The 72,089-nt window shown below is 37.3% G+C and overlaps 5 protein-coding genes and 2 pseudogenes across 5 annotated transcripts; 4 read left to right on the top strand and 3 right to left on the bottom strand.

The window, feature by feature from the left end:
- Positions 1 to 2,377: 2,377 nt before the first annotated feature.
- On the top strand, positions 2,378 to 3,321 carry LOC122449294 (annotated as a pseudogene).
- A 3,651-nt stretch (positions 3,322 to 6,972) lies between these two features.
- Positions 6,973 to 7,929, bottom strand: LOC122449625 (olfactory receptor 51I1-like). Its single transcript, XM_043481452.1, has one exon. The coding sequence runs from the start codon at positions 7,927 to 7,929 to the stop codon at positions 6,973 to 6,975; it is 957 nt and encodes a 318-aa protein (XP_043337387.1).
- An 11,015-nt stretch (positions 7,930 to 18,944) lies between these two features.
- On the top strand, positions 18,945 to 19,892 carry LOC122449293 (olfactory receptor 51G1-like). Its single transcript, XM_043480823.1, has one exon. It carries the CDS (start codon positions 18,945 to 18,947, stop codon positions 19,890 to 19,892), a length of 948 nt encoding a protein of 315 aa, XP_043336758.1.
- Positions 19,893 to 40,234: 20,342 nt separating this feature from the next.
- On the top strand, positions 40,235 to 41,182 carry LOC122449434 (olfactory receptor 51G2-like). The gene has a single exon (XM_043480966.1). It carries the CDS (start codon positions 40,235 to 40,237, stop codon positions 41,180 to 41,182), a length of 948 nt encoding a protein of 315 aa, XP_043336901.1.
- Positions 41,183 to 49,483: 8,301 nt separating this feature from the next.
- On the top strand, positions 49,484 to 52,394 carry LOC122450352 (olfactory receptor 51G2-like). Its single transcript, XM_043482635.1, has 2 exons — positions 49,484 to 50,391; positions 52,379 to 52,394. Exons 1-2 carry the CDS (start codon positions 49,484 to 49,486, stop codon positions 52,392 to 52,394), a joined length of 924 nt encoding a protein of 307 aa, XP_043338570.1.
- A 3,128-nt stretch (positions 52,395 to 55,522) lies between these two features.
- On the bottom strand, positions 55,523 to 56,482 carry LOC122449202 (olfactory receptor 51L1-like). Its single transcript, XM_043480718.1, has one exon. It carries the CDS (start codon positions 56,480 to 56,482, stop codon positions 55,523 to 55,525), a length of 960 nt encoding a protein of 319 aa, XP_043336653.1.
- Positions 56,483 to 67,463: 10,981 nt separating this feature from the next.
- On the bottom strand, positions 67,464 to 68,423 carry LOC122449292 (annotated as a pseudogene).
- Between the last annotated feature and the right edge of the window lie 3,666 nt (positions 68,424 to 72,089).

Below are 72,089 nucleotides of genomic sequence, written 5' to 3'. Positions count from 1 at the left end.
AGACAGGCGAAGGGTCCCGCGGACAGACCGAGAAGAGCGGACACGTTCACTGGGAATGCCCGTCCCTCGTCCGGCCCGGCTTAGGCCCGGCCAGGGAGAGCACGACCACACCACATCAATCTATACCTTTGTTCTTACAAGTGAGTCAGCGTGGAATTAGTCAGCCTAGAACAAATGACTTGTTCTAATTAAAATTTTTCATCACCCAAATATGAGTTCATATTTGGTTCTCTCCTTAAATTCTGCTATGACTCTATAACTCCTCATTTAGTACACTGCCATTGTATGCCTACTATCTGTGTATTTATTTTTTATAACTTAACAAGGGTATTATTGAAGGAACAGAGTAGTAGGACAGAAAATTTAGGTTCTAATACTGACTGACTTAAAGTCATGTGACCTTGGGAATTTGTTTACCCCTCTAAGTCTGTTATAGAGAAGGAAATGACAACCCACTCCATAATTCTTGCCTTGAGAATCCCATTGACAGAGGAGCCTGGTGAGCTACTGTTCATGAGGTCACAAAGAGTCGGACATGACTTGAGTGGCTAAGCACACACAGTTTATTAAGAAGATTTTAGTTTTTACTTTCCTCTGTTTTCGTTTTATTTTGGCTTTGACACAATAAACCTGGCTTCTTCTCTGTTGAAGTCAAGTCATCAAATAAAATAATGTTGGAGGAAAAAATACTGAATAAATATCTGTAAATAACATAGTGAGAGATCACTTTATAATGTCTTTATTTGTTCCTAGTTTTGAATAGATGCTTCTTCCACCAAGTGTGTCATACTCTGCAAGGAACTTTAGAGAAGGGATCATAAGTTGCATATCATCTCTATCACCTAGAGATTCTATCAAATTTTATGGCAAAATTAAGTGCTCAACAAATATCTGTGTTACTCAGTTTTCTATTGTTCTGTCTCTCATTGTACTTATTTGAAAGAGTTTTGGTCACAAACAGTTACCAGTTTATTTCTCTTTTATTGGTTTTATCTATGTCAATCCTTGTTTATTGTTTCTTTTGTTTACACAATTTGTTTCTCTCTCTCTTTTCAAGCAAGAACTTTCATATCCCAGAAGCAGTCATGAATATTTGTTGTATGATTGGAAAATATTCAAGTATAGAAAAGAAGACAATGAAGTAGATGAAAGCTATGATCTGCATTAAGCATAGATATTGAATAATATAGTCCTTTTGAGATTTAGCTAGGATGCATGGTATTTGTGAAGTATTATTATGAAGAACAAACAAGTAGCTTATAAAACATAGGCAACGCTAATAAGTTATAGTAAATATAGGTAGTGGCTATATGGTAGGTCATGTTAGGACATGTTAAATACAGAATATATGAAATTTATGATAGAAACATACACGTTATTTCTAGATAGAAAAGGGGAAAAAATCAGAAGATATGATAAAGCCACGCCTAGAATGACAGTTATAAGCACCTAAATCAACCACCCATTAATAACATTGATTGTGGTTTTGCTCTGTTCTCCCATGTTCTCAGCCCAAGAAATATGGGCAGAATTTACGCATGTCAAACAGCCTTAAGTAAAAAATTAAAGCTGTGGCCATGCGTACATGATGCTATCGTGTGCCTGATAGAGTGAGCATGAGTGTTGGCTCCAAGGAGTTTTCACTTGTGGGGTTCCCTTGCTCAGAGCTCACCTCGTCTTTCTAACGCCATCAGCAGAGAGACAGGATATATGGATACTGCATGATCCAGCATTCAGGTACTGCAGGCTTTCCTTCCCATTTGTACACTGTTTTAAATGTGCTAATGAACCCCTTCTGTACCCTCATTTCCAATACATTGTTTTGTTTTATTTTATTTTATAAAAGAATTTTTTGATGCATACTATTTTTTAAGTCTTTATTGAATTTGTTACAGTATTGCTTCTGTTTTGTTTTTGTTTTGTTTTGCGTCTTGCCACAAGGCATGGGGGATCCCAGCACCTTGACCAGGGACTGAACCTTCACCTCCTGAGTGAGAAGGCAAAGTCTTAATCACTGAACCACCAAGAAAGTCCCCCATTGCATGTTTTAAAGTGACTAAATTAATTATGTGATTTGTGAATCTTCATTTGTTCTGTGAGATCTTTCTGTTTAAAATCCTTTGGTATAGTTCATCTGGCAGTGTTTAGACGCTACCAATGCATCAACAAATATACTCAAAAAACAGTTATGACTGACCTAAAAATACTACATAGGCTTTTTGAACTAAACTAAATTTAACCCTATTCAATGTTCTCTTCATGCAATAGAAATTACCTTCCTCTGCCTCTAAATTCTCTCTTCAACTATGGAATGAAACTGAGTTAACCTTACTGTTTGAATTTCCACACATACTCTCTTTTTTCAGGTTTCACCATCATGTCTATGCTCAACAGCACCCCCCATCAACCACCCCTCTTCCTTCTGTCAGGAATCCCAGGGCTGGAGGCATCTCATATCTGGATCTCCATCCCATTGAGCATCATGTATGTGACCGCCATCCTGGGGAACAGCATCATCATTCACATAGTACACAAGGCTCCCAGCCTTCATGAGCCTCAGTATGTATTCTTGTCCTTGCTAGCCGCCACTGACATAGGCATGTCAGCATCTACACTGCCCACTGTTCTTAAAGTCTTTATTTTCAACCACCGAGAGATTGAGTTCCATGGTTGCCAGGCTCAGATGTTCTTCATCCACACCTTCTCTTCCATGGAGTCAGCCATGCCACTGGCTATGGCTTTTGACCGTTTTATGGCCATACGGAACCCACTACGCTACACCATAGTCCTGACTCCCTCCCGCATTACTCAGATGGGCCTGGCTGCTGTGGCTCGAGGGGCAGCACTGATGATGCCCTTGCCCATCCTGCTCCAACAGCTTCCCTTCTGTAGGAATATTGTTCTATCCTACTCATTCTGCTTCCACCCTGATGTGATGAAGCTGGCATGCGGGTCTATTCGTGTGAACGTTATCTATGGGCTGGTCTTGGTACTCTGCTCCTTTCGAGTTGACTCCACGTTTATTGTTCTGTCTTATGCTCTAGTCTTGACGACACTTCTGGGAATAGCTTCAGGGAAGCATGCCTTAAGGTGCTCAACACTTGTGTCTCCCACATTCTCACTGTCTTCATTTTCTACGTCCCACTTATTGCCTTAGCCTTGATCCACAGAATAGGCAGGTACCACTCCCCTCTCCCCCACATCACCTTGTCCAATATTTTCCTTTTCCTCACACCTGTCCTTAACCCATTGGTTTATAGTGTGGAAACAAAACAGATTAGAAGTGCACTATATAGACTGTTTAAATTTAAGACAAGATAGAACAGACTAGAAGTATTTTGAGTAAATGATCAAAAGGTCAGGGATATTGTAAAAAGAAACAGGAATAGACATTTATCTCTTGTGTGTTGAAGTCCTCCCTTTGGTATATTTCTGTGTGATTTTGCTTCGTAGGTGACTCAAAATAGTAAAGAATCTGCCTGCAAAGCAGGAGACCCAGGTTCAACCCCTGGATCAGGAAAATCCCTTGGAGAAGGGCATGGCAACCCACTCCAGTATCCTTGCCTGGAGAATTCCATGGACAGAGGAGCCTGGAAGGCTCCAGTCCATGGGATCACGCACAGTCAGACACAACTGAGTGACTAACACTTTTTGTAATTTTACTACAATCTTTTTGGAAGTAGGAGATTCCCTTTTAGTTTTAAATATTAGATCAAGGAATATATTTCTAAAGGTTCCTTCACCTTCACCTTATGTTTCTCTAAATTTATGTATCCCTAAAGTTCACATCACTTATCCTGGAGCCTCATTTCAATCCAAACAGTTTGACAAATATTTTCTGTGTGAGAATCCCTCATATATAGTTATATGGCTCAAATTTGGTTAAAAGCAAGATATTCATATTATTATACAGAGAGTTATTATCTTTGGTGGGTTTGAGATATTATAAAGGGAAATAGTCCAAATGGGAGACAAGAGGCTTTATTTTTATATTTTTTTATTGAAATCTATTTTATGATTTTTCTTGAAACCACATTAATATAAACTTCATCTGATACAAAAATACAACAAGAGATTAAAGCAAAAATATAACAAAGCTTCTGTACCTAAAATTTACCATCTATGTAATCATACTTAATTTTTTCAGGTTGTATTAAATTGGATTTCACATTAATTTGAGGATAGGTATGTATCAGTTAAAGGAAAATCAGGACTCTGTAATTTACTGCTATATATCCAGGGAACATGGTGAATGACCATTAATGTGCCTAAATGGGAAAGGAGTTGATACTGGTATCTATCTTCTAAGAACATTGCCAGAAGAAATGTGCTATGCTACACATAACTTATTTAATATGCTTGCCACAATGTCTGGGATATAATAAATGTTCAATAACTATAAACCATTATATTACAAGCTAAAAATATGATAAGGACAAGGGTCAAGCCAGGATTTAAAGATAAATATAAAAGAATAAAGTCTTTATTGCTCAGATGGTGATATCAAAGATGACCAGCAAATAATACAGTTGCTCTGAAGTTCAAAGACACATTTAGAGGTTCATTTTAATATATGTTTCATATGTTGAAATATAAAAACATATGTATTTGTAAATGTTTACAAGAATTCAGACCAAGTTGCCTGTTTTATACGTGTGTATATCATATATTTATCTGCTCAATATTGTCACCTCAAATTAAAGATAGGCACTAAGTTATTTATTTATGCTAATGATGCTTGAAAATTAACTATCACAGAGTAGATCCATATATTATTATTCCATTCACTTTTAATTAGCTATGTGGACATTAATTCATGAATATATTGATTCAATAGTCATGTATAACTGTTTTTACTTATCACCTTCTGTCCTTTGTTTCTTACACTCTCTCATGTTCCCCCTTATTTCGTATTTTTACATAGCTATTCTTGGCATCCACTATATGCCATACATTAGGAGACAAATGAATGAGACAAAATGCTCTCATTTAGATTATTAGTACATAGTGAGTGAGGCAACTCGGGAATAAAATTGTCATACTTTAAGGCAACAACATGCCATTAAGACAGAACATACCATTAATTGCTTAATCATTTAACTTACACATAAAGCAATTTATAAGTAAACTGAGATACCAGAATGGGGCACATATTAAATTAAAGGATCTTAGGGACCCAAGCTTTAGCACTCAATGTCATTATGTCCCTTTTTCTTTCTGAAGCAATCCCTCATATCTGCTTTTATCTTGTTTTACACTCATTTGTTCCCCCTAATGTAGATAATCACATAGCTGGGGAAGATGTCCTGTAAATGGTTTTGTGTCCTTCCACTGTCCAGTAAAAATGGTAATCTTAAACTCTTTATTCCATACTATGTAAAGGGGAAGAATTTTTTTCTTCAGTTTTTAATCTCTGTGATTGAAAGGTCAGGAGAGGGATTTATTAGAATGTTGTTATTATTGGTGTCACTCAAGCTGTACAGAGAGGTAAGGAGTTCCTCAAGGGAAATTTATCTGCAGTCTTCAAAAAATGGAACAATGTTGAAAAATGATCCCCATTTCCCTATCATCATACTTAAGACTGTCAGAGTTAAAATGCTTTTGAGTGGAAAGACTCAATAAAGAAAAATATTAAATTAAATTTTAAAACTTGTAGAAACATACTGAGAATCAGAATTTCATTTTATGTTTTGAGGGTACTCATGATATTTCTCAAATGACCTCTCAGTAAGATCAAAGATTATACATTTATATATATTTTACTCCCTCTATTCTGTTAATATATAACAGATTTCAGCTAGATGAATGCTTTTGAAATTGAGATAGATGGTAAGCTTCCATGGTCTTTCTTTTCGTGATCTTTTCAGTCTTGCAGGCAGAAATTTCTAATAAACCCAGTCTTCACTGGCTCACTTTCCTCCAAATTTACATAATTTAAACCGAGTCTCCAATTCACTAATTATATTGAGGTGCATGATCTGCTGCTGTTCCATGATTTTCATTAATAGAATGGAAGCTATGTGAATATTATAGTTTTGCCTTCTGTATGACTCTGATGCCTTACTAAATATGCTAGACAAATATGAAAAATATTTTGATAACTTTAGAGATCATTTTGAAATTTACTTAGAACTTCCATAAATTAGTTTGAAATTCTTGTAAAGCTACTGTATGTTTTTTCATTGCCACTGACAATTAAGTCTTTTATTTGTTTCCTAAGCTAATTCAGCAAGACAAGTCTTCATTTGTTTATGACTAATCTCAAGAGTTGACCCAGGAGAATAATTAATTTTTCCTTTTGGAAAGTTAGAGAAAGAAGTTGCATCCTTGTTTCAGAAGCCAAAATGTAACCCTGTATATTCTCAGTATGGAGTGGGACACCAAACAATATCCAAATAAAGTATGAATTCAGAATGAAGTAGCATATTCTTATATATTATTTGTTTTCATACAGCTCCTTTATTTTTTGTTAAAAACCATCAGATTGAGATATCAACTAGTACTCCAACCCTAAGAAATGGTCAAAAATATTAAGCATATAGTCATAAATCTATCGCCAATTTAAAATTGTATAATGCTTCAACTTAAACAACATGGGCAATTAAGAATCAGGTGAAACCTTGTTTTCTCAGTAAAATCAGCCCCTCTTTGATCTTTTAAAATCAAGCATCATACACTTCAATTTAGCAGTTGGGAATACATGATTTCATCCAACTCATACAGCAAAAACACTGAACTTGAGTTTCTATCGCCCTTTCTCCTTACCACTACCAAACAGGCATCACTCATGATCAGTTGTGATCATTTATTAAACCCTCTGCTTCTCTTTCCCTCCATAGTTAGATTAGCTTGAGGGAAAGGCCTGAGTCTTTTTATTTTTGAATTCATGGTGCCTAGCATACTATTTGGCACATAGCAGATCCTGAACAGCACTTTTTAAATCGGCTGTCTCTTCAGCTATAGACAAAAATCTCATTCTCCAGCAATAACACGTTGCACCCAAAATTGCTTGCGCAGAGCAGCCTGGATCTGCCTGGATTTGAGACTGTAGACAAGAGGGTTGAGCAGTGGTGTCATGAGGAGGTAGGCATTACTCATGCTGGTAAACAGAATTGGGGAAGTGTTCTGAGTGTAGCGATGCAGCACCGCCAAGCTGATGAGGGGCAGATAAAACACAAATACTGTGCATAGGTGACAGGCACAGGTATGCAGTGATTTCCAGTTTCTGTCTTGATTCTCCAGCTTTATGACAGTGGCCAAGATCTTCATGTACGAAGCTAAGATGAAGACAATATCTACTGCAAATGTGAAGAGTACAAAGACCAATCCATAGACACCACTAAAAGTGGCGTCTCCACAGGCCAGGTTCAGCATATCAGGGAGGTAGCAGTAAGAGTGTGAGAGGCTATTGGCCCCACAGAAAGGAACGGTCCTGAGGAGGAAAGGCAGAGGGCCCACCAGGATGGCACCGCGTATGACAGCAGCTCCACCAAGGCAGGCGACAGTAGAGTGGGTCAGGAGCCTGGTGTAGTTCAGTGGAGCGCAGACAGCTACCAGGCGGTCAAAAGCCATGGCTACCAGGACACCTGATTCTACTGAGGAGAGGGCGTGGATGAAGAACATTTGGGTTAAGCAGGCGCCCAGGCCAATGTAGTGGACATTGAACCAGAAGATAGCCAAGACACTAGGCATTGTAGACAATGAAAGGCCTAGGTCAGTAAGGGCCAGCATGGCCAAGAAATAGAACTGAGGTTCATGAAGATTCTGTTCTGCTTTAACTAAGATAAGCAGAAGAGCATTTCCTACAAGGGCTAGGAGGTACAGGAGACAGAAGGGAATGGAGATCCATATTTGGGCAGCCTCCAGACCAGGAATACCAACGAAGGAGAAGGTGGGCGAATTAGAGGCAGTGTGATTAAATGACCACATGGAAAGGTGTAGATAAGACTGAAGTCCAAGACGCTTCTCACCCTATAAAAGAGAGATTGCGTGTCAGGAAATCTGATTAAAAGCAAACTGATTACTTATGCATAGAGTTACAAAATTAAGATATGAAGAACTGAAAATTGAGTTTATATATATAACTTCATGATATTCCTCTTGATATTATGAATGGTAACTAAGCACATGAAAAAATGTTCAACATCTTATTTATTTGGAAAATGTAAATGAGAAGTGCAATAAGATACCATTAGAATGGCTAAAATTAAAAACACCTGAAAATACTGTGTTGGTGAGCATATGAAACAACTGGAATTTTGAAGGGATACAAATGTTACAGAGCCTCTTTGGATATAAACTTGGCAGTTTCACATAAAGTCACATGCAGGCTTATCAAACATTTAACAGAACCCAGCAATTTGCCCAAGAAAAACAAAAACACATATCCATACAAAGACTTGTACATAATCAAATAAGCTTTATTCATGATAGCAAAAAAAAAAAAAAAATAAGAAAGAAAGAAACCAAACATACACCCAGTGTTGAATGGATGAACAAATTGCAAAGATCCATAAGCTTTAATTTGAAAAGGAAATAATTCCTGATAGAGGCAATAGCTTGAATGGGTCATTTGTGCTCTCTGAAAGAAGGCAAATACAAAACACCACATACTGTATCATCTCATTTGTATGAAATTTTAGAAAAGCCAAAATCAGTGATAGTTGATCAGAGATTTCAGAGATGAAAAGGAGTATAAAGAGACTGAGTACAAACAGGCAGGAAATGACTTTTTGGAAGATCAAAATGTTCCATATCATGGTTGATGTACTAATCACATGATTTTTTGCATGTTATTTAAAACTCATCAAATTGTAGTTCATTAAAATGCATCTCATTAGGGATATCTTCCCTAATTCTTTCCTTTCAGTCATTCAAAAAGGAAATGTCACTGTAGTTTGTGAAATAACTTGATCTCTACTACTAGAAATTGATTAATATCTGAGATGGGTATCAGGCTATTTTATTTTATACATTCACCTATTTGATTCCCTCTAAATGGTCCAACCTAGGTAGCATATTTAAAAGCAGAGACATTACTTTGCCAACAAAGGTCTGTCTAGTCAAGGCTATGGTTTTTCCTGTAGTCATGTATGGATGTGAGAGTAGGACGGTGAAGAAAGTTGAGCACCGAAGAATTGATGCTTTTGAACTGTGGTGTTGGAGAAGACTCTTGAGAGTCCCTTGGACTGCAAGGAGATCCAACCAGTCCATCTTAAAGGAGATCAGTCCTGGGTATTCATTGGAAGGACTGATGTTGAAGCTGAAACTCCAATACTTTGGCCACCTCATGGAAAGAGTTGACTCATTGGAAAAGACCCTAATGCTGGGAAGGATTGGGGGCAGGAGGAGAAGGGGATGAAAGAGGATGAGATGGCTTGATGACATCACTGACTTGATGGACATGGGTTTCGGTAGACTCCAGGAGTTGGTGATGGACAGGGAGGCCTGGCGTGCTGTGATTCATGGGGTTGCAAAGAGTTGGACATGACTGAGTGACTGAACTCAACTGAAGTGGTCCACATAATACATAGAAAAACAAATTAACTCTATCCATTGTTGTGAGCAGTGACTTTCATTTTTTCTCCATTTCAAAGGGCTCTAATTCTCTACATTTATTTTCTTCCTTAGAAACTTAGAGTATTTCTATGTTACTCTTTGGCTTACATTTATGCTTTTTTTCTTATGGTTCATGGAAAACTTCTGAGCAATCTGAATATTCTAAAATCTCCAATTAACTTTTAAATTTTCACTCTCAATCCAGATACCTTTTCTGAACATGTGTTCAACTGATACAAAGACATATCTAACCAGTTGCTTCACAGGAAATTCAAATATATGCCCTAAACATAAGAGTTAATTTAACCCTTTCCAACCCATACAACTTTTTCATGTATTTTATTAAAAAATATTATTGATGAACTATGTTCTCAGTCATGTCTGACATTTTGTGACCTCATGGACTGTAGCCTATCAGGCTCTTCTATCCATGGAATTTTCCAGGCAAGAATACTGGAGTGAGTTTCCATTTCCTTCTCCAGGGGTCTTCCTAATGGAGGGATCAAACCCACCTCTCTTGTGACTCCTGTATTACAGGTGGATTCTTTACCACTGTGCCACCTGGGAAGTCCTAGGATTGATGAGACTATCATAAATGTAATGCCAGTTTATTTTACTGTTGGTAATGTAGCTGTGAAAAGCAAAGTCAGGAGCCAGACTGTCGAGTTCAATAAATGGCTCCATTCTAACCAGTAATTTGTCTTTGGCTTTGATCTGTCTGTGCTTACTTCCCTCTTTGTGTAATGAGGATATCAGTATCTACTGTCCATAAGGTTCTAATGGAAAATGACTGAAAAAAATGCCTCACACTATAAAAGAATCGTCTTGCAATGTAGGACACCCAGTTTCCATCCCTGGGTCAGGAAGAGTCCCTGGAGAGGGAAACGGCAACCTACTTCAGTATTCTTTCCTGAGGAATTCCACAGACAGAGGAGCCTGGCAAGCTCCAGTCCATGGGGTCACAAAGAGTTGGACATGACTAAGCGAGTAACACTTTCACTTTTTTCACTTCATACATATAGACCTATATACATATATATGTATACATAGAGATATATCTATACATAGGCTTCCCAGGTGGCACAAATGGTAAGGAACCTGCTTCAAAATGCAAGAGACTAAAGAGAGTTGGTTCGATCCCTGGGTCGGGAAGATCCCCTGGATAAGGGCAGGGCAACCCACTCCAGTTTTCTTGCCTGAAGAATCCGCTGGACAAGGGAGCCTGATGGGCTCCAATCCATGAGGTCACAGAGAGTCGTACATTACTGAGCATGCACAAGACAGATATAAATGCTGTTTAAAAAGTGAAAGTGAAGTTGCTTAGTCATGTCTGACTTTTTGTGACTCCACGGACTGTAGCCTGCCGGGCTCCTCCATCCATGGAATTTTCCAGGCAAGAGTACTGGAGTGGGTTTCCATTTCCTTCTCCAGGGGATCTTCCCAACCCAGGGATCGAACCCAGGTCTCAACTGAAGGCTACTGTTATTAACTCTTAACATTGTTCTTCACCTTAAACAAACTAGTAATTTCTTATCTGAAAGCTCTGTCTCTAGTATTTCTCCTTTAATACATTCATCCTACACTTTTCATAGTAAGTTTCTAAAATGTCAACAAGACTACATTGTACCCTTTTACGTATTTTCCCATAAGCAACAAAATTAACTTATTTCCTTTGCTTCTTTATTATGAGGCACAATATGTTTACAAAACCGATGTGTATTGTTCTCTAAGTTCATTACTAATTAATGACATCCCTATGCTCTGTACTTTGTCGCAATAATTCTGAAGGTGCTGGGAGCCCTAGCCTTATGCATTATTATTCTGTGTCTTTATACCTTTGCTCAAGACAAGCCCTCTGGCTGGATCACTTGCTCCTCTCTCTCTCTTAAATACCCAGTGAATTTCTATTTAGTCCTGAAAAATTGATCTGAGATACTGCGTCTTCTAGAAAGTATTTCTTATATTTCTGCCCTACTCACTAATCTGCACGTATTTGAGATCACATGCCTCTTTCTCTAGTGAGATTTTTTTCTGAAAATATTTTATGTACTATGATAAATTTTTTTTATAAATGAGTGACTTAATAAAATGACTGAGGCACGTTGTCTGATTTCAATAATTCCCAGCTTTCTTTTTAATAAATTTATAATACAGATGCTATATTAAATGTTGCTATGAGGATTAATTGTATAAGACAGAGCAAAAGCACACTGCATATTGCCTAAAAGTTAGTCAGCATTTGTTTTTGAGCTTTAATAGTATTCAGTTCAAAACAAATACATGCGTAAGTAAATTGTAAACATTATAAAATAAAGTCCCATGCTGATTTGACAAGAAAATACTAATTAGTAAGAAACTGTAGTTTATCAAGCCCATGTTCCAGCTTAATACATAGCAGCTTAAACATGTGTTGGATAAAGTAAAAAAGCAGCAGAGGCAGCAGGAATGGCAGAATAAGACAGTGATACAGGTGGAAAGCAAAACAGAAGAAAAGAATGGAGAGAGGGTGGAAGGAAGGAAGGGAGGGGGAAGGAAGAAAGGTGGGAAACTTTTAGAAAAAATAATTAAGGAACATCTGATGCTCATTGCAGTGCTGAAACCAGAACATGTTTCCTAGATCCTAGTACTTGAATTTCTATAAGTAAGGTACTTAATATATATAAAACATTGTATATCAAAATAATATAAGAATGTTGAGTGTTTTATGTGTGTGTGTTCATTTTTCTCTTCAAAGCCCAACCAGAAACCAAGTTCTTACACACAGTTTTAAAAAATGCCACTTTGATTTTAAGCATTCTACCTTATACAAGTAAAAATGACTAATGCCCTGGTAGAAGCAGGTTAAAATAACATAATGCATCTTGTTATAAAAATATCCTACATTTACACATAAACATATGCATAAACACACTCATTCACATACATATGTCATGCATATATCTTTGTTAATAGCATAAAATCTTCTTGCTTTATCATAACGTCAAACAGTTAATAGAATATAATCATTTTGATTTCAGCTTTTAGTCATGCTTTGTCTATTTTTTTAAATTTGTTTATTTATTTTGGTCAAAGAAAAAACTTGGTTCTAAACCCATCCTTATAACAGCTTCTGAAAGGAAAATTCTATTTTGCCTGCTTTCCCTTTGAATTTATATTCTGTTATGTCATGTTGTCATGTGATGTTATATTATACCTCCTTGTACCAATCATACAGTTTTTAATGAGAAGCCTCTCTTGTGTCAGGTACTGTTCTAAACATTAGAGAGTCAAACGTGTGAGAAATAAAGCAGTATTATGGAAGAAACTTAACCATTATGATTTAAAAATTAGCTTTATCATTTTTTCCTCATATGATCCAGAGGGTAATTCAATCTTTCTGAGAACTAATATTACTTGTCAAAATATGTGTAATTATACCTATTTTAATGGGTACTTAGAAAGATTAAACATAGAACAGAAAAGAGCTTGTAATAATACCAACACAATTGGAAAACAAAGTTTACATGAAAGTTATTGTAGTATGTCAAGGTCTGATTTAGAGTTACATACCAAGTTTACATCTATATCTAGATCACTATATAACTATTTTAACTTGGGAATCTAGAGGAAGGTTTTTCTGATAAGTTGGAATATATGAAGTCTAAAGAAGCATCAGTTGGGATAAAACCAGATACATTGTTTATGTGAAAGAATGACATCATTGAAATTACAGAGACTTTAAAGAGAACTTGGATAAAAAATATTGTGGCTGTCAAATTTTATTACTGTTTCAAAATACTAGTGGAACAGTTCTTCACCTGGGTCAATTCTTTATTTTTTTAATCTGGAAAATTAAGTTTGATATTGAATATTTTTCTAAAGCACAAATTCTCATTCAGACATCTTGGAACTTGTTTAAAAAAAGATGACAAATATTTCTAGTGAGCACAAGCTCAATTTAGAGTGAAAAAAAAAAAAAAACCACACCAAAACTTCTTTTGTTTCATGGGTTCAGGTGGAGAGGACAAAGAAAAACCTCCAAAATTTGCAAAAGTATTTTTGTTCTTCATGATTCAGCACCTAAAAAAAAACATGCTGATTTAGTTAAATCTAATGCATGTCTGCAAATTATATTTATGAGACTCTGGTCTCAGGACTCAGGGAAAGATATCAAAACAAGAAACACAGTTCTTAAAATTTAGAAATCTAAAAATGTAGCTCATGGAAACATATATGCACACATAGCATTAAAAAATATCCTTTAAATTGGTCATGACTACAGTAATTATTAATTATGAGAAAACAAAAATAAAATTAATCATTTAACTTTAAAATGTACTGATTATCAAACAAAGGATTCTCCAAACAATTTAATCCCACACATCCTAACTCATCAATACTAGCCATTCCTGTTGGTCCCTTTATCCTGAAAAGCTGGTTATTGTTGTACTAATTTATTTGAATGGACATCCTTAAGTTTACAATTGTAGCTGATATTATTTATGTCTGAAGGACTTTACTTACTGTGCAATGAATGACTTTTTCACTCTCGGGTGTGCCTGGTGGCAGGACTCCCTGTAAGGCACAGAAGCCCAAAGGATGTCTGTATGAAGAGCCTTACGTCTAGTACTGGGCTGTCGAATGGCACTTTACAAATCACGAGAGGGTCTCCTAGGGCCTAAACCTCTGCTAAAATTTAAGCCCTGGGAATTCCCAACTTTCTGAGCCAGGGGCTTAAATTTATTTTCACCCCAAGGGATCTTTGAGAAACAAGTGAGCCTGTAATAAATATTATACATCATAGAGCACCTTCTGTACTGGAGAAACCAAAAGCTCTCATTTAATTGGAACCCATTGGGAAGCCATTTCTTTCTATATTGTATGAAAAACAAATTGGAATGACAGCATACAAATAGAACTATATGATATTCACTGTTTCTGAAGCAGAAAGCTATTTAGTAAATAAAATAATAAATGCCTAAAGAATATGCGACGAGAAAAAGGCAGTCTCTTCAGCAAGTGGTGTTGGGGAAGTTGCACAGCTGCATATAAAGCAATGAAGTTAGAACACATTGCCATATCATACACAGAAATAAACTCAAAATGGATTAAAGACTTAAATATAAGACATGACACCATAAAGCTCCTAGAAAAGAACAGAGACAAAGCATTCTGTGCCGTAAATTGTCCTGATGTTTTCTTAGGTCGGTTTCCCAAGGCAGTAGATATACAAGTGAAAATAAACAAGCAGAACCTAATCAAACTTACAAGCTTTCGCACAGCAAGGAAACCATAGACAAAGTGAAAAGACAACCTATGGACTGGGAGAAAATACTTGCAAATGATGTGACAAACGAAGGCTTAAATCCCAAAATATACAAATGGCTCATACAATTCAACAACAAAAAAACAAGCAACCCAATCAAAAAACCCAATCAGACATCTCTCTGAAGAAGACATACAGGTGGTCAGTAGGCACATGAAAATATGTTCATCAATGTAATTTGTTAAAGTGCAAGTCAAAACTAAAATGAAATACCACCACACCCCAGTCAGAGTGGCCAGCATTAAAAAGCCTACAAATCAGAAATGCAGGAGAGTATAAAGGGAACCCTCTTACACTGTGGATGAGAATGTAAACTGGTGCAGCCATTTTGGAAAACAATATGGAGGCACCTCAAAAAACTGAAACTAGAGGTGCCATATGATCCAGCAATTCTACTCTTGGGTATATACCCAGACAAAACTATAATTTGAAAAGATACATGTACACCTACATTTATAGCAGCACTATTTACCTAAATGTACATTGACTGATGGATGGATAGAGATGTGATACCCACCCACACACAGAATATTACTCAACCTTAAGAAAGAATAAAATAATACCATTTGCAGCAACATGGATAGACCTAAAGATTATCATACTAAGCAAAGTAAGTCAGAAAGAGACAGGCAAACACCACATGATATCACTTATATATGAAATCTAAACATGACACAAATGAATATATCTAAGAAATGGAAACAGACTCACAGACACAGAGAATAGACCTGTGGTTGCCAGTGGGGTGGGGTGGGGGAGGGAAGGATGGGGACTTTGGGATTAGCAGATACAAATTATTATATATAAGATGGATAAATGATAACATCCTACCATATAGCACAAGGAACTATAATCAATATCCTGTGATAAACCATAATGGGAAAAATATAAAAAATGTATGCATATATATATATATATGTATATATATATATAACTAAATCACTTGGCTGTTCAGCAGAAATTAACACAACATTGTAAATCAACTATACTTCAATAATATAAAAAATAATAACTGTCTAAAAGTATTCTGTACAAATATGCACTTGCACATTGTCAAAATTTAAAATATGCAGGATTGCTTCATGTAAGTTAGGGGCAAAAACACCAATTATTTTCCCCAGGAGTAACAAAACAAAGCTCTCTAAATTTATTTTCCTGAGTAGATAATAAAATATATTAAAGTAATTTAGTACAGGACATCATTTGTATTCTTCCAAACCTTGTATTTTCTTCTCTCAAGAACTTATCATAGATGTATTTCCTGATAGTATAAAAAAAAAGTCCCTGTGAGTTTTAAAAAGATACTAAATATTGCATAACAGGAAAGAAATATAGTGCATTAACTATTTTCCTGAATTTTAAATTGTTTCTAGTTCACCAATATAATAATTATGCCATCTTGGTACATATAATTTTTGTGCACTTGTTGTATGTTTCTGTGGGATAAAATGTTCAAGTTAAATTGCTGGACCAAAGTATACCCATTTTATAAACTCAATTTTTGTCCACTTTCCTTTCAAAATTGTTAATTTTAAAAAGTATTAAAATATAGTATATACACAAGTATAAATATTTGTCTACTTTCTTTCATATTTGTCAAACTCTTAAATTTTCTATCATGCTAGACTGAAAAAAGTACAGTGTTATTCCCTTAATTTATACTGTTGTATTGATTATTAGTGAAGGTAGGAAATTTTGTATATATTGTTGGACATTTGTGCATTTTCTTTTGTACATTGCCTGACCAGGCATTTCAAAAGATTAAAAAAGTATGGTTCATCTTAGCTCAGGTCTACTTTTTAAAAAAACTTAAGTAATTAATTAAGTTTTTGCTGTGCTGGGCCTTCATTGCTGCTTGCAGATTTTCTCTGGTTACAGCGAGCAGTGGTTACCCTCTTCGTTGTGGTGCATGAGTCTCTCACTGAGATGCCTTCTCTTGTTGCAGAGCATGGGCTCTAGGCACACGGCCTTCAGCAGTTGTAGCATGAGTGCTTCCGTAGTTGCAGATCATGGGCTCTCTAGATTGTGGACTCAGTAGTTGTAGTATACCAGCTTAGATGCTCTGAGGCATACGGAATCTTCCCAGAGCAGGGCTCGAACCCATGTCCTCTGCATTGGCAGGAGGATTCCTTTCCACTGTACCACCAAGAAAGCCTAGGTCTTCTTTTATATTACAAAATAGAGGCATGTCAATTATTTTTTCAAAAAATGAGTCCATGTACGTATTTGATTAGGGAGCATGCTTAAATCCAGACTTCAAAACCAGGACCCCCTTCATAATCGACCTCGCAATCGTTTTATATCTTCATACCCTTGTCTTGATTCTGCCTCAATTGTAACAAAATATTTGCATTTAAGATTATCTGTGGAACACCGTATGATAAAACTCACAGTTATTATCTTTTTCAAGAGCAGTTTATTGAGGTATAAATTAAATATAGTAAATCTCAGTATTTGTAGGTGCACAATTCTGACCCTTAACAAATATGTACACTTTCACATAAACATCATTAAGTTCAAATGTATATTTTAGTCACACCAAAAATGCCCTCTGTGCTGTTTTGAGGAACTCATTGCCCCACAGACTCTAGGCTTTGGAAACCACTTCTTTTGTTTCTGTCTCTACAGCTTTAGTGTTTTCAGAATATCATACAATGGAATTCTACAGTATATAGCTATTCTATTTTTATTTCTTCACTTAGCGTTATGCTCTTAAAATTCATCCATGTTGTTGCACGTTTAGGAAATTCACGGATTTTTTTTTCCTACCCAATAACATCACAATATTAGCTACAAAATGATTTGTTTATTCATTCACCATTTGATAGACATTTGCATTGCTTTGAGTTTGGGACAATTATGAATATTTGAGTAACAGGTGTATCAATGAACATGATTTGATTTTAGTTGGCTAAATACCAATGAGTAAGGATACTATTTCTGACATACCATTTTGCATTCTTATCATAGATATGTAAGTGTGAGAGGTGCTCTAAGTTCTTTTGAGACTTTATACACTGTAAAATTTGAGCACTGCAAAAAGTATCAGTTTTAATTTGTATCTCCTTAATGACTAACAATATTGAGTACCTTTTCATATCTTATTTTCTCTTCGTACCTTTGCTACTGAGCAAAGGGCTGATAGAAGCCAATACTACAGCACTATCTGTTGAGGGAAGAAAATACTTTATTGAGAGGTCAACCCCAAGGCAGACATGAGACAAGATTCCATCAGAGGTTCAGTCAAACTTTCATGATTTAGAGGAGGAGGATTGGTATGCAGAAGTATTGGCTGGACAAGTTCTGACTGAAGGGCTTTGGGACCTTTCGTTTATGGTAAGGTGTGGTAAAGGGACTTTGGCACAGAATCTTCCTGGACAATGGACCCTTTGCTGCTGGAAGGGTTTCAGTGTTCATATTCAGGCCATGTCCCAGTTCTTTGACTCCTTGCAGAAGAAACTTTGGTTCCAAGTGTTGTTTGAGGTCAAAATTTTCTCCTCTTGCTTATCCTATGGCTGCATGACTTAAGGTTTTATTCCATTGAGTCAGAAAAAAAAATCAGCATCTTGTTAGAATCAGGATATGGCCAGCTTAGGGCTTGTTCTGCAGGTAAACCTTTTCTTTGATAAACTGTTTTGTTTTTTTTTTCCTTTTGGCCATTTTACGGTATTTATTTTCTAATTATTGATTTGTGACATTTTATTACATTGGGTTGGTCAAAAATTTCCTTCAGATTTTAAGTAAAAAGACACATTTTTCATTTTCACAAAAAACTTTATTGAACAATGTATTTACTATTTTGTTCTACTACCTTTTGCCATTTTTCAGGCAACTTGATAATTCCATGTTCCCAAAAGTTTTTATCTTTTTGAGTAAAGAGCTGTCCCAGGTGCCTTTTCTAGTTTTTCTGGGAATTGAAATTATTATTATTTTTTTTTCTTCACACTGAGAATTTTGTAAAGATCAAAATAAATGGAAATCCAAAGCTGCAAGATCTGGTGAATATGAATGAATCAGAACTACCCAGGCAAGCTGTAATCATTTTTGCCTGGTCATCAAAGGGCAAAAATCTCTCAGAGTTATGGCAATTCCTATCAACAATAACGCCAGCAGTTTCTTCTTCATACTGATGGATTTCCCGGGACTGGAGACTGCTCATTGCTGGACAGCGATTCCTGTCTGCATCATCTATGTTCTCTCTCTGCTGGGCAACACCACCATCCTGCACATTGTCAAGTCTGTTCCCAGCCTCCACACTTCCATGTACCTCTTCCTCTCCATGCTCTCACTGGCTGACCTGGGGCTCGCAGTTTCCACACTGCCTTCCATGGCAGCTGTTTATCTCCTGGGCCAGAGGAAGGTGGGAGCTGCAACCTGCTTTGTGCAACTTTTCTTCATCCACACATGTTCAGTAATTGAATCTGCTGTGCTGTTGGCCATGGCTTTTGACCGCTGTGTGGCTATCCAAGCGCCCTTACGCTATGCCACCATCCTGACAACCAAGCGCATCGGGGCCATTGGGCTGGCCAGTGTGACCCGTAGTGCTGCCCTCCACCTGCCCCTGCCTGTTCTCCTTGGAAGACTGCAATTCCAACCTGTGAATGCACTGTCACATTCCTACTGTGTTCACCCTGATGTTCTGAGGCTGGCCAGTTCCAGCACAGTTGTGAACAGTGGCCTTGGGCTCTTTGTGATGCTCTCCACATTGGGGGTGGATGCGGTCCTCATTCTCCTCTCCTATGTGATGATTTTGAAGACAGTATTGAGTATTGCTTCAAATGCTGAGAGACTCAAAGCCCTCAATACTTGCATTTCCCACATTTGTGTTGTACTATTATTTTATACCCCACAGGTCAGCCTGTCCATGATCCTTCGCTTTGGGAAAAAGAAGCTACCAGCTCAGGTATACATGCTTCTCTCCTATTTGCACTTTCTTGTACCTCCAATGCTCAACCCAATTGTTTACACTGTCAAAATCAAAGAAATTCGAGTATGCATTCTGAAGATGTTTCAACCCAGAAAGTTCTGAGCCTCAGGGATAAAACACTGGTTATGACAGCCAGCCTGCTGACTGAAGATTTCTCAGAGAGGAGGCAGAGATTTCCTTCCATCTGGCGTGTCAATTATTTTTTTAAAAACACTGACTGAAATACATTGTAATGTTGCCTGCTTAATGAAAAAAAAAAAAAAAAAAAGAATATGTTTCTTGTTTGAGATAGTCATTACCAGTCTGTTAAAAAACTCAAAATTGTTATAGAGGAAACTGACAGCCTCCTGAGAGTATCATTTTCATGTAAAAGCAAGCAAATTAGATAGGATTCAAAAATTGCCTCTAAGATTTCATCCAACTAAAAACCTAGAATCATACAAAATTAAACTCAAGAGGAACTCACTTGGTTTGCTACCTGAAAATCTGTCAAAAAAGTGAAATCAAACCATGTTTTTCTATTATCTGCATACTAACTAGAGAGATGAGTTACACTGGAAAATGTAAACCCAGTGGAATTCGTCAAAAATTAAAGTGCACTTAAGAAGTGAATGTGTTTGTTATCATAATAAAATGAAGTGTGTCACAATGTGAATATTATGCAGCCCAGAATTTCTTTAAACTCCAGGACACCTGAAAAGCAGACACACCTCTAGTATTTTCCAGCCCTTTGAATGTAGGTAAAACACTGCTCCTCACTTCCTAATAGAGACATAGGATATTTTGTGCCCTCAGAAACTGTCATGTTATAATCTTTGAATGATGAATACCATGTATAAGTGGGTTGTCTCTGAATTTTAAGGAAGATTTTAAAAAATTAGCAAAGTTGTCATCCTGTGAGGCCATTTTTATGAGAACTGACTGGATTTTTATAAACAAGTCAAAGCTAGAGAAACTGATTTACTTTGTCAGAGTCTCTTTCTTTCTGGACTAAATCATTAGCTAACTTCTCTGATGGAACTTATCTTTGCCAAAATAAACATTATCAGGTCAAGTAAGTCTGTCACTCACATGCTAATATTTTCCATTAAGTTGTACCATATTGTGGCTTCCCTGATGGCTCAGATGGTAAAGAATCTGCCTGCAATGTGGGAGAACTGGGTTCAGTCCCTGGGTAGGGAAGATCTCCTGGAGAAGGGAATGGCTACCGACTCCAGTATTCTGACCTGGAAATTTCCATGGACAGAGGAGCCTGACATTCTATAGTCCATGGAGTCGCAAAGAGTCAGAAATGACTGAGTGACTTTCACTTCACTTTTCTGTACCATATTAATAGTTTCTTACAATGTTGGGATGGAAAGGAAAAAGGACACACATTACCCATATTTTATTTCTCCCTACAGAGTCATTCATTTAAATCATATTTATTTACCTATGCTGAGCTAATCCTGAGTCAAAGTATAAGGAAACCAAATTGAAATATGACTTTCTCAGTGTGAAAGTTTAAGTCATCAGAGGAAATAATATTGTAAACAAATAATTCTCCAGTAATTTAAGGTGCTTTGGTGGCAGACAGTACAAATTAGAATGAGGACACACAGAAGAATGGGTCCATCTCCTTACTGGGATATGAAGAGACACACCTTTGAACATTTACTAAGATTTCCCAGAATCTGGAGGAGTTAGGCATGGAGAATAAGATATCACTTACAAATATTGCATTTCAGCTTACAAAAACTGAATCTACTAAATTAGTGTGACTTACAGATAGCTTGAGAAGAGAGAAAAGATTTTAGTATATATCCAGAATACCAAATTATGAAACATCAACAATATTTGAAGAAAAATCTAAAATCATCCCTCACCAGTATATTTAGTCCTGCGTAACTAATTCTCATTCTGTTGGAACTTGGATTGGCAAACTCGTGGCTCCATCTGCTATACTAATGTTCTGGAGATTGTTTTTCAGTTCATCAGTAAAATCTCAAAATTGTTTAAGTAATGTCATCAGAACCCTCTACTCAAGAGTATAATTGATACAGTTATTCATGGGCTTCCCAGGTGGCTCAGTTGTAAAGTATTTGCCTGCCAACATAAGAGAGAGTGGTTCGATTTCTGGGTCTGGAAGATCCCCTGGAGAAAGAAATGGCAACCCATGCCAGTGTTCTTGCCTGGGGAATTACATGGACAGAAGAACCTGGTGGACTGTGGTCCACGGGGTCGCAAAAAGTCAGACACACTGAGTGGCTAAGCGTGCACTCACAGTTATTCATGGGGCTCTGAGACAGTCCTTTTAAGTTGAAGAAGAAGCATCTGTCCTGTGGTTGATTTCAAGAGCTCCCAGGGAAGTTTCAGAGTAAAACAACAACCAAAACAACAAAACAATTCGCAAATAATGAAATACTTAAAATGTCTATATTCATTTTATTATTGACATTTTTCAAAAGGGAAAGATCAGATAAGAGGTTATGATAACACAAGGAAGTTTGTTAGTTCCTGTGGCATTCAAAACAAATATAATAAAGTCAACTTAAGCAAAAAAAAAAAAAAATGGGTATGAGTTTGGGCAAACTCCAGGAGATAGTGCAGAACAGGGAAGCCTGGAATGCTGCAATCCATGGGGTCACAGAGATGGACACGACTTAGAGATTGAACAACAAAAATCTAGACAAAATGTCTATATAGATAATAATTTTACTTATTTTCAAAGGTATAATATCTAATTTATAAAAATGAATGAATGCGATCTTTACTTAGAAAGAAATCTTGAGCTGTAACAATATTATACTGAGACATAAATATGTATAATTTACAAAAATTTATTAAATACATATCCAAGACATAGAAGTTCAGAATTTCAGAATATCTTTATAGGTACTAAATGCCTGCATTTTAATTAAACTGCCAACTGAAAACTACTACTACATTCAAATTGAAGAAGTAGGTCATGACCCAATAAACATTTTTTAAAATAAATTTAATTACTATTAATACACTGTAGTTCTCTTCTATCAGGCAAAGCACCTTTAGGTTTCTGACAAATAGATATGGATTATGAAGAGCAAGACATTAACAAATCTCTAGGAACTACCATACATACAGAATAGAACTTGTGAGATATTTATATTAACAACATTTTAATTGCCCCAATTTAACCTAGGGAAAACAGAGCATCTCTTCTAATTTGACAATTCTTCCTATTGAATCCATCCATTGTAACATACCAAATAAACTTAAACACTTCTAGCACCTCCCTTTTTATAAGGTGAAATAACAAATCTTTGTGATTTTCCAGTGGCCAATGGGAAATCTGAAAGATTGTTTTAAGAGGAAAGATATTCTGAAGTTTTTTTTTTTTTTTCTTTTACTGCAGTAAAATTGAAAGCTTTAATTTTATTTTACTTTTAGGATTCAATTTTGGGAAGGCAAAAGTCAAAACTTGTAAAATATTTGTACATTTAACATAGGATCCTAGGTACTTGAGAAACAATACTTGCTTATTTATTTGCAAATGCCAACAAAATTAAAAAAAAAATAGAATGTAACTGACTGTAAAGAACCTTAGCTGTTTTCTAACTGAGGAATCGTTTTAATAATCAAAAACATAATAAAGTCAACATAACCATAGAAGGTTATTCTGTCAATAAAAATAATTTTTCCTATATAGGGAGATCATAAATGCTAAAAGTATGAACCTTTATACTGCAGGTTAAGTAATGAACATAAAGAAAAAAAATCTCATCAAAATCTATATTTAACCAAATTGAATTATAATTCTGACTAACTTGTGTTTTATTATATTTTGTAGTATGTCTCTGAAAGATACATTTCCAGAATATGGAAATATTGAAATCTTAGAATCTTACCAGAGGGAACATAAAATAGTGCAGCTACTGTGGAAAAGAGGTCAATGGTTCCTCAAAAAGTTAAAAAGAATTTCCATGAGAGCCAACCATTCCATTCAGGTATATACTTGAAAGAATTTAAAACAAGTATTCAAATGACACTCATATGTGAGTGTTCATTGTGGTATCATTATCAAAGGCCAAATGATAGAAACATCACAAATGTTCATCAACTGATGAGTGTTAAACAAACTGTGGTATACATAAGAAATGGGATGTTATCCAATTAAGAAACGGAATAAAATTCTGATACATTCTGTAACATGGATGAACCTTGAAAACTTTATGCTGCATCAAACAAGCCAGATATAGGAAAAGAAATACCGTATGATTGAAACAGAGCAGGACCCTGAGGGAGCCCTCTTGGATGAAAAACAAAACAAAACGGCTCCATTTCCTGTTTACAGAAAGAAAACAGAAAGACAAATAAAAGACTTCAGTCTCTTAGGCCTTCTCCAATTATAATGCTCAAGCAGTTACTGATTAGGACAGTAGTCACAGGACTCTTAGTTCCTGCTGAAGGGATACAGATAAAAGTCTGATGCACAGCTTTGAGCAGTTCTATAGAAATCAAGGCTTCCCTGCTGGCTCAGCAGTAAAGAATCTGCCTGCCAATGCTGGAGACACAGGTTCCATCCCTGGGTCTGGAAGATCCCCTGGAGAAGGAAATGGCAACCCAATCCATTATTCTTGACCCAGACCCGCTCCCCCTGCAGGTGGGAGATGTGACTACATGCTGATCTCTGGGAGCATGATTGGAACCAGAAGTTGATGATTGAGATTCCAGAAACAGCATGGTGTTGCTATACCACCAATCAACCAGAAGGTCCATAAGCTGAACACACGTCTTAAGACCCTCTACCCTACACTTTTTGCCTTTAAAAATCTTGATCCTGGGCCAGCCAGCAAAATGGATTTGAGATAAGCCTGTGTTTCCCGTGGGCTTCCCTGATAGCTCAGTTGGTAAAGAATCCACTTGCAATGCAGGAGACCCTGGTCTGCGTGTTTCCCGTCTTCAAAATTGGTGTCTACTTGGCTAGTGAATTTGCTCCAGGCTCTGGTGCTGCAGTTTTCTTGGTCTCACTGTGCATCAGGCACACAAACCTAGTTTCAACAACATGATCCAATTTATATTAAATATTTAGAATATGGAAATTTATTCTTTCACATTGGGGATATGCTTATTATTACTGAACTGTATAGCACTTAAAAATGTGAAATTCTAATTTGAAATGTTTGAATATGAAGATAGAGAGACTATATCTGACTTGTAGTGAGAAATTAAATTAAGTTCACATAATGCTTCAAAATAATTTAGGTCTTAGTTAAAAGGTAGATAAAATTCCCTTCTTAGTTACTCACACCATTTGACTATCTCCTTTCACATTTTTGTAAAAAATTGACTCAAAGTCTACATTTATAATGCAACACTTGGGATTTGGGTTTTGTCACTAACCCATTTTAAAGTGTAATCCAAAGAAATCCTCCCAAATTTTTGAATTATAAATAATTTTATAAGTAATTGTACTTTCCAATTTAAATAACTTATGCAATCTCTTATTTTTTTATTTCTCCACTTTGCTTAAAATTTGCAATGTCAGCAATCTGTTACTAAATTTATTATTATCAAGATTTTGATTACAAGTTAAATGTCATCATTGTTAAAAATGAGTGTAAACCTCAAATCCAGTATATCAGTCTTTGTTATTATAGTCTATCCTTCAAGCAAGTTCACTCCTTGACTTCATAGCATCTGGACTTTACCCTTTTCTTTAGTCCCAGTTTTTTTCATTGTCTTTCATATTCACTCGGGATCACACATACTCCTAAAAAAGCTCCATCAGTATCCTTTCTTTCTTGTTTTTCATACTTTTCAATTCCCAAGTTTGGAACCATTTTAAATAGCTTTATATTTTCTACTCTTAACACCTGTATGTTTTAATTCTAGTTAAGAGTAACATTAGATTCTTTCATATTGCAATAGCTAAAAGTTAATAATATTAAATTTATTTGGTCATTTGGTGCCTTAAATGTATATATTTGAAACCCTTGATGACTTTTTTCATAATCCACAGTTTAATATCAAATGTGAGGAATTCTTCACTTCAAATGCATAAAAAAGTCTGTATCTAGATATGCCATCAAATTCTTCTTTCCAATATCAAAGAAAAATTGTAATCTCCTATATTCAAAGAATATCATACTATCATTACTTTCAAATGTATTTATTTTAATATTATCTGAGATGTTGGATTTTGCCCTCAATCCAATCCTCTTTTTCTCTTGTTTATATATTATTTTTATTAGAAAATATTTCAAGCATGCAAAAATGCAGAAAATGATACAACAAACCTACATATATTTTTTTTACTTGATTCTTCTGAATTATAATTTTTTGCCACAATTGAATCCAAACTTTTAAAATAAAAAAAGTTACAATAAAGGGAAAGATTTCTTGCTGAATCAGACCTCAAACTCAGTTCCCAAAAGTAACCACACCAATTTCAGTTTGTTGATTATTTTTCCCTTTCTCATTGAAAGTGAAAGTGTTAGTCATTCAGTCATGTCCAACTGACTCTTTGTGACCCCATGGACTATATCCCACCAGGATCCTCTATCCATGGAATTCTCCTGGCAAGAATACTGGAGTGGGTTGCAATTTCCTTCTCTAGGGGATCTTCCCAACATGGGGGATTGAACGCAGGTCTCCTGTATTGAAGGCAAGTTCTTCACTGTCTTAGTCACCTGCTAAGACTATATTTAGTGAATATGTATGTATATATAATAAGCATATCCATTGTATATATAATAAGCATATCCATTGTATATATAGTAAGCATACAAATGGTACATAAAATTGTTTAAAATGCTTTCCAGAAAAGTCACCAAATTTTTTAGCATAATTGTCTTTGCGATTTGCCAACATTATTATATGCAACTTGAATATATTCATTTTCTTAGTTGTAAGCTTTTGTTTGTTGTTCAGAATATAAGAAAGAGCTCCAGAGATTTAGCTCCTCCAGTTAATCTTGCCTTTCTTTACTCCACATATTACAATTAATAGGATAGAATAGGCTTCTAGAACGCTACATATTCTTTCCATTTCCTTGATATCCTCAGACCCAAACACAATCTCTGCATGGGAACTTCTGGAGTAATTTCATTATACCTGCTACCCTTATATATATGAGACACTCATATCATCTCTTGACTTTAATTCTCATATGGAAGCATAAAATTCCTTCTTAATTTTTTTACTTTTTTTTTCATTTATTTGTATTAGTTGGAGGCTAATTACCTTACAATATTGTAGTGGGTTTAGCCATACATTGACATGAATCAGCCATGAATTTACATGTATTCCCCATCCTGAACCCCCCTCCCACCTCCCTGACCATCCCATCCCTCTGGGTCATCCTAGTGCACCAGCGCTGAGAACTTGTCTTATGCATCAAACCTGGACTGGCGATCTGTTTCACAATTGATAATATACATGTTTCAATGCTATACTCTCAAATCATCCCACCCTCACGTTCTCCCACAGAGTCCAAAAATCTGTTTTATACATCTGTGGCTCTTTTTCTGTCTTACATATAGGGTTATTGTTACCATCTTCCTAAATTCCATATATATGCATTAATATACTGTATTGGTGTTTTTCTTTTTCTTTTTTTTTTAATCCACTTATCTTTATTCATTGGAGGCTAATTACTTTACAATACTGTAGTGGTTTTTGCCATACATTGACATGAATCATTCAAGGATTTACATGTGTTCCCCATCCCGATCCCCCCTCCCACCTCCCTCCCCATCCCAACCCTCTGGGTCTTCCCAGTTCACCAGCCCTGAGCACCTGTCTCATGCATCCAACCTGGGCTGGTGGTCTGTTTCACCCTTGATGGTGTTTTTCTTTCTGGCTTACTTCACTCTGTATAATGGGCTCCAGTTTCATCCACCTCATTAGAACTGATTCAAATGTATTCTTTTTAATGGCTGAATAATATTCCATTGTGTATATGTACCATAGTTTCCTTATCCATTCGTCTGCTGATGGACATCTAGGTTGCTTCCATGTCCTGGCTATTATAAACAGTGCAGCGATGGGGTACCCATGTCTCTTTCAGTTCTGGTTTCCTCAGTGTGTATGACCAGGAACGGGATTGCTGGGTCATATGGCAGTTCTATTTCCAGTTTTTTAAGGGATCTCCACACTGTTCTCTATAGTGGCTGTACTAGTTTGCATTCCCACCAACAGTGTAAGAGGGTTCCCTTTTCTCCACACCCTCTCCAGCATTTATTGCTTGTAGACTTTTGGATAGCAGCCATCCTGACTGGCGTGTAATGGTACCTCATTGTGGTTTTGATTTGCATTTCTCTGATAATGAGTGATGTTGAGCATCTTTTCATGTGTTTGTTAGCCATCTGTATGTCTTCTTTGGAGAAATGTCTGTTTAGTTCTTTGGCCCATTTTTTGATTGGGTCATTTATTTTTCTGGAATTGAGCTGCAGGAGTTGCTTGTATATTTTGAGATTAATCCTTTGTCTGTTGCTTCGTTTGCTATTATTTTCTCCCAATCTGAGGGCTGTCTTTTCACCTTGCTTATAGTTTCCTTTGTTGTGCAAAGCTTTTAAGTTTCATTAGGTCCCATTTGTTTAGTTTTGCTTTTATTTCCAATATTCTGGGAGGTGGGTCATAGAGGATCTTGCTGTGATTTATGTCGGAGAGTGTTTTGCCTCTGTTCTCCTCTAGGAGTTTTATAGTTTCTGGTCTTACATTTAGATCTTTAATCCATTTTGGGTTTATTTTTGTGTATGGTGTTAGAAAGTGTTCTAGTTTCATTCTTTTACAAGGGATTGACCAGTTTTCCTAGTACCACTTGTTAAAGAGGTTGTCTTTTCTCCATTGTATATTCTTGCCTCCTTTGTCAATGATAAGGTGTCCATAGGTATATGGATTAATCTCTAGGCTTTCTATTTTGTCCCATTGATTTATATTTCTGTCTTTGTGCCAGTACCATACTGTCTTGATGACTATGGCTTTGTAGTAGAGCCAAGCCAGGCAGGTTGATTCCTCCAGTTGCATTCTTCTTGCTCGAAATTGCTTTGGCTATTCGAGGTTTTTTGTATTTCCATACAAATTGTGAGATTATTTGTTCTAGTTCTGTGAAAAATACGTTGGTAGCTTGATAGGGGGAGAAGGCAATTACATCCCACTTCAGTACTCTTGCCTGGAAAATCCCATGGACGGAGGAGCCTGGTAGGCTGCAGTCCATGGGCTTGCTAAGAGTCGGACACGACTGAACGACTTCACTTTCAGTTTTCACTTTCATGCATTGGAGAAGTAAATGGCAACACACTCCAGTATTACCTGGAGAATCCCAGGGACAGGGGAGCCTGGTGGGCTGCCATCTATGGGGTCGCAGAGAGTCGGACACGACTGAAATGACTTAGCAGCAGCAGGAGCTTGATAGGGATTGCATAGAATCTATAGATTGCTTTGTGCAGTATACTCATTTTCACTACATTGATTCTTCCAGTGCATGAACGCGGTATATTTCTCCATCTATTTTTGTCCTCTTTGATTTCTTTCATCAGTGTTTTATAGTTTTGTATATATAGGTCTTTGTTTCTTTAGGTAGATATAGTCTTAAGTATTTTATTCTTTTCATTGCAATGGTGAATGGTATTGTTTCCTTACTTTATCTTTCTGTTTTCTCATTGTTAGTGTATAGGAATGCAAAGGATTTCTGTGTGTTAATTTTATAGCCTGCAATATTACTATATTCATTGATTAGCTGTAGTAATTTTCTGGTAGTCTTTAGGGTTTTCTATGTAGAGGATCATGTCATCTGCAAACAGTGAGAGTTTCACCTCTACTTTTCCTATCTGGATTCCTTTTATTTCTTTTTCTGCTCTGATTGCTGTAGCCAAAACTTCCAAAACTATGTTGAATAGTAGTGGTGAGAGTGGGCACCCTTGCCTTGTTCCTGATTTCAGGGGAAATGCTTTCAATTTTTCACCATTGAGAATAATGTTTGCTGTGGGTTTGTCATATATAGCCTTTATTATGTTGAGGTATGTTCCTTCTATTCCTGCTTTCTGGAGAGGTTTTTTTTTTTCTTTATCATAAATGCATGTTGAATTTTGTCAAAGGCTTTTTCTGCATCTATTGAGATAATCATATGGTTTTTATCTTTCAATTTGTTAATGTGGTGTATTACATTGATTGATTTGTGGATATTAAAGAATCCTTGCATTCCTAGGATAAAGCCCACTTGGTCATGATGTATGATCTTTTTAATATGTTGCTGGATTCTGTTTGCTAGAATTTTGTTAAGGTTTTTGCATCTATGTTCATCAGTGATATTGGCCTGTAGTTTTCTTTTCTTGTGGCATCTTTGTCAGGTTTTGGTATTAGGGTGATTGTGGCCTCATAGAATGAATTTGAAGGTTTACCTTCTTCTGCAATTTTCTGGAAGAGTTTGAATAAGATAGGTGTTATCTCTTCTCTGAATTTTTGGTAGAATTCAGCTGTGAAGCCATCTGGTCCTGGGCTTTTGTTTGCTGGAAGATTTCTGATTACAGTTTCGATTTCCTTGCTTGTGATGGATCTGTTAAATTCTTCTGTTTCTTCCTGGTTCAGTTTTGGAAAGTTATATTTTTCTAAGAATTTGTCCATTTCTTCCAAGTTGTCCATTTTACTGGCATAGAGCTGCTGGTAGTAGTCTCTTATGATCCTCTGTATTTCAGAGTTGTCTGTTGTGATCTCTCCATTTTCATTTCTAATTTTGTTAATTTGTTTCTTCTCCCTTTGTTTCTTGATGACTCTGGCTTATGGTTTGTCAATTTTATTTACCTTCTCAAAGAACCAGCTTTTGATTTTATTGATTTTTGCTATGGTCCCTTTTGTTTCTTTTGCATCTATTTCTGCCCTAATTTTAAAGATTTCTTTCCTTCTACTAACTCTGGGGTTCTTCATTTCTTCCTTCTCTTGTTGCTTTAGGTGTAGAGTTACGTTGTTTATTTGACTTTTTTCTTGTTTCTTGAGGTAAGCCTGTATTACTATGAACCTTCCCCTCAGCACTGCTTTTAAAGTGTCCCATAGGTTTGGGGTTGTTGTGTTTTCATTTTCATTCATTTCTATGCATATTTTGATTTCTTTTTTGATTTCTTCTATGATTTGTTGGGTATTCAGAAGCATGTTATTTAGCCTTCATTTGTTGGAATTTTTAATAGCTTTTTTCCTGTAATTGAGATCTAATCTTACTGCACTGTGGTCAGAAAAGATGACTGGAATGATTTCAATTTTTTTGTATTTCCCAAGGCTAGATTTACGGCCCAGGATGTGATCTATTCTGGAGAAGGTTCCGTGTGCACTTGAGAAAAAGGTGAAATTGATTGTTTTGGGGTGAAATGTACTATAGATATCAGTTAGGTCTAGCTGGTCCATTGTGTCATTTAAAGTTTGTGTTTCCTTGTTAATTTTCTGTTTAGTTGATCTATCCATAGTTGTGAGTGGGGTATTAAAGTCTCCCACTATTACTGTGTTATTGTTAATTTCCCCTTTCATACTTCTTAGCATTTGCCTTACATATTGCAGTGCTCCTATGTTGGGTGCATATATATTTATAATTGTTATATCTTCTTTTTGGATTGATCCTTTGATCATTATGTAGTGTCCTTCTTTGTCTCTTTTCACAGCCTTTATTTGAAAGTCTATTTTATCTGATATGAGTATTGTGACTCCTGCTTTCTTTTGGTCTCCGTTTTCATGAAATATTTTTTTCCAGCCCTTCACTTGCAGTCTGTAGTTGTCCCTTGTTTTGAGGTGGGTCTCTTGTAGACAGCATGTATGGGGGTCTTGTTTTTGTATTCATTCAGCCATTCTTTGTCTTTTGATTGGGGCATTCAACCCATTTACTTTTAAGGTAATTATTGATAAGTATGGTCCCATTGCCATTTACTTTGTTGTTTTGGGTTTGCGTTTATACAACCTTTCTGTGTTTCTATAGATCAACTGTCTAGAGAAGATCCTTTAGCATTTGTTAAAGAGCTGGTTTGGTGATGCTGAATTCTCTCAACTTTTGTTTGTCTGTAAAGCTTTTGAATTCTCCTTCATATCTGAATGAGATCCTTGCTGGGTACAGTAATCTGGGTAGCAGGTTATTGTCTTTCATTACTTTAAGTGTGTCCTACCATTCCCTTCTGGCCTGAAGAGTTTCTATTAAAAGATCAGCTGTTATCCTTATGGGAATCCCTTTGTGTGTTATTTGTTGTTTTTCCCTTGCTGCTTTTAATATTTGTTCTTTGTGTTTGATCTTTGTTAATTTCATTAATATGTGTCTTGGGGTGTTTTGCCTTGGGTTTATCCTGTTTGGGACTCTCTGGGTTTCTTGGATCTGTGTAACTATTTCCTTCCCCACTTTAGGGAAGTTTTGAACTCTTATCTCCTGGAGTATTTTCTCATGGCCTTTCTTTTTGTCTTCTTCTTCTGGCACTCCTATGATTCGAATGTTGGAGCATTTCACATTGTCCCAGAGGTCCCTGAGGTTGTCCTCATTTCTTTTGGTTCTTTTTTTCTTTTTTCCTCTCTGCTTCATTTATTCCCACCATTCTATCTTCTACCTCACTTATCCTATCTTCTGCCTCCGTTATTCTACTGTTGGTTCCCTCCAGAGTGTTTTTGATCTCATTTACTGCATTATTCATTATTAATTGACTCTTTTTTATTTCTTCTAGGTCCTTGTTAAACATTTCTTGCATCTTCTCAATCCTTGTCTCCTGGCTATTTATCTGTAACTCCATTTTGTTTTCAAGATTTTGGATCATTTTTATTATCATTATTCTAAATTCTTTTTCAGGTAGATTCCCTATCTCCTTCTCTTTTGTTTGGTTTGGTGGGCATTTTTCATGTTCCTTTACCTGCTGAGTATTTCTCTGCCTTTACATCTTGTTTAGATTGCTATGCTTGGGGTGGCCTTTCTGTATTCTGGTAGTTTGTGGTTCCTTTTTAATGTGGAGGTTCCTCCCAGTGGGTGGGGTTGGATGATTGACTTGTCAAGGTTTCCTGGTTAGGGAAGCTTGTGTTGGTGTTCTGGTGGGTGGAGCTGGATTTCTTCTCTCTGGAGTGCAATGGAGTGTCCAGTAGTGAGTTTTGAGATGTCTTTGTGTTAGGTGTGACTTTGGGCAGCCTGTATGTTGACGTTCAGGGCTATGTTCCTGCTTTGCTGGAGAATTTGCGTGGTATGTCTTGCTGTGGAACTTATTAGCTCTTGGGTGGTGGTTGGTTTCAGTGTAGGTATCAAGGCTTTTGGATGATCTCTTATTAATTAATGTTCCCTGGAGTCAGGAGTTCTCTTGGGTTCTCAGGTTTTGCGTTTAAGCAGCCTGCCTCTGGTTTTCAGTCTTATTCTTCCAGTAGCCTCAAGACTTCTCCATCCTTACAGCACTGATACTAAAACTTCTAGGTTAGTGGTGAAAAGATTCTCCGCTCCTTTTGAAGACAATGGGCTGCTTTTCTGGGTGCCTGATGTCCTCTGCCAGCGTTCAGAAGTTGGTTTGTGGAGTTTGCTCAGCATTCAAATGTTCTTTCGATGAATTTGTGGGGGAGAAAGTGGTATCCCTATCCTATTTCTCTGCCATCTTAGCTCCTCCTCTACCTTTTGATTTTGTATTCGGGTATGAAGTGAAGTGAAGTGAAGTCCCTCAGTCATGTCCAACTCTTTGCAACCCCGTGGACTGTAGCCTACCAGGCTCCTCTGTCCATGGGATTCTTCAGGCAAGAATACTGGAGTGGGTTGCCATTTCCTTCTTCAGGGGATCTTCCCAACAAATAATGTTGTGATAGTTCCAGTGAAGAGCAAAGGGACTCAGCCATACATATACATGTATCTATTCTCCCCTAGACTCTCCTCTCATCCAGGCAGTCACATAGCATTGAGTAGAGCTCCCTGTGCTATATATTATGTCCTTGTTGGTTATCCATTTTAAATACAGTAGTGTGTACATGTCCATCCCAAACTCCCTAACTATCCCTTCCTCTCATCCTTCCCCCTGGCAACCATAAATTCATTATCTAAGTCTATGAGTTTCTTTCTCTTTTGTAAGTTCAATTGCAACAATTCTTTTTGGATTCCACATATAAAGGATATCATACGATGAGAATTGAACCAAAAAGAAAGCTGAGTGCCAAAGAATAGGATGCTTTTGAACTGTTTTGTTGGAGAAAACTCTTGAGAGACCCTTGGACTGCAAATAAATCAAACCAGTCAATCCTAAAGGAAATCAGTCCTGAATATTCACTGAAATATTCAGTGAAATATTCACTTAAATATGCTGAAGCTGAAGCTTCAATACTTTGCCCACCTGGTGGGAACAGTCTACTCATTGGAAAAGACCGTGATGCTGGGAAAGATTGAAGGCAGGAGGAGAAGGTGATGACAGAGGACAAGATGGTTGGATGACATCACCAATTTGATGGACATGAGTTTGAGCAAGCTCCGGGAGATAGTGAAGGACAGGGAAACCTGGAGTGCTGCAGTTCATGGGATTGCAAAGAGTAGGATATGATTGAATGACTGAACAAATATGATATTTATCCTTTTCTCTCCGACTTACTGCATTCAGTGCATAAAATTCCTTTTTACCTATATTCTGATGTTTCAACCAAATTTTACTCTCACTCTATGTTTTTTCTTCTCAAACATTAGACTGAATTTTGGCCCATCAAATATCCCTACGTTTAACCTGTGAATAAATATATTACCTTATGTGGCAAAAGGAACTTTGCAGATGTAATTAAACTAAAGATCTTGAGAAGAGGACATCATCCTGAATTTTCTGAGTGGGCCTGAGGCAATCACAAGATTTTTGTAAGGGGGAGGCAGCCTGTCAGAAGAGAAGACACTATATTGATGGCTTTGAAGGTAGAGAAATGAGGCCATAAGCCAAGGAATGAGAACATCTGCTAGGTTCTGAGAAAGGCAAGACAGAAGATTCCTCTCCATATCCTTCAGAAAGAACTTGTCCAGCAGATACCTTGATTTTGGCCCAGGAAGATTCATTTTGGATGTTTTAATTTCCAGAGCTGTAAGATAGCAATGTTGTACTATTTTAAGCCATGAGTTTATCGTGATTTGATTTAGCAGTAATAGGAAATGAACATATCTACCTTACCAAGCATGAGTATCCTGTGCTTCTTTAAATATAAATAATTATCTCCAGTAACTGCTTTTCCACTAGCTGCTTAGAAACAGTTTTAAAATACATTATTAAGACTCTCCAGCAGATATGGCTATCACTCAGTACCTAATCTAAATTTTCCCTCTGGCTCAAAATCAAGCTACTTGAAAAAAAATGCATAAATGTTCTTAATAGTCTAAGTCTTCTCAAATCATTTTAAAATACATTTTGTTGGAGTTTAAAACCTGCATGGAAATAAATACACAATTTAACAAATTTTTGTAAAATTGAACATCCACAAAAATATCACCTAAATAAACAACACCCAAATTTCCTCTGCAGCCTTTCCTGAAATAACCTTACCACTGTCACCACATTAAATCACTCTCTGACTTTTATGGTGTTCAGTTCATTATTTTTCTTTTTATTGTGATTATATAAGTGTGCATCCCCAAACAACATAGTTTATTTGTATTTAAACTGAAGTAAAAATCATTTTCTCAACTCCTTTTTCAATCAAATTTTGTCTCTATTGCTCTATTGAAACTGCTTTGGCAAAGGTCCCCAATGAACTGTAAATTATCAGTACCAGATCAAATAACCTATTTCAAATCCTGTCTCCTCATCCCTGGACCACCAGTCAATATTTGATACTATCAACTGCTGACTTCTTAGATATCTGTGCTTTCTCAGCTCTTTCAGCACCTCTTTATTCTGTTTATTCACTGGTCTCTCTGGATAATTCTACTCGCTGCATTTTCTGGCCAGACTCTGAGTACAAATGTTGCCCTCCTCAATCCCAAATTCAACCCAGGGGAAGGGAAGGGGTGAAGAGGCAATACAAAGAAATTATTGTAACAAAGATTAATCTGTGCAAAACCAATTTATCTTGGAAGAAATCTATTAACATTATCACTCATGGAAATAATGCTCTAGAGACACAACTCTCAATATATTTACAACCAAGATATTTACAACTTAAGGAAACAATCCTCTGGATTTGGAGAAGAGTTGGAGGATATAAAGGATTGTATGTCCTGGGTATATAAATACAATGCAAGATGTTTCTGGGGACAGAATAGCTATGATCAGTGTGATGATTTTGATCTCTGTGGACTTAAGAAGAGCTTAGGCTGGAAACAGAAGAAAGGAAGCTGAAGCAGAACTGGCTGTGTGTTCTAAGTTTATACCATAGATCATTTGGAGATCTGGCAAAGACCCACAAAAATTAGCAATGGGCAGCTCTGTCTGGTATATGCACACCTGATATTTCTCTGAGACCCTATACCACAGGGATTGGATATAAGCCTCCAGGGAGAGCCAGAACCAGTGCTTTATAAACCTGCTCACTTGGTACTATGCTCAAGGCATGGAGCCTCAGGAGGCTCCAGCTACACCATGATCCACAGAGGTTGTGTCCCTGCCTCAGAGTCTGGTGAGTGTTCAAATCACCTTGGTCGAGTTTAATGCAAATCACACTGTTTGTATACTTGGGATGGAAGTCAAGAGAAGTCATGAGCTATGCTAGATATGGTTGCAAACTTGACTGTGAGAATTTCTGAGGCAGAATGGACATTTGTTGGAGGTATCTAGTATCTCTTATCCTCTCATATGATACATTGTTCAGTTTTGGGAAACCATCCCTGACTCCTCATCCAAAAAATCAGTCAATTTTTAAGATTAATTTTTAGGCTTCCCTGGTGGCTCAGATGGTAAAGCGCCTATCTGCAATGCAGGAGACCCAGGTTTGATCCCTGGGCTGGGAAGATCCCCAAGAGAAGGAGATGGCAGCCCACTCCAGGACTCTTGCCTGAAAATTGCATGGACAGAGGAGCCTGGTAGGCTACAGTCCATGGGGTTGCAAAGTTTAGACATGATTGAGAGACTTTTTAAGATTAACTGCAAGATATGTTTCATTTATGTAAAACATACATTAGATAATTGATAATAATTAATGTAAGAAAGAAAAGGAAATAATGAAAACAGAAAGGAAGGCTGGGAAGCAGGGAAGGAAGAAAGAGCGAGAGAATAAAAACTGGAAATATGGTTTCTAATTCTCACACTGCATTGTAACAGAGGTGACACCAAGTATTTACCAGTGAAGCTCTTACAATGAAGAAATAGTCTGAAAAGGAATGGTATAAGGGACTGATAATTTTAAATTTATAAGATTTTTGAAAAGCATAATAGCTCTGTATTTATACTCTGAAGAACTGAAATGATTTAGTTTATATAGCGTTCCTCAGGTCAGTGCAAGTAACTCCAGGACTCTGTGCAACTTAGTGTTCTAAAGTATCATTAGCACCTTTAAAGATCTGTATGGCCACAGAGCCACCTAGCATCTGGACAACATAGAAAAGTTTCTCAGAAAGTTGTACATTTTTGAAAAAAGAATTTTAAAATTCATATTTCAATAATCTCCTATAAATATTAGAAAATGTTCAACAAAATGTCATAACCACTTTATAACAAAGAGACAGTTAAAGATGAAACTGTTGAGGGAAACATTATCCAGAGAGAAGCAAGTATTGCCTTATGCTGCAAGCACTGGCCATTGTCCAGAGGTGTTCTCTTCCATTCTGTGTTATCTCCTGTCATTTTAGCATTTCTTTGTGAACAAATCCAGACATTTTGTAATGTGTGTCTCTTCTCTGTGTACACATGTGTCAAAAATGTAGAGCTGCTCCTTACTAGATGTTAACATTCAAAAATCCTTTAAGACTGTGGGAGAGAAGAAAATATCCAGGTATCTCATTTTATCAGACAAGAATGCAGACTGGAATATTTCAACACAGAGAAAATCTAGGCTCAGTTATTTAGTGAGGGCTTGGAACCCTTCTCCTTCATGCATCAGAACCAATACAGGATGCTACATTTCCATAATTACTTAAGTCTCACAATAAAATGAATTTGCTTTCTGAGACACAAAGTTTTACATTCCTTTTAGGGATGTTGCAGAATCTCTTTTATTCATTTGTTGTTGTTGTTATTGTAGTCTATAAATCGTGTCTGACTTTTTGTGACCCCCTGCATTGTAGCCTGCCAGGCTCCTTTGTCCATGGGAATTCCTGGACAAAAATACTGGAGTGGTTTGGCATTTCCTTCTCCAAGGGTTCTTCTGAGTCAAGGATCAAACCTGCCTCTCCTGTTTTGCAGGCAGTTTCTTTAGCAATGAGCCACCTGGGAAGGCTGTATTGTATTCACACTACAGTTTCATCTTTATCTGTCTCATCATTATTAAGTGAGACATTTTGTTGAACAGTTTCTAATATTTATAGGAGGTTATGGAAGCCTGAATAAAATATTCTCCCATGAATAATAATGCTGAATTTCAGTTGAATTTTTAAACTTTTATTATCTATACTTACAGGAATTTCATTTTATTACATTTTGAGGGGGGTGCTTTTCCTCTCTGTTGAAAAGATACTGTAATTAACAGTGTATAAATAAAATTTGTTAGGGGGGCAGTTTGATGGATACAAAGAATACTCATTGCCCACCTCTCCCTCTGTAACTGCAACTCAGAGAGGTTTTTTTTTTTTTTGGAACAATATAGGTAATTCCTAGGACTCATCTGCTCTCACATCTCAATTAGTGTACTCACATAAAATTCCAGTATTCTTCTTTGGATCACAGATCCATTTCAAATATGATAGACCTGCTTCTGCTTTTTGCTGTCTTTACAGATAGCTCTTCTCCTTTTCCTTCTTTTTCTTCATCTTCTTCATCTTCATCATATTCCTTCACTACTTGTCCTATAATTGCTGCCAATATTTACTATTAAATTACCCCACTTGTTTTGGTTCTGATCATTGTTGCTCACCCTCCACAGAAATTCTTCTTTAGTTTCTCTTTAGACTAACAGAATGGGGATTGTAGGTATCTTTTATTACTTTATCTGGCAACATTACAGTCAGTTTATGAAAAAGAATTAGAATATCATGAAGATTAGTTAGGGCTTCCATGGTGGCTCAGACAGTGAAGAATCTGCTAGCAATGAAGGAGACTCAGGTTCAGTTCCTGGCTGGGGAAGATCCCCTGGAGAAAGGAATGGCTATTCTTGCCTGGACAGAGGAGCTGTGTGGGCTACAGTCCATGGGGTCAAAAAAGCTGGTCATAACTGCCACATACATGACTGCCCAAGAGGGTGTTAACAAAGAGACTCACCATTCAATGTGACCAAAGTTTCTTTAGAACTCCATGAACTCAAATTTTTCACTTTAGTCCTTTCTTTAATAATTGTCCTCAAGGGACCCAGAATCATTAAAAAGGTGAGTCATGGAAAGCAGGATACAGATTCACAGTTGGGATTCTTTATCTGTCTCATGGTCAGTGCCCTCGTGAACTAGTTTGTGAACGTGTTCTCTGGTGACCCATGGGTTACAGGACCTTCAGAAACCCAACTTATATATCGTGTATCAGTATACGACTTAAATTGAGTACATAGCAGGAACTCAGTAATTGTGTAAGACCACTGAGAACATATTGTATCTCCAACAACAAATACTATCTAGTCTTCAACTTCTTCTTCTCACATGTCTGTACCAGCTATTCAGATATTTTTAGAGAGCTAGAAGTAGGATTGAGAAGAGACTTGAGTCCAGTAAACAAACACATCAAGCTCAAACCCTTCCTGATGTCTTCCTGTCACAGATATTACTTTTGATGTCCTGACTGTGAAAGCAAAATATACATCTGGTAATATCAGTTCAGAGTTAATACTAACATTTCTATATACATTATTTCTTAACCCCTGAGCATTCATTAGATACAATTATCTGAAACTTGGTTTCCTTACAACCCTACTGTATTATAAAAACTGTTTTAGATTATGCACATGGACTCTGTGCTCTCAATACAGAGTTCCCCTTTGCATTTTTTATACCTTGAAACATCTTCATATGAGGAAGGAATTTTCTATATGTGAAGGGCCAAATTTGATTCTGATAACTAGGACAAGCCACCAAGAAGAGAGCAGAGCATTATTCCCCAGGCAGAGGTCCACAACCCTTTTGGCATCAAGGATGGTTTGCCTGGAAGACAATTTTTTGCCTCCCAGACCAGGAGGGTGTGTGGGTGGTTTAGGGATGACTCAAGTGCATTACATTTATTGAGAACTTTATTTCCAATACTATTACATCACTTCCACCTCAGAAGATCAGGCATTAGGACCCTGAGATTGGGGAATCCTGTCCTAGAGAAATTTCTGCAGGATTACGATTCAGTATTATGACCAGAGCAGTATTACTGTAGGCATGGGCCAGGGGTACCACATGGGATGAGGTGATAGAAAATGCTATGAAAGAATAATATTTTGTTGCTTCCACAATTTTTAAAGGGGAAAATTCTCTCAGAGTTATGGTAATTCCTATCAACAATAACGCCAGCAGTTTCTTCTTCATACTGATGGATTTCCCAGGACTGGAGACTGCTCACTGCTGGACAGCAATTCCTGTCTGCGTCATCTATGTTCTCTCTCTGCTGGGCAACACCACCATCCTGCACATTGTCAAGTCTGTTCCCAGCCTCCACACTCCCATGTACCTCTTCCTCTCCATGCTCTCACTGGCTGACCTGGGACTTGCAGTTTCCACACTGCCTTCCATGGCAGCTGTTTATCTCCTGGGCCAGAGGAAGGTGGGAGCTGCAACCTGCTTTGTGCAACTTTTCTTCATCCACACATGTTCAGTAATTGAATCTGCTGTGCTGTTGGCCATGGCTTTTGACCGCTGTGTGGCTATCCGAGCGCCCTTACGCTATGCCACCATCCTGACAACCAAGCGCATCGGGGCCATTGGGCTGGCCAGTGTGACCCGTAGTGCTGCCCTCCACCTGCCCCTGCCTGTTCTCCTTGGAAGACTGCAATTCCAACCTGTGAATGCACTGTCACATTCCTACTGTGTTCACCCTGATGTTCTGAGGCTGGCCAGTTCCAGCACAGTTGTGAACAGTGGCCTTGGGCTCTTTGTGATGCTCTCCACATTGGGGGTGGATGCAGTCCTCATTCTCCTCTCCTATGTGATGATTTTGAAGACAGTATTGAACATTGCTTCCAATGCTGGACGGCTGAAAGCCCTCAATACTTGTATTTCCCATATTTGTGCTGTACTATTATTTTATACACCACTGGTCAGCCTGTCTGTGATCCATCGCTTTGGGAAAATGAAGCTGCCAGCTCAGATATACATGCTTCTCTCCTATTTGCACTTTCTTGTACCTCCAATGCTCAACCCAATTGTTTACACTGTCAAAACCAAAGAAATTCGAGCACGCATTCTGAAGATGCTCCAACCCAGTAAACTCTGAGCCTCAGGGTTGAAATCCTGGTTATGATTACCAGCTTGCTGACTGAAGATTTCTCAGACAGGAAGTAGAGAGTACTTTTCATACAAACTATCAACTGATTAGTCAGAAACACTAACCAAAATACATTATGGTGTTTTTCCAGCCTGCTTAACAGTGCCTGTTTAATGAAAAACAAAGCAAAATAAAACAAAACAAAAAAAACTAACCAACAAATATGTTTCTTATTTGATAAAGTCATTATCAGTCTGCAGACTACTCAGATTATTGCAGAGGAAACTGACAGCCTCCTGAGAATATCATTTTCATGTAAAAGCAAGCAAATTAGAAGAGTAGGATTCCAAAATGACATCTAATGATGTCTTCCAACTAAAAACCTAAAACCACACAAAATTAAGCTCAAAAGAGCCTCACTTTGTTGTACTGTCTAAAAATTTGACAAATATGTGAAATCAAAATATGTTTTTCTTATGATTTGCATACTAACTTGAGATGTGGGTTACACTGGTTAATGTAAACCAAGTAGAATATTTCAGAAAACTGAAGTGCATTGTGAAGAAATAAATACTTTAATTATTATAATAAAATAAAATGTATTACAATATGCATATTATGCAGATCAGTGTTTCTTTAACTTTCATGAGGTATGAAAAGCAGATACAGACTCCAGTATTCTTCAGCCCTCTGAATGTAATTAAAGCACTGTTCCTCACCTTCTAATAAAGACATGGGATATTCTGAGACTTCATAAGCTATTGTGTTATAGTCTTTGAATGATGAATACCATGTACAACTGAATTTTCTCTGAATTTTAAGGAGGATTTAAAAAGTAAGCAAAGTTGTCATTTTGCAAGGCCATTTTTATGAGAACTGACTAGGCTTTCATAGAGAAGTCAAAGCTAGAGAAACTGATTCGCTCTGGTGTCATGGTTTTTTTCTTTCAAAAGTAAATCTTGAGTTAACTTCTTTGATAGAACTGCTCTATTACAAACATAATCTGTACTGGTGATATAGGGAAAAGCAAATTTTGACTCTATGTTGCATCTGTTTCTTTCATTTTAATCTTTGCTTGCCATTGCTTTTGTTCACTAAAATGACATTGTCTATACATAATGGCCTAACATAGGGAACCCTGCCCCTCTATCTGAATGTTAAACCAAAATGCCTTTGTTCAGGACCCTGTCCACACGTAGATATCTACAGGAAGGAAGAAATTAACACATCACTTCCCTGAGACTGGCCATTCCAGGAGATATTTGTAAGATTAATGACATTCTCCTTTTACTTCCTCACCTTCCCCCCTCCCCAATCTGTGCTATATTAAAGAATCTGGCATCCAGACCCCAATAAGATGGTATCTTTAGACAATAGTCTGCCATCTTCTAGAGCAGCCAGCTTCCCCCCTCCCCAATCTGTGCTATATTAAAGAATCTGGCATCCAGACCCCAATAAGATGTTATCTTTAGACAATAGTCTGCCATCTTCTAGAGCAGCCAGCTTCCTATATAAGGTCACATGCCTTGCCTCAACACCTAGTCTCTCAGATTTATTGATTTGTCATGTGTTGAGCTTCCCTGATAGCTTAGTTGGTAAAGAATCCGCCTGCAATGCAGGAGACCCTGGTTCGATCCCTGGGTTGGGAAGATTCCCTGGAGAAGGGATAGGCTACCCACTTCAGTATTCTTGGGTTTCCCTTTTGGCTCAGCTGGTAAAGAATTCACCTGCAATGAAGGAGACCTTGGTTAATCCCTGGGTTGGGAAGATCCCCTGGAGAAAGGAAAGGCTACCCAGTCTAGTAATCTGGCCCAGAGAATTCTGTGGACTGACTGTATAGTTCATGGGGTCCCAAAGAGTTGGACAAGACTGAGCAACTTTCACTTTCATATGTGGTAAGCAGAGGAAGCTTGGATTTGGTAACACTAGGTAACATTAGGTCAAGTAGGACTATCACTCACAGGCTAATACTTTCCTCCATTTGGAAGAGAACTGCTCTAAATTTGCATTCAATTTCCCTGTCTGAGCCTGTAAAATACAGTCAGGCAGAAAGCCCAGATGGATATGAATTTCACATCTTGTTTCCTTTATCACAAGAAATCAAAGATCTTCCTGCTTGTTTTTCAAGTTTTTGTGTATTTTACATATCTCACCCAGAGTTAGAGTTATTTATTTATTAGTTGGAATATGTTTAATATCCATTATTTCTTTATGACATATAACACGAAGATGGAAATTGAAGTGGAAAATTTTTCGAGCCTCTCTATTTTTCTGCATTCATACTCAGGGATTTGACAAGTAAGTGTGTCTACAAAAATTAAGCTTTCATTTTATTTTGCCTATACTGTGAAACAAAGAACTTTACAAAACATTATTTCATAGTAGCATTAATTGTCTTGGTTTTCAATGCTGTGGCTAAATTTCTAATTTCTATTTAACTATAGAGACATGTCCTCAAAGTTGGAAAGTCTTTCATTTTATTGAACTTTAAAATTTCTGTGGCAACAATAGAAAGTTTCTTTGCTGCATTTGTAGGACCATCATTATCATATAATTTATTTAATGTTTAATATGTGCTTTTAAAATAACTTACTAGTGATTTGTGTATATTATTTATTAAAAACTCACTATAGTATTATAAAATAATAATCAGATAATTATTTGAATATTTGAATAACAACAAGCATTGATTTAAATTTTTTAATGGAGTACCTGGTTTAATCCTCAAAACTACAGTTAATTAGCTCTTTTCACTATTCCAATTTTATGGATAAGGAAACTGAGTCAATGAGAGACTAAATAACATATCCAAATATTCTGAGCTATTAAGTGACAGAGTTGAGATTCAATGCTAGACAGTCTAACCCCAGGGCCATTGATGTTAATCATATATCCATTACTTCCCAATGGTAGTAGTGTTATATTTTAGGGACATGAGAAATGAAGCCCAAAAGAGCCTACACATCTTAGACAATTACCAGTAAAGACTTTTTTCAACTCAGGCCTTTCTGATGTTGAAGCTTGTACTCTCAAAAAGGCCAATTGCTTTTTAATTGGAATATTCAGGGACTCAGTAACTGAAAAATTCAGCCTTGGCTGGTCCAAAGAACTTCCAATCACAACAAAGCCTTTGGCCCATTGCAAAACTTGTTTGGCAGTGACATGGTTAAAGGCAGTTGCTTCCCCAAAGCCCAGAGTGTTCATCAAGGGAGAAAATTCAGGAATGTACCCAGGAGAGGGGTGGGAAATGTTCTCAGATCTTATCTCCTTCTGGTAAGTAAACAATCTGTGAGGTTTGGAGTGGAAGGAAGGAGTAAAACCAATTTACCAAGTTTCCTTATTAGTGCTAGTTTAAGGACTTGTTAATATGTTTTGAATTAAGACCCTGAAAAAGGATATTATATTGAAGATTTAGAGGAAGAAAAGGGGCTCTTCATCTTCAGATACTATCTAGGAGCTATTGGATAGGTTTTCTAAAGAATTTCTCAAAAGTGTTGTCATAACAGATATAACTAATTAAATGGGTAAATAGGAGCTGGCAACTTATTTTCAAAAGCCTCCACTGTCTTAAATACAGTCTGATATGTGTGTACCTGAATTTCTAGGCAGATGGATTCTATGCTCCTTAGGCAGATAAGCTAAAGTGAGGAAAAGTTTAAGGAACAGAATGGTATGGGGATTGCTGGTTTGTGAAGATAGTTTGAAAAGATGGTCTATTTCTCCTTGCAAGATGGAAGTGAACAAAAAGATGTGAATTGATAAGCCTAAGGTGATCAAGATTAATTGCAATTTTGTCTAAATCTCTGAAGAATCAGCATTGAAAACGTGCCTTGGATTTTGATTATGGTAAGTAAATTTTCTAAATTAAAGGATGGACCAATATTCACAGTTATTATTTACTTTCTAAACACTTTATAGAATATTAGGAACTCTTCTATCCACTGTCTTAGTTTATCTTCAAGTAAAGCTATCAGATTGACACACTATGAGAATTAGTACAATTCACCCATTTCCATTCTTTAGATGATGGGAGAAGTAAAAGTAGCATAGTATATGTGAGTGTGTGTATGCAGTGTGAGAGGAGAATACTTTATGAACGTGAAGCCTATTCTCTGATTATTTCCTATTACTATCATGGCAGAATATTCTCTCTCAATGCTGTTGATCCGAATCCTAATGTACCTAAGGATTCTACAGTCATTCCCTGTGGCTCAGCTGGTAAAGAATTCGCCTGCGATGAGGGAGACCCAGCCCCCGGGATGGGAAAATCCCCTGGAGAAGGGAAAGGCTACCCACTCCAGTATTCTGGCCTGGAGAATTCCATGAACTGTATAGGCCATGGGATTGCAAAGAGTCAGACATGACTGAGCAAGACTTTCACTTTAATGTGCCTGCAGAAGAAAATAAATACTGGTATTAGAAAAATCCACTGTGGCTTCCCACTTTGTACCTTGATGCCATAGGTTTTCTCCTAGTTGGAAATCTGTGGACAAAACAAAAGGAGGAATTCCTATGAGGAAGTAGCTCACAGTGCATCCTTAACTCTTGTGGAAACAGCTCTTGTTTAAGTCCGAGTTTTGTCCAAGTTGCTTTGCTTGTTTATTTATTTAGTGTTTTATTGCTGGAGCCAGGACCAGAGGCAGGTACCCAGACTTTTCAACCATATTATTCTCTTTCTTACAATGAAATCCCTTCACTCAGCAAATACTTTTCTAAAAAAATTAAAACAAGAAAAATCTTCACATGCACATGAATACACACACAGACAAACCAAACTTTCCCTCTTCTAGGCAGTCAGTTTAGCACAAAACATAAAAAATAATAATACACACTACATATATGAGCATCACAATGCCTTTTTTCAGAGCTCCATTTCTCAAAGACTAAGTAAGTGAAATAAGGCCAGGAACCCTGAATCTGCTTATTTTAGGGGCACTCATTGTACTTTTACCTACACATGTAAAGCCTGTGAGTGAAGCAAAGGGTCTTTCAATCTGTTAAAGCAATGTTAAAGATTCTTCTCTAACTTTGAAGAAACTATGCAGGGTGAAGATAGGATGAGAAATGAGTAATTGACTAGAAGTTTCACAAATCTGCATGTAAAAAGGATAATAAAGCATTTGCAACTTCCTACAGCAGCAGAATTTAGTGGACAGATTACCTTATTAACAATTTGATACTTTTCAAACAGATTCTTTACCCAGTGAGCCATCAGGGAAGTCCTGAATTTTTTTTTTTCTTAAATAGTATCCTTCTTTATTATAATCTTTACATGTTTCTTTAATCTTTAATGATCTATGGTAAACTCATTTGGTACATCCTACTAAAACACTCTGTGTTTGTGACTGTCTTTGCTGATCCCATCTCAGAATTTAGCACTAAGGTACAAGGTTTCTTTCTTTGTCTAAGAGTGTTCCTTTTCTCCTAACTCATGACTTTTGATTCTCACCCACTTTTTTGTTTTAGTGGGACTTCAAGAGCACTGCACTCAACTGTTTACTAAGCAATACTATTCCCAAGAATGTACCACAGTGACTCTCAGGCTTTGGTTTGCATCAGAATTACCTGCAGAATTGGTTAAAGCACCTTAATTCTGGGCTTCTTCCTGAGAAACCATCATTCAGTAGGCTTGGGTGGGACCTAATAATTTGTACTTATTACAATTTCTCATGCTGCTGATACCACTAGCCCAGGGTCCACACTTTCAGAGCCACTTGCTATATATTCAGCACAGAAGAGAACATCACCCTGACCCCTGAAGCCCCAGCAAATGGAATACAGTTTTCTTAAGTGATGGTATTGGTTCTAGTAGGTTCACCTAACTCTTTTATTTCTGTTGCAATTACATCTATCGTAGATACCTACCTCCTAGTTAACCTGTGTGCTAACATAAGGTATTCCTTGATACATCTATATAGGACAGGAAAGACTGGCATGCTGCAATCCATGGGGCCACAAAGAGTAGGACATGACTGAGCAACTCAACAACAACAACAATAACAACAAACCCAACCACTCAATCACATACACAAAAATCTCTGACTTCCTTGTTCCTTTTCATCCTTCTGCTTTCTTCAATTGCCCCCTCCTGAGAGAACTTCAATCTAAACTGGCAGTCTAAAATAACACCCCCTTCTCTTTCCACATTGTTTATTTTCTTCACATATTTAAAATAATATTGACTCATGCATTGCTTTTTATTGAGATCTTATTATTTTTTCCATCATTCTATTTCCTGAATCTTGAACATTGCCTCAGACAGTTTAATTACTGACTGAAAATGCAGGCATCTAATCTGGTGGTAAGAAAGTAGATTATCATAGACAAACCTGATGGGGCCATTATGAAGGAACTTTAGAAAAACAGGAATTTATGAGAGTTTTTAGTTTACTTTGACTTAAAATAAGGTTTGTGAGTACCTCAAGTTTGTTTGACTGGCCTTTGTCTTCCAAGCAACAATATTCAGAATAAAAAACACTAAGTCAGAGAGAATCACTTCCAGTCCTGGATCCTCCTTTCACTGATTTATTTTTAAAATAATTCTATTTATTCCTTTATGGCTGTATTGGGCCTTTGTTGCTGCGTGGGCTTTCTCTAGTTGCAGCAAACTGGGGCTACTCTCCAGTTGCAGTGTGCAGGCTTCTCACCACAGCAACTTCTCTTGTTGTAGAGCATGGGCTCTAGAGTAGGCTGGTTTCAATAGTTGCAGTATGTGGTCTCAAATTTGTGACTTCTGGTCTCTGGAGTACAGGCTCTGTAGTTGTGGCACACGGACTTAGTTGCTCCATAGCATGTGGGAACTTCCTGGACCAGGAGTCAAACCCGTGTCCCCTGCATTGGCAGATGGACCCTTTACCCCTGAGCCATGAGGAAAGCCTCCCTCCTTTTATTATCTATGTAAACTTAGGAAAGTTAAGTATTTGAATTTTTCATGATTAATTTGCTTTGTCTGGAAAAGCTGATTTGCTACATTCTGAAGTTTGAATTGCTATAAAATGGTATATAAAAAAATGTTCTGTAAAGTACTTTAAGTGAAATAAAAAGGTAATGAACTATAAGAAGAAAACATGAAAGAATTCTCAAATATGCTGGCTTCCTTTTCAAAGAGAGAATAATACTGGATTGCATTTCCCCTGGCATATAAAATGAAATGTGATAAAGAAAAAATATCAATTCCACCTGAAAAAAGTCTCCGAGTATAAGATTAAATAAGATTCCTCAAAATTAAATCACCCTTTTCATTGTGATTCTTTAATGTTTTATATTTCTGGAAAACTGAAGTAATCTTCCTTTGTTTATGATTAGGTTAGGAAGGAAAGTGAAAAACCTTTCAAATTGAGTTCTCTTTCACTGTATTCTCAAAAATGGAACTCATAATGGGCAAAGTATCGGAAGGTGGTTGAGATGGCATGGAGTGACACAGTAGCCAAAATTCAAGGGAGAGGACACAGAGAAAACAAAAGATCTACTCTCAGATTTTTGTACTCCTCCAGAAATTACTTTTTAAGTGGAGCCAAATCCTGATTCCTTGGCAAACAAATGTCTTTTTATAGTTTCTATAATCTCATAAATATAATGCTGAAGAGTTACTGATGATCTTTAAAGTGTCTGTTCAATATTCAATAAGGTAGTAATCATTCTGTTTATATGTTATACATATGCATATAAGACAGAGAATCACAGACATTAGACAATGAATCATATTTGGATAAATGTCCATAACTTGGCATTTTAGATTGCATTGTAGAAAGGCTTCATTTGTGTGCCCACACGGGTGTGTTAATGTGTTAAAGGGAACTATGTTTTAGTATGTAAGAAGGTATCTCTCTGCAAAATTCTCATGTTCACCTTATTAAAGAAGTACTTACTGAAAAGTATGTGAAAGAGATCCTGACAGGAAGTGAGGAAAACTGAACTCTGCTTTTAGATCAGACACACTGACTTCACAGGAACCTGGATTTAATTTCCCAGTAGGTATAATGTAGAGTTAGAACCAATAAGGTCTCACTCCCTTTCAAGAACCATGATTCTGATTTAGGGTTAAATTTTGTTGTGTGGCTCCCGAGCCAATCTTACTACATATGCAAGATTCCTTCTAATCATTCAAACTCACTTTTTTTTTTTTTAAGGGTTCCTGATCTATGAACTAGGGGGAATACTTGGAGAAATTAAAAGGCTGTGATTATCAGAGAATCATTTTGGGGAGTCTTTTCAATGTATTAATTCATAGAACAGATTCTGACCCAGTAATCTTTTCATTCTAGGGTGTGTGATTGTATTTCTGTTTGGAGTTCCACCTCTCAGGTCACCATGGCAGACTCCAACCACACGGGCACTTCCTTCTTCCTCACAGGCCTGCCAGGTCTTGAGGCTGTGCACACGTGGCTCTCCATTCCTCTATGTGCCATGTATGTGGCTGCTCTGGCAGGAAACAGCCTGATCCTGTGGGTGGTGAGGTCAGAGCCCTCGCTGCACCAGCCCATGTACTACTTCCTGTCCATGTTGGCTGTGACCGACCTGGGCCTGTCTGCCTCCACCCTGCCCACCATGCTCTCCATCTACATGCTGGGAGTCAGGGAGGTGGCCTTGGATGTGTGCCTGGCCCAGCTCTTCTTCATCCACACCTTCTCAATCATGGAGTCCTCTGTGCTGCTGGCCATGGCCTTTGACCGTTTTGTAGCCATCAGCAAGCCCCTGCACTATGGCACCATCCTCACGAGTCCCAGGATTGCCAGGCTGGGCCTGGCCATTGTGGTGCGCAGCGTCGGTCTCCACATCCCAGCCCCCATTATGCTGAAGCAGCTGCCTTACTGCAGGACTCGCCTGCTGTCCCACTCCTACTGCCTGCACCCAGACGTCATGAAGCTGGCCTGTGCTGACACCCACATCAACAGCGCCTACGGTCTCTTTGTGGTGCTGTCCACACTGGGGGTGGACTCTGTGCTCATTGTCCTGTCCTATGGGCTCATCCTCCAGACAGTGCTGTCCATTGCATCCAAGGCTGAGCGCCTCAAAGCCCTCAACACTTGTGTCTCCCACATCTGTGCTGTGCTGCTCTTCTACACACCTATGATTGGCCTGTCCATGATCCACAGATTTGGCAGACCAGCTTCCCCTTCCAGCCGTGTGCTGCTCTCTTATCTGCACTTTCTCACACCTCCAGTGATCAACCCAGTGGTTTACACCATTAAGACCAAGCAGATCCGACTGAGGATGCTGCACCTCTTCCGCTCAAATGGGACCGGCATCAGAGATGCTCAGGATCATTAAGTCTTTGGTAGAGAGAGAAAAATCATGCAAGACTCCATCATAGTTTTCTAATGAGCCACTGAACATAAAGTACGTCCTATAATGAAGAGAAGAATACTGGGATGAGGTACACAACATCTTCCACAGAAAGTTCTCAGTCATGGGAAGAAATAACCACATCAGTGACTTATTTTTCATTAAACAAAGTTCAACCTCTGTTTTAGAAGAAAAGTTCATAAAATTTAAGGCTCAAGGGGAGAATTGCCATTCTAAATGGAAAAGGGACTCTAAAGAATTACTTGCAAACTTTACAAGTGTATTTAAAAAAAAAAAAGGACATAAAAAAAGCTTTTCCTGGGAGTTTAGGAGAATTTGGGGCAAATAGGGTTATGGGTATGTTTGGAATTCAGTGATATTAGAAGTATTTTGGAAAATCTCCATTAAATATAATCTTCATGAGGAAATGAATTATTTATTTATTGTTGACAATACATCCCCTTTCTTTAACATAGTACTTTCTATTTATTAGGTGTTTGGCTTGCATTTATTGAATTAAAGGATAAATGAATGCCTTTATATTTTTGAGGAAGACTGGCAAGAATTAAGTATTCATAAGACAATAAATGTAATTCTAGATATGTGAAAATCAAGCATAGGAGTACTTCTTAGTTTCCCTTTTAGGGCATTTCAGGATTTTGCTGTTTCCCTCTATTTCTCAATATTAATTTCAAATATGGTTTCAATATTCTGCTTTTAAATAGCAAATGTCTTTGGCCAGAGTTATAATCCCATTTTTTGAATAATAAGAATGAAAGCAAGAAGATTGTTCCTTCAGAAGGCTCATAACATATAATTTTAATAAATTGAGCTTTGATCAAACATTTTAAAAGCAAAAGTATTCATAGTAGTGGTAATATGGTAAATGTTGCTATGGGCACTTTATCCTGGTGTTTTTTTTCTGCTTTTAGGACTGCATTAATGATCTAATAGGTAAATATCCTCTTAATCATGAAAAAAAAATTCTCAGAAACTAGCTTTTTATGATCAGGGAATGAGGGAGACCAGGAGAACATTCATGATTCAAATTGTTGCTAATTATAACTGCAAATCATCTAATAATAAAAGTATTTTCATGTCATGAACTGTGCAATTTCAGCTTATTAGTCACTATTTGTACTGAAAATAGGAAGCAGAGAAGTGAGGTATTATTTTGCCACTTTTTATGATATACTGTGATAATAGTCATTCTGTAATTGATGTATTCAATACACTCACTGCACTCAATATGCCAGAAAATTTGGAAAACTCAGCAGTGGCCACAGGACTGGAAAAGATCAGTTTTTATTCCAATCCCAAAGAATGGCAATGGCAAAGAATGTTCAAACTACTACACTGTTGCACTCATCTCACACACTAACAAAGTAATGCTAAAAATTCTCCAACCCAGGCTTCAACAGTACATGAACCAAGAACTCCCAGATGTTCAAGCTGGATTTAGAAACGGCACAGGAACCAGAGATCAAATTGTCAGCATCCACTGGATCACAGAAAAAGCAAGAGAATTCCAGACATATATCTACTTTTGCTTCATTGACTACACTAAAGCCTTTGACAGTGTGGATCACAGCAAACTGTGGAAAATTCTTAAAGAGATGAGAATACTAGACCACCTTACCTGCCTCCTGAGAAAACTGTATGCAGGTCAAGAAGAAACAATTAGAACCAGATATGAAACAACAGACTGGTTCCAAATTGGGAAAGGAGTACATCAAAAGTCTACATTGTCACCTTGTTTATTTAACTTATATGCAGATTAAATCATGTGAAATGCCAGGCTGGATGAAGCACAAGCTGCAATCAAGATTGCTGGGAGAAATATCAATAACCTCAGATATGCAGATGATACCATCCTTATGGCAGAAAGTGAAGAGGGACTAAAGAGCCTTTTGATGAAAGTGAAAAAGGAGAGTGAAAAGTTGGGTTAAAACTCAACATTCAAAAAATGAAGATCATGGCATCTGGTCCCATCAATTCGTGGCAAATAGATGGGGAAACAATGGAAACAGTGACAGACTTTACTTCCTTGGGCACCAAAATCACTGCAGATGGTGACCACAGCCATGAAATTAAAAGACACTTGCTCCTTGGAAGAAAAGCAATGACCAACCTAGATGCCATATTAAAAAGCAAAAGCATTACTTTGCCAACAAAGGTCCATCGCCTAAGCTATGGTTTATCTAGTAGTCATGTATGGATGTGAGAGAAGGACCATAAAGAAAACTGAGCACCAAAGAATTGATGTTTTTGAATTGTGGTGTTGGAGAAGACTCTTATGCGTCCCTTGGACCGCAAGGGGATCAAACCAGTAAATCCTAAAGGAAATCAGTCCTGAATATTCATTGGAAAGACTGATGCTGAAGCTGAAACTCTAATACTTTGGCCACCTGATGCAAAGAACTGACTCATTGGAAAAGACCCTGATGCTGGGAAAGATTGAAGGCAGGAGGAGAAGGGGATGGCAGAGGATGAGATGGTTGGATGGTATCACTGACTCGATGGACATGAGTTTGAGCAGGCTCCAGGAGCTGGTGATGGACAGGAAAGCCTGGTGTGCTGCAGTCCAGGGTCAGACACAACTGAGTGACTGAACTGAACTGATGACGAAAATTATCCATGAGTTTCCATTAATTTTCTGATTAAACAGTCAACTCATTGGAAAAGACCCTGATGCTGGTAATGATTGAAATCAAAAGGAGAAAAGGGCAGCAGAGGATGAGATGGTTGGATGGTGTCACCTTTTCAATGGACATGAACTTGGACAAACTCTGGGAGATGGTGAGGAAAAAGAAGGCCTGGCGTGCTGCAGTCCATGGGGTCACAGGAGTCAGATACAACTTAGTGACTGAACATTACTATATATTACACTATGAGTAAGAGTGTCTCAATTTATAAACCCATGTACAAATAAGATAGATGCTTAGATCATATTATTGTGAATTTAGGGAAAAACAAGAGGCCTTCCTCTTTCAATAGCACTATCTATTTGCTGGGACTTCAGCTTTCATTAAATTTTTAAAAACAAGATAGTACTTCTATTCTCAAATCATCAAACTTGCAATCATAGCATAATACAAAATGCTATTCATTCATTTGTTTATTCAATCACTCATGTCTTCACTGACTATATTTCACTGGAAGAGTTATCTTAATTTTGAGACTATGTGTTTCCTGAATGTTTCTAGTAAAGTATATTTTATGAATATAATGTTACTCATAATAATTTTAAGAAACATTAGAGGATAATAACAGGTAAAGTCAAAAGTTGGCTTGCATATTTAGTTATTCATTTACATATTTTTCTTTGTGAGTGAAATGAAAAGTCTAAAACTTTTCATTTTTTGGAGCAGAAGCATTATAATAGATGTGTTCAGCAAGCAGACACTAAAATATATTTTGAATTTGAAGGTTTTATAGAATTGCTATAGTTAAATGTTATTTTTATGACATACAGCAGATGATAATGTTCATATTTTCTTCTAAAATTTATTTCTATTAATTTTATTTTTCTTATCTACTTCAGGAAATATTAACTAAGTCTGATGTTCATATATCTTGCTTTATTTTTACTTGATATCCCTTTGGTCAAAGTGAATATGCTGAAGGAAAAGGGTAATTAGAAATAGAATTAAGAAATAAGAAAAAGAGGGATGGGAACAGACATAATAGAATTTAAATGAGGCAAAGAAATAAGTCATGTGAAGACGTCCTTCACATGCTTGACATTTGAAATGGAATTTTAAGTTAATAATACCTCTTTTGTTATATGAAATGTGGGCTCATGACAGGTGAAATCTTTCTCTCCAAGACTTCTTTAAAAATCCAATAGAACTAGTTCTTCTATATTCAATGATTGATTCATTTCTTAATCAATTATGCATTCAATAATTATTAAGTTCATAATTTAACTAAACTAGTGTTCACTCTCACAAGTAGCAAGGTGCATGAGAAACAGTTCCTACAGTAGATAGAATAAGATTTGAGAAAACATATTACTTATTATTAAAACCAGTATACATACTGAAACTTATAAAGCATTCTTAAAATCTCTTTTTTTTTGCTTAATTTACTTGTCTTTGAAAAAGTGTAGACATGTGAATTAAGAAATTTCAATGAGAAGTGTAAGTTTTTTATACAACTCTATGCACACCTGCAACTAGATCATTTGAGTTATATGAAAAGAGTTTGTATGCTAAAAGAGTTCTGGGCAAAAAGATTTATATTTTGTTTCTTGGTATCACAAATGTAAGTGGCTATACCTTAGTGACTTAGAATTTTTATATTTGAATACTATATCCTAAATTATTCTTAGATACATTTAATCCAATGGATTATAAACACTGACTTCACAAGACATTATCTCAGGGATTTCAAAAGGTTCTGAGTTGCAGATTTCTGTAAGAATAAAATTATTTCTAAAAATTAAGTAAAAACAAACAGACTATGAAGGTTGACTGTTTCTATTCCTGGTGAAACTAAATTTCCTCAGAAAAGACTGAACACGTGTATAAAATTTTAAAATATGCTTTACTGATGTACCATGAAAACAGATAAAATGCTGTGAGCTCTAATAAACTCTTACATCAACATATGATTTTTTCCAATCTTTAATAAAGGTAACCAGCAGATTTATAAACACACTTATCAGAAAGGTAAAATAATAATCATGGACAAATACAGTATGTCAAGAAGCAAAAAAAAATATAAATAAATAAAAAGGGTTATTCTAGAATACCCAGGGAAAACATCATGGATGGGCAACCTTAATCACAGTTAGGATTAGAAATGAGAGACAATAGATGGAAATGATTTCCAAAATTCCACTCCAACAATTTCATACATAAAGGAGATTTATGAAGTACATGCTAAGTCAGTCTTTATAATTCCAGTGGACATCAACTCTCTCCTTTAGATCTACTGTCAGTTCTATTTCTGTTTATAAAGTAATATTTTATTGGTAACTCTGGCGCCAACATAGAGTGCAGACATTCACTATGTATTTTCACATTTAAGGTTGATGCCATCATTGATTTGAGGACATGTCTACATCATAGAAGAACTGATTCTTAGCGGGAAAAGCAGGTTGAGAATTCCTTGGCGGATCTGCTTGGTCTTCACACTATAGATGATTGGGTTGAGCACAGGTGGAACTAGCAGGTAGATATGTGCCATGAAGATGTGGATGAGAGGGGATGAGTGTTTGGCAAAACGATGGACAATAGAGAGCCCAATCATAGGCACATAAAGAATAAGTACAGCACAAATGTGGGATGCACATGTGTTGAGGGCCTTAAATCTCCCCTCCTGAGATGAAATTTTTAATACTGAGTGAAGGATGAAAACATAAGACACAAAAATACCCAGAGAGTCCATTCCCCACAGCAAAGTGATCAGAACTAACCCATAAATAACATTAAACTTGGTGTCAGCACAAGCAAGGCGGATCATGTCCTGATGTAGACAGTAAGAATGAGAAAGAATGTGGGAGTGGCAGAAGGGAAAGAAAGCCAGCCGGGCCAGAAGTGGAATCATGGCAAAGGCACTTCTAAGCAGGGCTGCAATTCCAATTTTAGTGATAAGTGTTGGAGTGAGAATGGTAGCATATCTTAGTGGGTGGCAGATGGCCACATATCGGTCAAGCGCCATGGCCAAGAGCACAGATGATTCAGTGAAGGAGAAAGTGTGAATGAAAAACATTTGGACCACACAGGTGTTGAACTGGATCTCCCTGGAAATGGACCACAACACCCTGAAGAGTGATGTCATTGTGGGCAAGGACATGCCCATGTCAGTGAGAGAAAGCATGGCCAAGAAGTAGTACATGGGCTGATGGAGCCTGGGGTCTGTCCGGACAATATGTAGGATAGTACAGTTACCCATGATTCCAACAAGGTAGAGGAGACAGAATGGGATGGAAATCCAGTGGTGAAATTCCTCATATCCAGGGATACCTGTGAGATAGAAGGTGGAGGAGAGGATATTGCTGGAGTTTGCAGTTGCCATAGGGCTTACTGTTAAACCACAATCCAGATTCACAATCACACTCCAGAGGGGGACCAAATGAGAAGATTAGCACCTGTGTCACAAAAACAAAACAAAACTTCAGTCTGTCCTATAATCACTCCTAGATTCACCCTCACAGTTTTGCTTTGTTTTTCTTCATTTCATTGCTGAGTATCATCAATTAAGAAAAACATTCACTTTTATAACCATAAGGACTTTCCCTTCTCCTCAGATGAAGAACTATTAACAAGCTGTCTGAATATACACATTTTCCTTCAAAGACACTGCCCCCAGAGCAGCACACACAAAACCATTGTAGAGTACATTATTAATTTTATAATTTTCTTTAGGACAATTTTGGCCAGAGTTACTGGTCTTATCTGCTATGTTGTGCTTAGTCGCTCAGTCGTATCGGACTGTGTGACTGCATGTACTGTAGCCCTCTAGGCGCCTCTGTTCATGGGGATTCTCCAGGAAAGAATACTAGAGTGGGTTACCATGCCAAAAGGGATCTTTCCAACCAGGGATCAAACCCAGGTCCCCCACATAGCAGGCAGATTCTTTACCATCTGAGTCACTAGGGAAGTCCACTGGTCTTATGCTGCTGCTGCTGCTGCTAAATCACTTCAGTCGTGTCCAACTCTGTGTGACCCCTTAGACGGCAGCCCACCAGGCTCCTCTGTCCCTGGGATTCTCCAGGCAAGAACACTGGAGTGGGTTGCCATTTCCTTATACTAGTCCTTTAAAAACAAATGACTTTCTACAATACTCCAGTATTCTTGCCTGGAGAATCCCGTGGACAGAGGAGCCTGGCATGGGGTCACAAGAGTCGGACACGACTTAACGACTAAAGAGAGAGAGAGAGAGAGAGAATGACTTATATGAATGTCTTTGTCTGAGCTTGAAAGATTTTTCAGCAATACTCGAATATCATGCAAGGCATCATTACAGTATTCAGGCAAGATTTGGTCAGGATGGTTCTTATTCTTACTAAACATGAGTTTGACTACATAATTGATACCACAGGGATGGTATCCACATATGCATGCTAAGTTGCTTTAGTCAAGTCCAACTTTTTGAGACCCTATGGACTGGGACCAGGCAGGCTCCTCTGTCCATGGGATTTTCCAGGCAAGAATACTGGAGTGGGTTGCCATTTCCCCCTCCTGGGGATCTTCTTTACCCAGATATAGAACCCACCTCTCTTAAGTCTCCTGCATTGGCTGATGGGTTCTTTATCACTAGTGCCACCTAAGGATTATATCCACATAGAGTCAACTCTAATATCAATATGTTCTGTGATGAGCATCCCCCTGAGGTAAATGCAGGTTAAGATGATTTAGAAGAATATGTGGATTTTAAAACTTTTAATTATAAAATATATAATATATGGAATGTTAAGCAAATTATAATTGATTTTGAATCTGATTTGAAAGATTCAGAACATTCTTCCTCTTATGTTACAGAACTGATTAATCATTTAGAGACTTTTTTCCTACAAAAAATTGCAAACAATAGTTATAGGGGTTGTTGAGAGATTAGAAACTTATCCATCAAAGCAAAAATAAGAGAAAACAACAAAAGTAAACTGCATAAAAAGTGCCTACTGGCATCTGACCTTCACACTAAAACTTTTATGCTCAAATGAGAAAATATATCTTCCCCCACTGGATTCCAGGATTTCTTCTGTGATCAAGAAAGACATCTCTGTATTAAGAAAGGTGAGCCACTTCTCAAAACCCACTTGCTCATCAATTGCCCAGCCTCCAAGCTCACCAAAATATTGGTTTAAGAATTTAAAGTCTATGGGACAAATTACCTTCCACTGTAAACTAATAAATCAGCATCTTCTGTCCTGGAAACTCTTTTTTGATATTCTGGGAAATGAAATCCCCTCAGTCTCCTCCAGTTCCATGTAAATAAACTTGATTATAGAAGATATTTCCCCAAATTGCTTAATAATTTTCTAAGAAATGCAAGATTCATAATCAAGACATCAAATAAGTAAATTCTAGAAACAAATTCAATCTTCCTGACTGTTCATATTACACTTAAGTTCTAGCCACTTACTGTATGAACTGAAACTTCTTATGGCCCTCCTTTAATTTAACCTCTCAAATTCCTGTCTATCTCCTCACCTTCCTGTCTAAAATTGCACTGGTTATGACTTTCAATGCTCAGATTTTCCAATATTATTCCTTCTTTTTGTTGATTCTTTCCCAATTTCTATTCTATAATCAAAATTTAAAAATATGGTTTTTATCTCACTGCTTAGTCAATTCAGACAATTTTTTGGATTTTATAAATGTTCTCTTCCATTAACATGAAGTAGAAAACATGAAGTTTCATTGAGAACTAGAAGATACCTGATCTAGAGGTCATCTTTTATCATATCACTGACTTTTTTCTGAGGTTTTAAAGAGACAGACAACCTCTTGGTGAAAGTGAAAGAGGAGAGTGAAAAATATTGGCTTAAAGTTCAACATTCAGAAAACTAAGATCATGACATCTGGTCCCATCACTTCATGGGAAATAGATGGGGAGACAGTGGAAACAGTGTCAGACTTTATTTTTTGGGGCTCCAAAATCACTGCAGATGGTGACTGCAGCCATGAAATTAAAAGACGCTTACTCCTTGGAAGGAAAGTGATGACCAACCTACATAGCATATTAAAAAGCAGAGACATTACTTTGCCAACAAAGGCTCATTTAGTCAAGGCTATGGTTTTTCCAGTGGTCATGTATGGATGTGAGAGTTGGACTATATAGTAAGCTGAGCACTGAAAAATTGATGCTTTTGAACTATGGTGTTGGAGAAGACTCTTGAGAGACCCTTGGACTGCAAGGAGATACAACCAATCCATCCTGAAGGAGATCAGTCCTCGGTGTTCATTGGAAGGCCTGATGCTGAAGCTGAAACTACAGTACTTTGGCCACGTCATGTGAAGAGTTGACTCATTGGAAAAAGCGCTGATGCTGGGAGGGATTGCGGGCAGGAGGAGAAGGAGACAACAGAGGATGAGATGGTTGGATGGCATCACCAACTCGATGGACATGGGTTTGAGTAAACTCCGGGAGTTGGTGATGGACAGGGAGGCCTGGCGTGCTGTGATTCATGGGGTCACAAAGAGTCGGACACGATTGAGCAACAGAACTGAACTGATGTAGAATCTGTTTCTCTGGTTCTGCAATCACATTAACTTAAGTTATATTCTGGTTTCAAAGCTTACTCACTTTAATTTAGATGAAATGACTCTTTTTTCTCTGTACCAAAGTTGCTTCCTCTGTAAAGTGAAGATACTAATAGTTTGATGGGATGTGCTGATGTGAAGGAGATATTATGTGTTAAATACTTGGTATAGAGCCTTTTCTGTGATGATGATAGTGATGAAATGAGAACAATAATGATGACAACATCAACAATGATGATGATAACAATAACACCAACAGTGACTGAAGTATAATGAGAGGAGGAAGACAAGGGAAGACTATTAAGTATTCTCCTCTAGAGGAAACACCATGAATGACCATCTTACAAGTGGCCTAGATGCTCTGAGAAGTAGAAAATGAACTGTATCAATTTAATCTCCTTTTCCTCCACTAAAATTTCAGTATAGCAAGAAATATGAATTGCTCCTTAGTATTTTTTCTATGCAGAAATTCCTCTGATCATCATAATGAAACTACATATATACATTTCATTTTAATTAGTACCAATATTGGGGGGTGGTAAGAAGAGTCCAAAATAGAATGAGAAATCTCACCAAGAGTATGAGTGAGATTTTGGGGACTTCAGTGAACTGGAGCCTGAGTGAACTGGAATCTTTGGTGAACTGGAATATGAGCAGTCACATTAGCATTCTGTTACCACAACATAAATATTCATTACTCGCCATATTCACTAGTATCTGGTCCATCTATTACTTCACAGCCCCCATGTTTTAGCGCCTGTTTGATTTGACAATCCAATACCTCTTTGTCCTGATACTGAAATTTCAAATTCATTCACATAGTTTTTGATATCTTCCACATCCCTGGAGAAGGAGGTCAGTGGAGTTAGGTAATAAATTAAAAAATCTGTAAGTCTTAAAGGTTTAAAACATAATTAATAGAGTGAGTGAAGTCACTCAGTCATGTCTGACTCTTTGAGACTCCATGGACTGTAGCCTACCACGCTCCCCAATCCATGGGATTTTCCAGGCAAAAGTACTGGAGTGGGTTGCCATTTCCTTCTCCAGAGGATCTTCCCGACCCAGGGATCGAACCTGGGTCCCCCGCATTATAGGCAGATGCTTTACCGTCTGAGCCACCAGGGAAGTTTTTAATTAAAAACTTTTTTTTTTAATTTAGAGTTTTTAATTAATAGTTAATATCATGTTATAAATAACTGATACATGGGATTAGAAGGGACCTAGAATTTTATCTGCTGTAATCCCACTCTTATTCTGGATTCCTCTTCTGTTATGTCTGGTAATATTCCTTTATGCTGTGTAAACAGTCATGTCCACTGTCAGACAGGGGACTACTTGCCATGAAAGTCTAGGGTATATTAGGCAAGTTCTATCTGAAAAACCTATGTCTGGCTTGAATCCTCTGTCTATAGGTACAGACAATAAAGATTTGGAGAAAGTATGCCCTCTAATAATCTGAGAACCTCTTCCTTCTCAAACCATTCCCCTGGCCCTTCTTTTCACACTTTGGGTGTCTGCCCTGCTCTCTTTGATCTCTCAGACCCCCTCTGTATTTTCCTATTACCTCCCAGTTTTATTGTTCCCAGTCATTACCTACTTGGTAGAATAGTTGCTCTTGTCATGAGTGACTGCTCTAATTCTCAAGGAAAGAAGGATGAGTTTATAAGTTCCTCCAGCCCTTAGAGATGTGAGTCCCCATGAGAAATTCAAGACTGCACCTGTAACCCTGTCTGTGCCACCCTTGTAGTTTATGGCTCTTCTCCAAATCCTCTGTTTTCCATTCCCTAAATCAGTCCTGAATATTCATTGGAAGGACTGATGCTGAAGCTGAAGCTCCAATATGTTGGCCACCTGATGTGAAGAACTGACTCATTGGAAAAGACCTTATGCTAGGAAAGATTGAAGGCAGGAGGATAAGGGGATGGCAGAGGATGAGATGATTTGATGCCATCACCAGCTCGATGGACATGAGTTTGAGTAAACTCCAGGAGTTGGTGATGGACAGGGAAGCCTGGGGTTCACAGTCCATGGGGATGCAAAAAGTTGGACATGACTGAGCAACTAACACACACATAGCCTTCTTGCCTTTGCATTCCCAAACTGCATTATCAGTTCAGTTCACTTGCTCAGTCATGTCCAACTTTTTGTGATCCCTGGGACTGTAGCCTGCCAGGCATCTCTGGCCATGGAATTCTACAGGCAAGAATACTGAAGTAGATTGCCATTCCCTTCTCCAGAGGAACTTCCCAACCCAGGAATAGAACCCTGGTATCCTGCATTGCAGGCAGATTCTTACCATTTGAGCTACAGGCAAAGAACCATGAAGGCTATAGAGAATCTCAAATATTGATCACCTTGATATCTGGAACAAATGTAGTAGGGCAACATGTGAAGAGATAGTAGCTTGTATCCAGAATATGGCTGGGTAATAAAGATGTTGGGCTTCCCAGGTGGCTCAGTGGTAAAGAATCCGCCGGCCAATACAGGAGATGCAGGTTTGATTTCTGGGTTGGGGAGATCCCCTGGAGTAGGAAATGACAACCCACTTGTATTCTTGCCTGGAAAATTCCATGGACACAGGAGCCTGGAGGGCTACAGCACATAGAGTCACAAAGAGTCGGATAAAATGAGTCACTGACAGGCGTGCATGAATGCGATAAAGAATGTTAGCTATGGAGCAGCCAATGAGAAGGACTTTATTAAGGACTTAAACTGTTGAGGGACATAGAGTCTACAACTTAAACGCTGGGAATGACTCTAGTTCAGTTCTGTTACCAAATACTAGATAAAAATGAAACACTTATGTGAGTCAACTCCCTCAAAACTGCTACAATATGGAATATGTGAGAAATGTCTGTTAACTTCCACTCAATTTTGCTGTACTCTTAAAATTACAATAAAAAATAAAGTGTATTTGAAAGATCATAAACAGTAAAGTCAATGTGATCACTCAAATCTTGATTCTCTGGAGTGGTACTTTCTTCACTGTGTCATTGAGTTCTTCCTGCTGAATAGATTATATACACTGGATCAGACTATGAAGAGCTTTCACTCAATGAATAAGGTTCACTATGTCTGTCAACAATATTGACTTGTAAATGTCTATTGGTGATTATACCATGCAGCAGGGTTGGCATGTGGACTACTCAGGATGAATAAAACTGTGTCCATCAAAAATACTGACTTTTAAATGCTTAGTACAGGAACTCTTTTAAAAAATGTGTTCTACTGTTAATCTTTGCAATTCTGGTCTTGAGACTGGTAATATTGATCTAATTATAAGTCTTAACACTATTACTGATTCACTCAACTAAGATATTGTAGATTGCATATATGTCATGGCTTAGTAATCTTCCAGTATTTAAGATACTCATTGATAACTGGCTCTTTCAGGAATTGGAAATAGAAGTAATTATGTCAATAGAAGCAATAACTCAAATAATGAAAAATTACTTATTAAGAAATTCACCATCTACTAATAGTCTATGAAAATAATAGGCTATTTCTATCATACCACTAGAAACCCTTTGGAACTCCAAATTAACACATCTCTTTTTGAAATTACCAGAAAAAGATTTGAATTTACTTGATTTCATTGGCACCAGTTGCCTTATACTTTTCCTTATACTTACTTTTTAAATATGAACTTAAATCACTTTGACATCATCTAAGTTTGATATGATCAAAGATCCCAAATTCAGAGGATTATTAGTCAGTACAATCATATTCCTTTATCATGATGTCTATATATTTCTAATGTATAAAATAGAGTGAAATAAAAAAGTAATTTCAACCTCTCATTGCTGAATTCTTTGGCAACCTAGGTATAAGCTCAATTATGAATGATTCATTCTGATGATGAGAAGGTAATGGGCAAATGTTCACATTAGTGGGTACATAGAGAGCACTACCTAGACCACAAAGCCAGAGAGTAGATACAACTATGAAAGGAAGGCTGGTTGCTCTGGTTACAGGAAGAAGGGCATCCTTAAGCTCTTTTTCAGATCTGCTATGTTCTGTGTCCTGACCACCGTGAGCTGCCTCAACAGGCCACTTTGCCCTCTGACTTCTGGTTTGATTTGATCAACAACAGAAATGGCACAAAACAGGAATACAGAAAAAACATACAGCTGGAGGGTTTACTCCCTTGATTTCCCACCAATGCTCACTGTGGCTTCTTCATGGTGGCTGCATCTCTCTATAGAAAGGGAAAACTCAGGCTGAGTGTCCTTCTCTATATCCTTCCTGTCCCTTCCATATTTTGGTAAATTTGTTTTTTTTTTCCTTGACACTTTAGGACTAGTGTTGGCAGCAAATTCCCTTCTGTAATACTATATAATATATACATCATCTATCTATTTATAAGACATACAAATAAATATTTCTTTTTGGTTTTCATAAATCCTGCACACATATTTTCAATTACCCCCTGATACCTTTATCAAAGTCCTTATGTAGTTTGAGAATGACTTTTCTTCCCCTAACAGAACCTTAATTAATACAAAGGAGAAATTTCTACCTTATATATATGTGTACACCTTCTGTCAACTTCTATCTCTGTCTCTGGTTTATCATCACGACTATCTATAAGCTTATTATATATTCAAGTTTTAATATGTGCAATTATCATTTTTTAAAAGGAAGCTTAATGTTCATTTTTTGGTTAATCAGACCAAAAAGTTGTTTTTTCTTCCAAAATGGGGCGATTCAACTCAAAAGCATCAGTTTCCCAAGTGTAAGAGAGAAAGCATCAGGTAAATCTTTGTATGTTTAGTTTTTATACATATAACAAAGAGAAAAAACTGTGACTAATGAAGAGTAAGGAGAGGACATAGTGCAAGTAAGCCTAGATATGAAGGAGAAAAGAAGTCTCTTTTAGAAAGGGAAGTCAAACAAATTCCTTAATAGGCAACACACGTATGACAGGTTTGCCCTGGAGCTCAGCCTGCACACAGTTAGGATGAAGAAATAATGCTACCATCATGTGTAAATCTTAATAGCACTTTAAAAAAAAAATTCTTTTTGGTATTCTCCAATGTTCAGTGACCCACTTTGGTTAAAAATCTGTCTTCTTATCTGATTTAATTTCAAGATATATTTTGGCAGAATTTTTTTCTGTTTTCAATTTATTTGGAACTGCAGAGTTTATTATCTATTTTAATTATGTTTCCTGAGTTTAGTTTACTTTTTAAAAGAATTTTTGAAAACTGTGGTTCTGTATAGTTTTATTTTTAAAGTTACTTTCTGTATTTTTCTGCTTTCCAATTATCTAGCCATTGTTGTTCAGTCATTCAGTTGTGTTTGACTCTTTTTGGCCCCATGGCAGGCTTCCCTGGCCTTCACGATCTCTTGGAATATGCTCAAACTCATGTCCACTGAGTTGGTGATGCCATCCAAACATGTCATCCTTTGTCATCCCCTTCTCCTCCTATCTTCAATTTTTCCCAGCATCAGGGTCTTTTCTAATGAGTCAGTTCTTTGCATCAGGTGGCCAAAGTATTGGAGCTTCAGCTTCAGCATGAGTTCTTTCAAAGAATATTCCAGTCATATCCTTGCATAAAATATTGCTTTATGATTTTTGGCTTCCCATAATTTAGCAAAGGGGGGTGTTAGGGTGATTTAAAATAGTGTTTGTACAAAAATTATTAGTTAGGATTCTCTTTAAATTATCTAATTGTCTTAGATCCATTTCTATTCTTTCATTACAATGTGTACTTTAAGCTTAGCTGTTGAAAATATCTTTCTTCTTATTTTCTAGGGAGTTGTGAGAGACAGCAAGGGTGGTGGGCAGTTAACAATTCATGGTGATCTGGAGGGAATCTCTCTTGCTTTATTTTTGTTCAAAGTTCTGAACATGTTATATTAGATTTAATAGGAGTGTACATTGACCAAATGATTTTTACGTTTTTTCTTTCCCATTACACTAGTAGAGAGCCCCTTTTGTGTGAAGTCTGGATTTGGCTTGTGAGTTTTCTCCACTGATGAAAAGTAAGTCTATGCATTTACTGTCTAACTTTTTTCTCTGATAATCATTTGAGTAGATGTAAAGGAGACGAATGCAATATTTTCATTGAGTCCATCTCTAAAATCAAACATTTATTTGACTATTATGTGACTTAAAATATGGAGAATGAAGTCTAATTTGCCTCAATGGGAATAAAATGTACCTGCCGGGGTCCAGCCTCAACAGGATCCAGGGGGTACCCTCAGGATGAACGGCGTCGGCGAGAGAGAGAGAAGACACATGAGACCAGCCTTGATAGGGCCAAGTCTGTGTTTTACTTTTTGACAACCCATTTTATACCCTTTCACAGAACGTTTTCAAGGTACAAGATGCTTACTCATGATTACACAGGATTAGCATTACATCATTTTGATTTTTAGGAAAAGCAGGATTTTTTTGCTTTCTAATTCTATAGTAATTTTTAGCACATGATCTTCTGGCCTTGAGGCTATTAACATTTCATGCAGGTCAGGTGATTGTAAACCTATTTTCCATTTTTATGGTCACCTTAACTGAAAGGTAACAGGGTCATAGGGAAATAGTACAGAGTAGAATTATATTCTTGTTAATACAAAAATTAATCTTTCTGCAAAAGTTGTCAGTTGCATTTATCTAAGAAGTTTACCCCATACAGACTCTGCGGCTTCAGTGAGGCAGCTTCTGCCTAGCACTCCTGGCTGACAATTAACAACCATCTCATTGTTACCACACTAGGGCTAAGTTCTTATTTCTCTAGATCTTTAACCATATTAACAATGGTTTCTATAACACAACCTTAGCACATTAAAAGCAAAAGCACAGCAAGAAAAACACAGCAAGCAAATCACAACCCAATAACCACCTATAGAATAATTTTTCTTACGTTTTCTAATAGGACTCCTTTACCCCTTAAAAGGGCTCTATGTCTATTAGGGCTTTTATATAATCAGGTTCTTTATGCTATTTTATGATTAGGATATTATAAGCAATCATGCATATTAGTACCAAGGGCATAAATGCATTTGGCTAACAAACTACCAGCAAAGGAGTTTAAATTAAAACACTCCTTTCACCCTGAATAATCTCATAAAATACCACCACCTGGAAAACTTATTGATTAAAGTTCTAAATAGATTCTTATTTGGGAAGAGATCGGGGAAGTCCTTCCTGCCTGTGTCAGAGAAATTAGGGAGTAGTCCATTGAGGCAGGCATCAGAAAGACAGATATCATCTTTAAGGTGAGAGCTGGGGGCAGCTTTTCAAAATCCCTGAAAACCTGATCTGCCTTGCCTGTCTGGCTTTCTCCTCGTGACCTTGTCATGGGTGGGATATCGTGAGCTGGCCTTTTCGAAAACCCCTGAAAACCTGATCTGCCTTGCCCGTCAGGTTTTCTCACTTACGGCCTTTTTAGGGATAGGGTCTCGTGTGTTGGCTTCCGGCATGTACCTAGCCATCAACACCAACTCTACTATATATTATCTCTTTTTCCTTTGAATAGTTAACTTCTCTGTCTTAGTTTTAACATGGAAACTTGATTTTATCCTAAAATCTAAATGGAAAATATCACCATAAAATAGCTGAATGAAATAAATTCCCTCTTACTAAATCTCCTGACACAAAGATTTTGAGATGATTTAAAATAAGGAAGTAATGATATAAACAAGTACAATTATTTTTCTTGAGGTGACATGTAGAATATATTGACTGTCATGGAACTATACGTACAAAATGTGTCTAAGAATTTCTGACAGGTTATCTTCAGGATGAAGAAAATGAATGTAAAGGTTGAAAGGGGATCATGTATCTTCTAGGTGTGAGCAAGCCCAATCCTTTTGGATAATAATATCCTTAGCAAGCCTTGGCGAATCTGCTTTGTCTTGACGCTATAAATAATTGGGTTGAGAACTGGTGGAACTAACAGGTAAATATCTGCCATGGTAATATGAATAATGGGAGAGGAATGCTTTGCAAAACGATGCACTAAGGACAGTCCTATCATTGGCACATATAGAATGAGCACAGCACAAATATGGGAGACACATGTGTTGAGGGCTTTGAGTTTCCCTCCCGGGGATGCAATGTGCAACACAGAGTGGAGGATGAAAGCATAAGATAAAAAGATTCCTAGAGAATCTACACCCTAATAAAATGCAACAACAAACAAACCATACAAAACATTGAATGAGATGTCAGAACAGGCCAATCGGATGACATCTTGATGTAAGCAGAAGGAGTGGGAGAGAACATGGGAGTGGCAGAAAGAAAATGTGGGTATACGAACAAGAACAACAGGGAGGACAGTGGAGCATCTGATTATGATGAAGACCCCTATGTAGACGATGCGCTGTGGGGTAAGTTTGCTGGAATACCTCAAAGGATCGCAGATGGCAACATAGCGGTCAAAAGCCATGGCTAGGAGCACAGCTGATTCCATTAGAGAAAAAGTGTGAATAAAATACATCTGGGCTACACAAGTATTCATCTCAATCTCCTTAGCATCAAACCAGAAGGTTCTCAGTACTGTGGGCAGGGTGGAGATGGACATGCCCATGTCCGTGAAGGACAGCATGGCCAGGAAGTAGTACATGGGCTCATGGAGACTCTTGTCAGTTTGGATGATGTGAAGAACTGTACAGTTGCCCACTATTCCAGTCAGATAGAACACACAAAAGGGGATGGAAATAAAGTGTTGAACATCTTCATAGCCAGGAATCCCAGAGAGGTAGAATGAAGCCAACTGTCCAATACTCGAATTAGAGCTTGTCATGAGGCTGTCCCATGGAGCCATTTTTCTACCATAAAAATGTGAAATAAAAGGAATAATAACACACAACCTTAAAGCATTCATTTTCTCTGACAAGGATACTTGGTGGAAACATTTTAGAATGTATGACAGAAAAAACTAAAACAATGAATGCATGGATTTAGTTTTAACCAATGGATAAAGTCCACAAGAATAATTAAGTAACATTATAAGGTATGAACTGTGCAGCAAGTGTGCATAGTTGAAAGAGGCACACAGACAGGCCCTCAAACTTGTTTAAATGGGAATCAGATCCAAAAGCATCTAAGGGTAAATAGGGTTGACTTAATTTACAGTCTAGAGTATTTGGAATTTGGTTTCTCTTTCATATTCTTCACCAAGGTTTCTTTATGTACTTACCCCAAAATGATTACTCAGATGGTAAAGAATCTGCCTGCAGTGCGGTAGACCCTGGTTCAATCCCTGGGTCAGTAGGTCAGGAAAATTCCTTGGAGAATGGAACGGCAACCCACTCCAGTATTCTTGCCTAGGGAATTCCATGGACAGAGGTACAGTCCATGGGGTTGCAAAGACTAACAGTAATACCCTGCAATGAAGCAAAAGTTTTATTGAAGTGAATCTCAATCATTTGTTCCACTGATAATAATTGATATGAGAGTTATGTCAGTTTGTTGATCGATCCCTTTTATTGTCACTGAAACTCACAAGTTTTCTGATGTTGCCATCTGTGGACATGGCTTTTGGCCATCTCTGACAGCTACAAGAAAAATATCAACAATCACAGTCTCATCATCCCTAGTTATCAGAATGAAATTAACTCACCCACAGACTGTGATTCAGTGGTCCACTATAATTGCAATAACATAGTGCCATTCTCTTGATATTTTTTTCTTTGCTCCTCTGCTCATTGTTTTAATGTATTTCATTGAAAAAGATAACAAGCCTTGTCCCACAATATTGTATAGACAATTAAATCATTTATAAAAATGCTTACCACAGTCCCCCTTCATTTTGAATTTTTACATTTTGATAATCATATTTGTACCATAAAGTATCTCAGTGATGTCAACAGAAAGAAATGTTATAGATAAGTAAATGGAGGCTTAGAGACTCAAATGGTTTGCCCAATACCCCATAAGTACAATAATAGCTTTAATGAACATCAGTTTTAGGGTTCTGCTCTAGTGGATGGTGATTTCCCAGAACAGTGGCTAACTCATCTACATGGTTGCTGCAGTTATGTGACTGGCTTGGTCAGTGCTTGAAGATTCAGTCATATGCCTGACATCATGTGCTAGTCCTAATGCCACAATGATATTAAAATAAACAAAAAAAGCAGTTCCCTCAGACATTTAAATAAATTAGTACTTAACTAGTCTATATGTTTACTGCCAGGCTGTCTGTCACAACAGCCATATAGCATCTTAGGCCTATTACCAAATCCCCTGAAATTTAATCATCTGGGCTTTTTTCTGCATGATTCAATGACTCTTTCATGAGTAGTTCAGTTCAGTTCAGTCACTCAGTTGTGTCCGACTCTTTGTGACCCCATGGACTGCAGCATGTCAGGCTTCCCTGTCCATCACCAACTTCCAGAGCCTACTCAAATTCGTACCCATTGAGTTGGTGATGCCATCCAACCATCTTATCCTCTGTCATCCTCTTCTCCTCCTGCCTTCAATCTTTCCCAGCATCCGGGTCTTTTCCAAAGAGTCAGTTCTTCACATCAGGTGGCCAAAGTATTGGAGTTTCAGCTTCAACATCAGTCCTTCCAATGAATACTCAGGACTGATCTCCTTTAGGATGGACTGGTTGGATCTCCTTGCAGTCCAAGGGACTCTGAAGAGTCTTCTCCAACACTACAGTTCAAAAGCATCAGTTCTGTGGTGCTCAGCTTCCTTTATAGTCCAACTCTCACATCCATACATGACTACTGGAAAAAGCACAACTTCGACTAGATGGACCTTTGTTGGTGAAGTAATATCTCTGCTTTTTAATATGCTGTCTAGTTTGGTCATTGCTTTTCTTCCAAGGAACAAGCATCTTTTAATTTCATGAGTAGAGATCTCTCTTATTAACACAAATCTTTCCATAGCTTAAGAAAAACAGGCACTATTATTCAATTCCATAAGTTTTATTCATTAATCATATTCAGGTCCTAATATCTAAGAGAACTTTCAAAATCTTAAAATGATTTGTGTATTCATTATCTTATTTAAACCACTAAATATTTATGAGATCAACATGCATTGTCCTTTGTTATTCAAATCCACTAACATGTCCTCTTGTTTTGATGCCCAAAATATTTTAACTTTTTCACTTCTGCTGTTTACCACTGTCATGATTTCTCTTCTAAACTATTTTATTAGCCACTTACCTCATCTAATACTTTCCACATTTGTGTCATTCTCCTCAAACCAATTCTCCTTAGAGCAGTGAATTCTTAAAGACAAAAACAAGTCAGTTCATTTCTGTGTTTAAAATATGTTAAATGACCTACTGATCTCTGAATGAAAGGGAAGCCATTTCAGTACTTATAAGATCCTTCTTCCCTGTGTATGGAAAAAGAGAGGTGGATTATACATGTGATTTTCCCCTTTCCTGTCCATCTTTATGCTCTCATTCTCAAATCCCCTAGATTGCCTCTTACACATTTTACTACTTTTGACCTCATTGCCACTCCTGTTCACTAAACTGCAGGCCTTCTTTCCTTCTTTCAACTTGTATAATCAAGTTTCTTTCCTCACAACTCTATTCAAATACTCTTTTCCAAAGTACTTAAAATAACAAAACACATTTCGTCTCATATTATTGCATCACATGATATATTTTTCCCCTGCAAAATTCACTATTTTTTCACTTCATTCAAATTATCTATCTCCAACTTCCCAAAGCCAATCTTTTACCTTTGACCCACAGTTTCTTCCCTTCTTTCCATTGAGAAATTGAGAGTGATTTTCCCTCCCAGATCTGCCCTCCTCCCCTATAATGGACTTACTCCTGTCTGTAGGCCACTTGTGTTTCTCTGTCACTTGATTAACTTTCACCACTTTGCTTTCTTGCTCATAGTTAAAGTGCTCAAATTGGAAATAGTGTTTTCTAAGGAGTGTAGAATGTTTCCAGCTTATACATCTGTGATAAAAGAAGCTCTTCATTTTTCCTGGTTTTATGGGTCTCTAGAAGCCTGAGGGAATCACAGACACCAGCGGTACAATAAGGAATAGGGACCTGTGAGCCTAAGGGAGCGATGTTGTTCAGGATGAGACAGCAGGAATTCCACAGGAACAGAGAAAGCTCAAGGGAGACACAAGTGGACAAATGCAAGGAAACTCTGACTCTACCTCTGATGGCTGCTGAGTTTAGATACACAATGGGAGGTTGGAGGGTTCCAGCTGAAAAACTCCTTGGTGGAAAAAAAGAACTATGAATACTAAAACTACACAATACAATAAAAGGACTACAGAACTAAAATAGATATTAGTACTGGACAGGTGCTAGAGATTACCCAGGTCCTAGGGAATACCTAGACCATATGGGATCTTCCCTAGATGTAAGGGTGATTTACAAATAGATAAATTCTTAGAGGGGCTAACATAGGTGAAAATAACCTCAAATTCTGATTTTATTAAAGAAATATGAGATTATCAGTGGCAATAACCATCTACCAGA

The sequence above is a fragment of the Cervus canadensis genome, chromosome 11, assembly GCF_019320065.1.
Source record: "Cervus canadensis isolate Bull #8, Minnesota chromosome 11, ASM1932006v1, whole genome shotgun sequence".
In the NCBI taxonomy this organism is placed as follows: Eukaryota; Metazoa; Chordata; class Mammalia; order Artiodactyla; family Cervidae; genus Cervus; species Cervus canadensis.
The sequence above is the reverse complement of the archived record's forward strand: the minus strand, read 5'-3'. Positions and strand labels throughout refer to the sequence as shown.

Bases quoted from the DNA above. Each gene is read 5' to 3' on its own strand.
- LOC122449625 (XM_043481452.1), bottom strand. From the start codon at position 7,929: ATGTGGTCATTTAATCACACTGCCTCTAATTCGCCCACCTTCTCCTTC.
- LOC122449293 (XM_043480823.1), top strand. From the start codon at position 18,945: ATGGCAATTCCTATCAACAATAACGCCAGCAGTTTCTTCTTCATACTG.
- LOC122449434 (XM_043480966.1), top strand. From the start codon at position 40,235: ATGGTAATTCCTATCAACAATAACGCCAGCAGTTTCTTCTTCATACTG.
- LOC122450352 (XM_043482635.1), top strand. From the start codon at position 49,484: ATGGCAGACTCCAACCACACGGGCACTTCCTTCTTCCTCACAGGCCTG.
- LOC122449202 (XM_043480718.1), bottom strand. From the start codon at position 56,482: ATGGCAACTGCAAACTCCAGCAATATCCTCTCCTCCACCTTCTATCTC.